The sequence below is a fragment of the Leptosomus discolor genome, chromosome 13, assembly GCF_034619465.1.
Source record: "Leptosomus discolor isolate bLepDis1 chromosome 13, bLepDis1.hap2, whole genome shotgun sequence".
NCBI lineage: Eukaryota > Metazoa > Chordata > Aves > Leptosomiformes > Leptosomidae > Leptosomus > Leptosomus discolor.
In genome coordinates, this window is record NC_141403.1 from 15,881,228 (window position 1) to 15,953,316 (window position 72,089).

General features: G+C 41.4%; 1 protein-coding gene across 1 annotated transcript; it reads right to left on the reverse strand.

Moving 5' to 3' along the window:
• Positions 1–28,996: 28,996 nt before the first annotated feature.
• RAB12 (RAB12, member RAS oncogene family) lies at positions 28,997–52,756 on the reverse strand. Its single transcript, XM_086472661.1, has 6 exons — positions 52,504–52,756; positions 39,064–39,124; positions 31,148–31,286; positions 30,532–30,621; positions 29,493–29,597; positions 28,997–29,110 (listed from the first exon to the last, which is right to left on the reverse strand). Exons 1-6 carry the CDS (start codon positions 52,745–52,747, stop codon positions 28,997–28,999), a joined length of 753 nt encoding a protein of 250 aa, XP_086328787.1. The 5' UTR covers positions 52,748–52,756.
• Positions 52,757–72,089: the final 19,333 nt, after the last annotated feature.

Here is a 72,089-nt window from a genome sequence, read left to right on the forward strand (position 1 = left end):
TGGGCATCATGCAGTCACCGCTAATGCTTTCTGGTAGGGATTGAGGTCCACACAAAACATGGTGGCAATCAGCTGTGATGAGAAAACAGCAGCACCTCACCTCTTGCAGAAGGCCTGGTGGCCAGGTAGCAGGGCAGCAAGTGAGAGGTCTGGCTTCAAAGCCTTCCCCAGCCTGCAGGGATTAAAAACCAAACCCCCAAATACACTGATGGGGCTCGCTGACTGCAATCAGTCATTCCTGCTGGTGCTGAGCCTTTGTGTGCTGCACGTGTGAAACCTCCTGGATCGTGGTTGGGAAGCAAACACGGCTCTTGTGCCCTTGCTGGGGAGTGGGCCTCTCTGTGCTAGCAGGAGGTGGCTCCCATGGGTGAAGCCCTCCTACCCTTCCTAAGCGTGAAGCTACCCCATCTCCCGGTTCCTCCAGCTCTGGGTTAGTCAACCTTGCCTGGGCTGAAATCTGGACCCTGTTACAGGCGGGCGTTCCCAAGCGTGCACGGTTCCTCTTTCAATGTCCAAGGAAGCACCAAAAACCCAGAAGTCCTGCATGTTCAGCATTACAAGGCAGGTTTTTTCCAGTCTAGTGTCTGCTTGAGAGTTGCAAAAGTTCATGCTGAGGCCTGACTTGGTCTGTTACCCACCGTCCCATCTCTGCATACTACAGCCAACTGTAATGTCCAATGGGAAAAAAACCCCAAACTTCCAAAATTAATATATCATGCTGTCATACCAAGGGGCATCTGTGAACTCAAGCACCAAGGAGCACATACCATGCTACTAGAGTTACTGCCTATTTCACAACTAAACAAGGCAAACATTCAGTTTCCAATATTAATAAATTTGTACTTTTCCTCCTCACAAACCACCTGTGAGCTCAATAAACACCCACACACACACTTTAAAATTTATCATCCACTCCCCACTGTAGGCACAAGTACCTAGGATCTGGTATTGTCTGTAGTGTAGCACCGTGCACCACTCATTTTCCAGCTCCCTAATTTTCAAGAGATCCTTTATTGCATTTCAACAAGTCTCTTTTTTTAAAGTAGAATTGATACAGTTTCTTCTGGTTAACCCTTACATGCTACAAGTACAGCTCAACCCAGTTGACCATTATGGCTTGTTTTACGGCTTGTTTTTTTTTTTTTTTGGGGGGGGTAACTGTACTAAATCAAGACTTTCAAAGCCATAAAACGTTGTTTTGAACCCCTGGATGTTGGGTGACATTCAAAAGGGAGAGACCAAATAAGTCAAGGATCACTGAGATTCAAAGGCTGGCTCTAATCAGAGGCACCAAAAGAGGAACACTGCATTTTGGGTCTTTCTTCATAGGTGGTAGGGAGCTGGCACAGAAAGGTAGCATTAATTTATCAGGCATTCAATGAGGAAAAAGAAAGATGGGTTGTACAGTTGCTTACTGAAGACAGATGCTTTTCACAGTTTCTGGTTGTTGAAACTGATACGCATTACTGGATATACTGTTTGATAATACCTCAACACCAGAAATATGTCACAGAATTATGAAACATATTTTAAAGCCAAGGAGGCAGACTAATAAGATGACTGTTGGTTGGCAGTGTTATTAGTTTGGATATTCTGCAAGGAAAGTGTCACCTTACACTAAGCAAAACATCAGTCTCAGAATATTATAAATTATCCATTTCTAATCATACAGCTGGCTGAAGAAAGCTGCAGAAAAAATAATATTCTGCATACAGACACATACCTCTGATAACTAACCAATATCCCAATATAGCAAACATTCAATAGGATAAACTTCCCAGATACATCTGTGCCAAATTTAGCAATTAAAGACTCAGTATTTTTCCACAGTGCTTCATTCCCACTGTATTATTTCCTCCTACCCCTAGCACCTCTTCAACTGTTTCTTTTCTGACCCTGATTAAGGAGCTTGTTCCCAGCAGAAACTAAATCCCAGATTTTTTTTTTCATTCCCACTTCAATTCCTCCTAAGATGCCATGGGCCAACATGCTGCATTCTTTATTTTGTCTCTTTTCAGTAATTTCAATTAATCTACCTCCAATTGATCCTAAACCTTTAGGACCTCTGGCTTTAGTGCCAGTTCCCTTCAAAGCTGTAGCTGTTTTTGATTTAAGTCTGGGTTTTGAGACAGCTGCTCCCTAGGGTTTTTTCTGCCTCTGAAAATCCCAAACAATTGCTTCTTACAAACGCTCTGACTGATGGTTTAGGAGTTGCTTTGTCCTCAGTGCATCTGCTGTTGTTAGGGCTCAGGAAAACTGCTTACTGAAGTCAGCTTCCCTGATGGTTCTTCCACATGGAATGCCTCTCCAACTCTCCCACCCAAATTTGGGGCATGTCATTGCACCCCTGTGTGACATCCCTTGATTGCGCAGCACCTTTGAGGCAAGCCCCTGGTTACCTCCTGCAGTTTAGACTCAGCCGAGAAGGCTCCACAACCAGTTGAGAAATCAATTATTTTTAAAGAATATGTGAACTCTCACCCATGAGTGTTTAAGCACCAAAAAATAAAGGCCCAGAAGAAGGAGAAGCCAATGAGCAGGAATGCGTTATCCTGACATAAAGAGAAGTATAAGCAAGTAAGATTGATTTCCATACATCAGAGGGCTGTTTGGAAGACGGACCATTGATTGCAAGGGACGATGGAGGTGCAGTGTCAGTACAACCTAAGCACAACATAAGTCACCAAAAATAGTATCAGGGGTATCTTCAGGGTTCCATGCTCTTTCAGTAAATAATTCATTATCTTTAATTTCTGAATTTAAATACTGTTAGCATCTCCTATTCAGAAGTCAAAGAATAAGCTTTGCTTCCTTTCCTGACTTTTCTCATAGCGTATTATAGTTTGTTTCTGATCAGTAGCAGAACGGAGAGTGTTGTTTCCCTGCACCTGTAACAAATGGTTCAGCAATAAAGATTTTCACTAAAACAGGGAGTTAATGTTCACTAAAAAATATTTTCAGATCAGCAGACGCCTGTAGCATATCCAGGAAGTGTCCTTAGCGCTGAATTATTAGGATTCCAAAAGAGGGTCAAAAATTAGACACCTGTTATATCTTTACAACACTCCGGGGCTCTTCTTTTTTCAGGCTAGTATGAAGCAGTTCTTTATATAATTTAGTACTGGAAATGTCTGCATTTTATAAATAAGATACAATCTGATAACTAATTGATTTACTGCATTTCAGTTTGTAGAGTTGAGCTCACAACTATGTTGAAGTGCCCTGCCAGAACAGGAAAAACAGGGGGAGGAAGAAGAGTTTTCTAGTTATCTTATTTTGTAAGAAAGTTTGGAGTCTGTTCTTCAGCTTCTGAAGAAAGAAATATCTTTTTGTTCAATTTCTTGCCTGGCAATGGAATTAAAGCTCTAATATTCTGTATTTAAAATTGTGAGGTGACAGTATGGTGCTAGCACTGACTAGTCTTGAGATGTTAAATATATTTGAATGCCTTACCTGTGCATAATTAGTCCAAAATTCATATGAAGATCTTTTTACATTAAAGACAAGATAAACCAAAACCTCAGTTCCTTCGATATGTATCTTGGTCTGGGAGCGATTACAAGTTGATGCTGCTGTCTTCCTTACACTGACGCTGCAAATTCCAAAATTAATTTATCCTAACCCTTGGTAGAAACAGGCACTTGTCAGAGGGATGCCATGGTGGTGGGTGTTCCAGGAGTGTTATCACTGCGGCAGGAGCAAGAACCAGCCCCCTTCACAGCGGGGTGCAGCACCACCACAGCGTGCAGGCAATGCTGCCCACGTCTGCAGGCAGAGGTGCTCGCCCAAACTCCTCAGCCCCGAGCTGGGAGGCGACAGAACCAGGGTTCAGTTTTCCACCCTTTCTCCCATCCGGGCTGCCATGGGCTCGGCTCTCTGTCCCAAGTTTCTGTGCTACCCATGCCCAAGGAGGAAGTGGTGAGCCAAGCGGTTTGCTCATCTGCCCCTCTCTGGGCCATACGGATGATCCGGGAGTACGGGCTGCGGTCTCAGCCGGAGCCCTGCGTGCGCTGGCTCTGCTGCTCGTGTCCGTGCAGAAAGGTAAATCCATGGACTTGTGACTGCTTGGGTGGGACTGGATTGAGCCCAGAGGAAAAAAAAAGGAGGAAAGATCTCCCCTTGCAAGAGAGGATGTCAGCACAGAGGTGAAGTCACAAACCAGCGACCGTGCCGGGAGAGTGCAGAAGATGATTCAGCGTTGGGTGTAGCGTAGATGTTAATTAAAAACCATAAAATGAAACCGTTGAGACTTTCACAGAACAACTACTGTTCTTCTAAATACCAAGAGTTTATGAAATGCAGAACAAACAGCAGCTGCCATTTAATAAAATTTTCTGAAGGGTTGTGATAAAATCTGTCTTTGGGGGTTGTTGTCAATTCATTTTGTAATGCGCTGAAAACTTACTGCAAGGTGGGAATTACATAGGGATAACCAGCAAAAATGGAAAGCTGTTAATCACGTCAAGGAATATCACAATATAATTGGCATTTTCAATCTGTTTGCTTGCAATTTAGAAGAGGAAGTGAATGTCCTCATTCACCAAATTTGCTGATAGCAAAATTTTATTCTGGTGGCTCAAGACTGTGACAGACTTTAGGAAAACCTTAATGAAATAAGGTAATAGACAATTTTGTGGTAAATTAAATTTCAACCCATTCAAGACTGGGGACTAGATATGAGTAAATAATTCTTTCTAAAATGTATTCAGCACATTTAGCTTTTCTATATGTTTGAAAAATGCTAAATATCCATTTATGGTTTTCCAAAATTCATTACTTGTATCAGGTATTTCTAATGTAATTGTTATGAATAATTCTCAAGTAATAAATTGTTTCTGGCAAGTTCTGGCCGTTTCATTAGGTAGGACCTCAAAACACACACCCTGACTCCTGATTCCAGATTGGTGGCATTGGAAAACAGCAGTGCAAACTGATTTCTGTGCTTTTAACCCCAGAGCATCCTTCATTTATGTGTTAATTAAATATGATAAAGAGAGATTTCTAAAAGTTTAGAATGAGCTAAATTAAGGGAAGTGAAAGAGATATGTACGATAGAGTAGAAAATGTAACGGTAGGACACAGAACATGGATCAGCCTTTTTTTCACCTGTTTTTTATGAGAAAGAACTCTACAGGATATTGAAAATATAAGCTAAAATGTATACTGTGCACCAGAGCTTAGCAGCAATAAGGAAAACTAAGCCAACAAATATAAAATGAAGTTTAGAAAAATTGCTGGAGTAAATACGGAACGGAGGAGATTGATTCTAGTAAAAATGGTATATTTGAAGGATAACCACAGAGAAGCTCAGTGAGTTTGTAGGACCCAAAATGATCGGTCCATTATAACGGGAACCTCTTTAGTGTTGTCATTTTATCAGGATGGTCAAGAAAGATTTCAATAGTTAAGAACGCAACGTTAGTTTGCTTTGAAAAGGAACTAATCTGTGGGTTAAAAATAAGAAACTATGTTGGGCAACAGCATCTAAAACCGCAGCTAATGGGCATCGTAACTGTGTGTGCTGAGAACAACTCAGAGATGAGAACTGGATCGGCCTTTTGTCATTTTATGAAGATCTGTGCTGAGCCTGCTTTGGCACACATTACAGACAACTAGCATTGGATTATAAATTCTGTTGCACACCTAGATTTTTCTAAATCTACCATCACACAGCAATGTGAAGAATTTGGGGGGAAAGGGGAAAAAATCTGCACAAGGAGAAAAAGGGAAGCAAGCTTACAAACCAAATTACCTTCCAACAACTAATAAAATACCTCTAGGTCTAGGGCATACTTCCCATTACAGTGTATTTGGAGAACCATCCCAGTGCAGCCTGACAACAACTTGTACCTCCCTCTCTTCTGATCCCTCACATGCCCTTTCCAAGGAGATGAAGAAGACCTGGGTGATGGAGGGCAGGGAGGAGGGCGGGGCTGTCAGAGGCGCCGTGAGACACCATGGCCATGTACAACGCCTGCTGGCAGTGCCTCCCTCTAACAAATCCACCCCAGACATCACAGGCCTTTGTCGCACGAGGATGTCCCTCTGCTTTCTGTGTTCATTGGTGCAGAAGCCATTCACCCCTCCGAGGGTAAACAGCTTTGCTCCGAGGAGTGCCAGCGTAATGCAGACGTTCATGAGGAGCACGGCAGTGCAGCTCCATTTTAACAACAGTGAGCTTATGTTTGTGCCACCTCTCGTTTTTAATTCATGCATACATTAATTTTGTATCATTTGCATCTTAAATAGAGCCTTTCCTGCAAAAGGAACACTAAGGACACATTTTTAAAATCTTTTTTCCCCCCTATTCTGCTTTGGTGTTAGTCACCTTTTCTACGTGAATCAATGTTGCTTCTTCCAGAAAACAGGCATGTGGGATTCATTCAGGCAAAGTGCTGATATTAAAATTGGGGCACTTCCCTTTAGCAATAAACAGTGAACAATAATGTAAAGCATTATGACATGACAGCTGTCACTTGAATGAAGAAGAATACACATCTGACTCATCCTTTTTGCTGTCTGTCAACAGGAATGGATTTGGATCTGGCAGTACCTCTGCATGCCACACAACAGGTTGTACCCTCGTGTCTTTTGGACTTTTGTACTAAAAACCTGCTTTGCCACACTCCAGAGATGTGCATCGATTTTTAGAACACTTCTGTTCTCTGCTGAAGACCAAGTAAGATCTTTAACATCTATTAAATCAGCACTTACCAGTAACCATTTTTAAGCTTATCATAATTTGTAACTTTAAAGATCTCTTTAGTTGCTCTAGTTTTGGATTCTGTACACCACCCTTTTTCCACTCAAGAAAAGACTTCACCATCTGAGAAGGCAAAGCCATATACTATTTTAACAAACTCCCAAAGAGAGATGAAAAAGATACGAATGGATCCTGCAGTCTAGGCGAACAGCTATTGTGCTGATGTGACTGCATGACAGATACCAACACCCAGAATATAAAAAGGCAGGTTCACTTTTGGCATTAAGTTTCTCTTCCTTTACTACGCTTGCCCTGAAGCATGCCTGTGCCTTTGTTTATCTCCATCTCCTGCTTTCTCTTCTAACTCCTGCTCATTCAGAACATCAAAATCACCTTTGCCCTTTGAGCCACATCACTCCTCTCTTCAAATCCTTCTTGCCTGCAGCGTAATTTTTAAGGTCTTACCCTCCCATCTTCGTGGGGTAACCCATGCTTCCTGCTTCTTTCCAAGCATAAAATGTGATCAGGGGTAAGAAAGGTGCCGTAGGCCCGCAGAGTTTGAAACCATTACGTTTAAGTCTGGCAGTGGGTCAAGGCAGAGATGCAGCTGCCAAGCTGCATTTTGGTATATATTTTATGCTTGACCTCTAGTAGAGGTGAGCTGCATAAACTACCTGTTGAAATTTTCTTATGATGGAAAATCACAGTGCTACGAAACATACCTTCAAAAAGAGAAGAGGGAAGGAGGGGGAAAAGGATAACTGATGCTCAGTGAACTCATTACCTCACTGTGGGATGAAACAAGGCGACCAGGAAAACCTTGGCAGTCCTCTCCTGCCTGACCTCCCCCAGAGCACGTAACAACCATCCGCTCTGGGGACAGTGGTCACAGTCCTCCAAATAAAGTTGCATTTCATGGTGGACACAAAATATGCCTTCAATCTCTTCTTTTGTGCCAAGAATGCCACACTTATAGTGCTTGCCCCTCAAGAATTTTCAAGAATATGCACTGATTAGCTTGATGCAAAATTAGTTAAAGTCTAGGAATGATGGCATATGTATCCATTCTTGTATCATGCATGGGATACACTGGGAAAAATTAGGTCGCAGTTCCTCTAAGTTATTCAATGCTGTTCTAGCTAATCACTGTGATTGTACAGACTACGGGCGGGTTCAGGACAAGATCTCTGTGCGATCAGAGACAAGCCAGGTACTCACTTCTCAATGTCCAAGCTAATTGCCTACAACAGTGCTGCTCCCTGTGATGAGTCCGGAGTTTCCTTCGGTGACTTAGACTTTTGGGGGAACCACTGCTACACCCATAAAGGTTTGGACTTGAGCCCTGGTGCTCTCACTTCATATAATATTGGTCTCACCATAACAGTCCTGTAACCTCAGAGATCAGCGCTAAAGCTGGAGGCCAGATTCACAGACTGTGTCTCAATTGCTTGGTAATGTTCTTCTGAATATAGGAAAAATTCACAGGAAAATATAGGCTGTAAACAGCATTACTAGATGGTATGCTTTATTTTGTATTCTTTGGTATCTTGGTGAATTTGTCCACAAATCTGTGCTGCAGCTGCACATGAGTTGAGGCAATCCCAAGCACAAATACAGGCTGGGCAGAGAATGGATTGAGAGCAGCCCTGAGGAGGACGACTTGGGGGTGTTGATGGATGAAAAACTGAACATGACCCAGCAACGTGCACTTGCAGCCCACAAAGCCAATGGCATCCTGGGCTGCATCCAGAGCAGCGTGGCCAGCAGGTCGAGGGAGGGGATTCTGCCCCTCTGCTCTGCTGAGACCCCACCTGCAGGGCTGCGTCCAGCTCTGGGGCCCCCAGCACAAGACAGACACAGACCTGCTCCAGCAGGTCCAGAGGAGGCCATGAAGATGCTCAGGGGCTGGAGCAGCTCCCTGTGAGGACAGGCTGAGAGAGTTGGGGGTGTTCATCCTGGAGAAGAGAAGGCTCCGGGGAGACCTTAGAGCGGCCTTCAGTGCTGAAAGGGGCTGCAGGAAAGGTGGGGAGGGACTCTTGATCAGGGAGGGTGGTGATAGGACAAGGGGTAACAGTTTCAAACTGAAAGAGGGGAGATTTAGGTCAGATATTAGGAAGAAATTCTTCCCTGTGAGGGCGGTGAGGCCCTGGCACAGGCTGCCCAGAGCAGCTGTGGCTGCCCCCTCCCTGGCAGTGTTCAAGGCCAGGCTGGATGGGGCTGGGAGCAACCTGGTCTGGTGGGAGGTGTCCCTGCCCATGGCAGGGGGCTTGAACTGGATGGTCTTTAAAGTCCTTTCCAACCCAAACCATTCTGTGATTTCATGATTCTACAATCCTATGAAATAATGGTATTCTTTTTGCTGGGTTTTCTTTGTCTCAATTAGGGTGCATATTTGAAATTTTACATTGTATTAAATGAAGAATATTATCCAAGCAAAACTATCAAGTATAAGGTTAAGAATTGAAATCTATATTGTTAACTGAAGGCTACCACACACTACAGAGCAAAGCCTTTTAATGAATACTATACAATATATTACAGATCTAAGCTTTTCAAAGCAGGATATGCAGGATTAAGGCTTCATTTAAATCCAAACATGATAAAAGGGAAAAACCAAATAGGAAAAACATAACTATAGTGATGTTACGTAAGGACTTACATAGGGAAATAATTCATCCTCTGGTTCTATGTACCAGGAGGGCAAAAGATATTTTAAAACATTAATTCTACTTTTTTTTTTCTGTCCTTATCTAATCTGATAACATAAATACTAAAATACTTTAATCCAAACTGTATGGCTATTGACATCACAGTGCAGAGCTCGTTTTGTTTGTCCTGTGTTTTCTGTTTCAGCACATTTCAATTTCTCTCCAGTAGCAGCTCAGCTCTGACATTTGGGGAGTCTGTGACCACTGAAATACTTAGCTTTGTGATGCTTTCCAAATAACCACAGCATTATCTGTACCACATTCTATTTTCAAGTTTGTGACAGATACTCTCAGTACTGAGAAGAACTCTTGAAGTTACTCGTGCTTTCAGGCAAAAATGCTAAGATTACACCATCCCTTGGGACTGTGTACACTGCCTACATAATATATATCTACTTCATAAGCAGCTTAGGAAAGGGACCATGTACTACATAAAGTGGAGTGTATAACCAATGCCCTTATTTAGTAATAGCCCATGTTCTCACTCCTCCTGATTGTAGTGCCTGGCAGCAGACTGGGATTTATTTGGGAGAAGATGAGTGGTAGCACAATAACATCTACTAAAATACACTTGTTATTCCTGCCTTTCTTGTTCGAAGTTGAAGACAGCAAGCAAGCATAACCTCCTTGGTAATCAATATGCATTAAGAGGCTCCTAGATCTTCTCCGTGTCGTTCCATCTTCCACCTCCCCAGGAAGAAATGCTGTGATGGAGACGGCAGCATTATCTGCAGGAGGGTACTGCTGCTCCCCTCCCTCCTCCCCTCCCTCCCCCAGGCTCCCAGAGAAATACGCTGCCTTTGAAACTCACGTGCCAGGATATTATTCAGAGATTTATGGTTCCTGATTCTCACTACAGTCTGCTTTTGCGGCTTTGTTTACTTGGCAGGGTGAGGGAGGGAGGGAACTGGATTAACCTCAAAACCCCACAACAAAAGGCAGAAAAGCTCTGCCTTAGGCATTTAATAATCTGCATTTCTAGAGAATTACTGAATATGCCGGAATTATCTCCAGAAAATCGGACATATTTTAAAATAGTTATTCATAGCACTTAAGAAACACTTCACATCAAACTAGATTTGAAACCAATAGCAGTTATGTTCTGATCTGGTAACCACTGTCACATACCATAACAGCAGAGCAAAACAAAATATTCTGGTTTTATCTACTTTACCTTTAGAAGTATAAATGTTACACAGATAAAAATAATCAGAACCACTGGGATGGGAGTATTGGGAAAAAAGAAGGGGAAGCAAGTCAGGTTTTTGGTGAAGTGAACAATTATCTTCCCATTTGTAAAACCCTTTACAGCTGAGCGAGGACTACAGTATTTCCCTGAACATAATGGGGGAGAGGACTGGGGTATTGGCTCGTTGATTTTATTTTTTTTTTTAACAGAGGAAGAAAACTACCTAGTCTTTGCTTATGGTGTTAGACAGATATCAGGCAATGGCTCAAAACGCTAATTTGCTTAATTGCATTAGTCCACTCCCCTCCTGTTATGGGAATTCAAGCTTCAATGGCAAATTCAACCTCCTAATGAGATTATGGTGACGTTCTCAATATGAGGCTGTAGGGTGGCAGTAAGATGGGCAAAGGAGCCATGCGTTTCCGTGGTGACTGGCTGAGTGGTTAACCCTGGTAAGAAAGGGTGGAGGGAAGAATCAGTCTGAGTGACAGTACTTCATCCTTTAAACTCCAGTTCACGGCTGAGCAAAGCAGAAATAGAGCCAAGCAACAACCATGGGGAAATTACCCTTGTTTTAATCTCTGTCTCTTCCAGCTGATGTCAGCAGAAGGGGACAAGACAAAGGACCTCAAGCTGTGGTAAAGATCATTAAAATAGAAGAATATAAAGCCATGGACATCACTGTGCCATCTATTAAATATTTATTTCAGTTGAATGCAGACATTTTTCTTTGTTATGCTTTGTTTGATACTATTATTACTATTATACCTTTAATCCATTTTGTATAGTTTCATTAATTTTTTAAGCTCCTTTGTAATGAAGGTGCCTTTTAGCCAGCTCCACCAGCTAATCAGATTGCTTTCTCTTCATTACTCACATTGAGCTTTTAAAGCCTGAAGTTTAAGCTAACTGGAATATGTGGTCACAATTTAAGTTCTGTGGAAGAGCTGAAACTATGCCAGAAACAAAGCACATAGCTATGTTTTTACTGCCATCATATTGAGAGCAGGTGAGATGTTTCTGAAGTAGGGCCTATTTAATCACAAATACGTCCAATTACTGTACAGGAGTAAAAACCATGTGTTTATCATTAACAGATTTCAGTGGAAAACGCTAACAGTCTTTTTTGCCATTTATCCAATAAATTGTGTTAAGACAAATGTAGGGCAACGTTAAAGAGATGATGTCTGTGAATGGAGAAAGACCAGAATTTTTTGGGGGTACCTTATTTTTTCCACGGCAAAAATATTTCTGAGTCAGAGGACAACGTTGCCCACATGCAATTAAGCAGTCTATAACCCCCCCACACAGATCCCTTGAGTGTGGTTTAGTTCACAGCACTGCAAATCTAGAGGATTTCCATTGCAGCTAGTAAAGTTAAGACACGCATAAAGGCAAAATTGTTGCCATTTTCACAAGACTGCGTATGTGAGGAAAAACTGGAGATGCAGTGGGTAAACCTGAAAAGGGCTCCAAAGGCTACATGAATCCAAAAGTGACAGAAAACTTACTCAGAGCACCGAGCACCACTGGCAGGTGATCTGCCTCTCTGGTATGCGGCTGCTGCCCAGGAGGGTGGCGGCGGGGAACAGCGTCCTGGTGCAAGGGCAAGAAGAAAAGGAGAGACCATTACTATGTGAAACCAACAGCAGCAACTTCTAATTCCTCTACGGTCTAATTTAGTACAACTGAGAATGTCATCAATTGCTGAAATCCTTTCACTATTTTTAAACCTTAGGGAGCAAATGGAAATCACATCGTAAAGACAGAAACTTAATTAGGGTTTTTGAGAGCGAGTCATTTGCCAAAGGAGAAGCGACAAGGCCAGTTGTACATTCCTTACCTCTTCTCTCCTCTGGGAAGGTTTCTGATGTCTGCTGCCGATCCACCCCGTGTTCCCTTTACTGCTGACCTGGCTGCGATGGCTCCCGGCAGATCGTTTTGATGTAGCTGGCCATCAGGATTAAAATAGAAGAATCAATGGGTTTTTCAGTTTGTTTGTGGTTTTGTTTTCCTCAGCGCTTTCAGAAAAGCCTGTAATTCTTATAATCACATCCTGACCCCAGTTCTCAAGATCTTCTGTTTCTGAAGATACCTGCACTGTAATCAAAGTTGCCATTATGGCGTGGCTAGGTATACCTGCAGGAGCTTTCATCTAGCTAGATTCAGATTAAAGGTTTGGGCTGCTGAAGCCAATGGCAGGGAGGCTGTCGCAGCAGCGAGGCCCTTACAGCCCCACAGGGAACACTGGGCATCTGCTTGCAAGGGCCATAGGCTTGGTGGTCTTTCCCATGGCATCTCCTGCCTACCTGGCTCTGCTGGAGTCACACCTTTGCCTCCTAGAAATACCTTGCTGCCCCATCACAATCGGATTGTCTGTAGTTAGGTCTTTAAAACATGACCTTCTTCAGTCCTTCAGCCCAAATATTTATTAAGTGCATGGCCAGTTTTGCTCACTAAGCTCTCGCAGTTCATGCAGGCTGAGAGTTTAGCTCCAAACGCAGCAGCTACTGTTGTGGCTGTGACACACATCTGCAGCTCCTCCTCTTCAGCCCTGGATTTTTTTTTCTGAAAACTTTTCCTTCTTGGCCTTCTTCAAGCTTCTCTATTGTTTCTTGTTGGTTTAGAGCCCAAGAGATGTTCTGGTGTACTTCTGAAAGTTCAGCAGGATCAGTAAGTTAGCAGCTTAAGTTCAGAGGCTTGGAAGAAGGCAAGATATTCACAGCACCTTTTTAAGGTATTTGATACCTAATCAAATACAATCAAATATTTTGATAAATAGATTAGAAGCCTGATCTCTCTTGACTTTCCTAACAGTGAAAGAGATGACTCCTCCTGACTCCACTTGGTGGAGGAACCTAATTTAAGCATCCAGATTTAGATGAGTTGTGATGACTGCTTCCCACTCCTGTTCATTTTTCCACTGCTCACATGGGTAGGAAATTCAGATGTATGTTACTATTTTTTTTAGCCACGTGATGTGACCCCTTATTGGTAATGAGAAGAGGTTAACCTTTTGAAATGTGAGGATGAAATTACACTCTCTTCAGGACTAGAGCCACGCACTAATATAATCACGTAGAGCCTACGAAAGAGCTACGGAGACACCAGAACCTCAGATCCGAAATTTGTTTCTATAATGAGAAAAACAGAACCCTTATTAAAGCGTTATTTAAACAGGCTCAGGATCACAATTCCAAACAATTTTGCTTTGGCCAGAGACACAGAATAGTTAGAGAGTAAGGATGCGAACCCAGATCTCCACCCACAGTGTCAGTGGGAGAAAAAAAAAAAATCTCCCAGCTCAGTTTTGCCATTGACTAATCCTGCAAAATCAAGAATTTTGATTTTCATAGAGAGGCCTACAAACTAAAATGAGCTATTAAAATGCAGCCCCAACTTTGTTTGGAACTGAATTTTGGGTGTGTAGCATACACTCATGACAGTCCTTGGCCGTACTATGTTTTGAATACAGCTGCAAGCACTCATGTAGTCATTCCCTTAGAACCACCCCTCTTGGTTACAGAAATATTAGTATTATTAGAAAATAACTACTAACCATTAGGAGAGAGCACCCTCATCTGACCATACATTAAGAGAAGAACCATGGAATATAGGGAAAATCACATTGAAATTCTTTTTAAATGGGGGTGAAGGCAAAAAAAGGCCAAAACATACCTTTGTTTTGTTGCAGTACCATAAAATATAAATAAATGGGATAAAATGCACTCATGTTTCCAATTCAGAATTTGAAGAATTCCTTAATTATGTCTCTGCCAGAGGTGAATGGTCAGGGACACTGCCCTTCTGACTGCCAGCAACATTTTCAAACTATTTGACATGTGTTTAGGTGCTTGTGAATGACATTAAGCAGGCTTATCCAAATGCAGAAAATACTTACCCTCATTAATCCACCTCTCTTTTGGTTCTGCTGTCTTGTGCATCACATGGGATGCCAACCCAAATGCAATGCTAGAAAAAGAGGGTTTGCTGCTGTTATTGGCACAGTTTCAACAAAAGCAGAGGGCTAGTTTCTTGTGCTGCCCCCCAAGCAGCCCTACATATGTATTTTAGAAACAACCAAAGTACATGCAGGCAGATTCTAGTTGAAAGATGCTTCCACTCACATGCTAACACTTTTGTTGGCAAGATCTAGACTATGCTTTTAATCAACGTTTTTTTTTAATCAACATTTGTTTCAGTTTCTCTCTTCCATTATAGTCTGTCTGCTTCTTTCTTCCTTCTCCATCCCTTCTAATTCTTCTGCTCCCATTGCAATAGTGCTCTGGAGGCTCATGTCAGTCCCATCCTGTAGGTATGAAACGTGCATGAGACTTTCGTGCTACAGCTCCTTGGATCCTGGCCTGAGGATCTGAGCCTTGCTCGCTTGCCAGGGCTGACTGGGGAGTGCTGGTGTGCAGCTTGTATGGTGCTCAGCTACCCGCTTTCTGACTGGCAAGAGGCTGCTTTGATGGTTCATCTGGGCACACCAGGAGCTCGGCTTGGCTCAGCTAGTGCTGACAAGGTAGGCATCACCCCCACTAGTTCTGACAGGCTGACAATACAGGTTTAATACTAACAAGCACAATTTCCTCTTCCAGTACCTCATTAATATTTGCTTGATTAGTCTCATGTCTTCTCCCTTTGCTCCCCCACTTCCACTCTCTCATCTAAATTCAATCTACTTGTGATATACTCCCATCCATTCTCCATTTTCTCTTTGTTTTCTCCTCAAACGCTCCTCTAATTCTCTTGCCTAAAGCAACAGTGGCCAAGCACGCTGAGCAGTTAAAGCCCAGATAAGCAGTTACTGAGCTTCTGAGCCCTCGCTGACACAGCCTTGTATGGAGTTTAATGAGAAAGAAGGGGACAGGACGGGGTCATGAGCTCAGGCGAGAGGTCAAGGTGCTGGCCACGGCTGAGACATACTTCCTAACAAAGAGCTTTTACGGGAGATCAAAGATGAGGCTGCCCAGATGCACTGAGGTTGCAGTGTGCCAGAGGAGGGAGACGGGTCCAGGTCCCTGGTGTCACCCTTTGCTGAAGCCCCGCACAGGAGACTGAGGGGATGTAAAGAAACATGGGAAGCATGAGGCACTGCACGAGGCACAAGCAACACAGGGCACATCTGACTCTCAGCTGAATTACTACTCAGCGTGCAACATTGGACATGCGAGGTTCGACTGTCCCACATCCCTACTCACTTTCGCATTCTCCCTCCAGTTCATTTTAGTTACTCTTACCTTTTGCCATATAGGAAAATGTGACCCTGGTGCTTTATTAAAAGGCCCATCGTTTTCAGAAAGCCATTGCAGCAGCATAACCTCCTCCTCTTCTCATGGCAGAGCTGGGACAAGCTAGACTTTCTCTGGAACCACTGACTTGCTAAAGTGTTTTTTTAAAAAAACTGAAACGTACAAAAAAGCGCTGTATTAATTCAATGGGAATTCAGTTTCTAGATGGTGGCTGATTACAATTGGATGGCTGATTCAATTAATCACCCTGATGCCTGTTGATCAAGCTGATAACTGATCTGCTTTCTGACCTCTCCAGAGATAGGCAGGCACCTGGAGACAAATGCCTAATTCTCATCTGGACCCCTACATCAGGCAAAACCCTCTTTCAAGACTTTTGTCTCTCAGACACTGATATTTACTTATGATGCTTACTCAGAGTTGTGCAACTCATAGCAAAAGTTGATTCTATTCAGAAAAACTGAAATTCTCTTTTTCTCACTGGCCTAACTGCATGCTGTGTCCATTTACCAGGAAAAGAGAAGTTCAACTGGTCAGGATAGCTCTCTGCCATCCTCCTTTGGGTCCCATTATCAATGACATTTTCAACTTCAGCAGACATCTAAACTTTACGAGCTGCTAGCACAGCCTAGCACAACTGCCATGATTTAAATTATCCTATCCAAATACATTTTACCCATCAGTATCTTATGACCCAGAAAGACATAAAACTCAATTTACTCATTAACCTTAGCTTCCTGAAACTGCAATTACTGCCCTGTGGACAGTCAGTAATTGAATTGAATAGGGTAGCATGCAAATGCCAGCCAGTGCTAGCTACTGCTAAAAAGATAATCCCGCATGCTTACAAAAATTGCATGTGGCACACAGACAGCAGGTAGCAAAGCAGAGTATTAGAAAGGAAAATGCATAAAGTAGCATGTGCAGGGATTAAGGAGATGCAAAAGATCAGACTCACAGGAACTCACTCGGTGGGAATAAACACAGTATTACATTAGCTTAGGTTTACAGTTACAGTTAATAGCATGCAGTTATTACTTTGGAATTGAAAAGCATTTTCTGAGTGGATGGTTTCACTGCAGATCTTGTTTTTCTACTTGCCTTTTGTAATTCAAGATGTTAGCTGGCATTTTATATAGCCCAGTATCCCTTGCCCCAACTGTAGCGAAAGAGATCAAGCCATTACAAATGAGGACGGGAGTTAGCAGAATGAGATTGCCTTTGAAGTGCACTTGTCTTTCAACAGTGTTACTCTCCATTTTTTTCACCCCATTGAACCACGAGTGTACACTTTTCAAGGTTTGTGGACACAGCTTTGGCATTTTTGCAAAGAAGGCCCTTGCAGAAGCATCTCATTGGTTGATTGAGTGCATTTATTATGCATCCTCCTATTCCTCTCACATTTAACTTGCTTTGTTTGGTTTCCTGGTTCCAGTCCTAATTTCTTTCTTTCTTCCGTCACTACTGGAAGATGATCCAGTAAGTAAAAAAGTGCTACTTAAGAGCTTTAATCACCATGGTTCTGACCCCATACAAGGCACGCCTACGTTTGTATTTTAATTCAGATCAGGATCATCCCTTCTTACTGCACTTTGGTTCACAGCGCAGAACAGCGATGGAGAAAATTAAGTGGATTTTTTCTAGAGAAGTCTAAACCAGAAGATGTTCTTCAGGAGCACAGGTAACAAATTCCGACTGCTATGGGCAGTCAGTGCCCAAGGCCAGACCAGGGCAAGCTCAAAGCAATCCCCTCCCTAGCAATGCCCATGCAGATCCCCAGCCACCAATTCAGTTCAGTGGGTCTGCTCATTTTGGACCACGATACTTGTGAAGATTGACCTAGCATCCACACCATACGTAAGGATACACAGCTTTCTCCTGTTTTAATTTGGTGATGCCGTGCAAGAACCTGCGGAGGATCTACAGCTATCTATAGAAAACAATCTGCTTTTTTGCTAATATATTTGTTGTAAGTGATGTCTCTGTAATCTGATGTTTGACTTACTAGAGCAGTGGGTTCTCCTCTTTGGCTGAACTTGTCTTGGCCTGACTGGACACCTTGCTTTAGCTTGCTTAGTTGTAACTTTTTTTTTTCCGGTGATCAGACAGCTACTACCCATTCTGTGTACGTCTGCTTATTTTAATCACGTGATCTAACCATTTTTATAGAGATATTAGAGGCAGCTGGTTATTCTACATAGAAAGATGTATTTAGGACTCAAACATACAGTGGCCAGTATAATTACGTAGGAATAGAGGCAAGGTGTGACAGCAAAGGCCTCCAAAGTGGGCACACTGGATGCAATCCAGACAAATACCAGCCTGGACTCATAAGAGGGGGCTCAGGATAACACCAAGGATGCAAATACTCACCCATGGTCAATTAAAGATACGCACAATTTGGAGCTGGGCAAAACCAGTATTAGGAGTAAAAGAGAATAAAAAGCAGTATCCAAAGCATGTAAAATACACATCATAAACACAGATGTAATGTACTTGCAGACCAGTGAAGAATGATCAAGGTGTATGAGACTGTCAGCAAATATGAAAATAGCTCCAAGTCGAACTTAGAGTGATGAAGAAGTCGCCAACATCATATTCCTCCTGGCAAAGAAGAGGAGGAAACCAAATCATCAACATCACACTGCACCCAGTGAGTGTGCGTGTGCTCGTGTGTGTTTTTCTGCAACAATGTAAACTGATTTTTTTCTAAACAGTGAGAAGTATTCATTTAATTAGATAATTGGGACTATGAAATTTAGCAACTAGACTAATTGTAGTAGTGGTTTTATTGCATTTTATTTAAGTCTACTAACATTTCAGTTAGACCAACAATAAATTCTTGGCTTTGCATATAAGGTATGTCCCCATTTTTGCCTGTAACAAGATTTCAAGAATAAAAAATTGATTTCAATTAAGATTTATTTTGTTGTCATTTTGAGTAATCCTTGTCTGGGTGCACAGAGTTCACAAGAACACACCAAGGCGAGTTATTTTTGGTACAGATTTGTATCCAGAACAACACCAGCGGTGCAAGTTAAATGTAACCAAGTTTAAACTTTTAAATGTGTCAACATGGAGATTTTTCACTGCTTTTAAACTGCTTTCAATCTGCTCTTAAGCTGACAGAAATAGTGCCACCTGCCTATGCTTTCCTTAGAGTGGTGACTATACATGTCTAGTGCAAAACCCATCCACCTTGTCTGTCCTCGCACACTCATTCCACTGAAGAGAGCTCTCTAAGGGACAATGACATGGGGTAGTTGGTAGATACCATAACCAAAGAATAGAAGACACATAGAAAAATGATACTGGGGATCTAAGAATACCCGTGATATCCAGCCATCACAGACTGCATGAAAAGGGAGATCCATTTGATCTAATTTACCTGGATTTATAAGAGCCATTCAACCACATCCCTCATCGAAGGCTCTTAGAGATACTAAGATGCCACGGGATAAAAAGTCCTCTTCTTGATAGACTACTGATTAAATGATAAACAGCTATTGAGTAAACATATGTTGAAATCACATTTTTGAATGCAGTGGTGGCTGCCTTGAAAAAAGATGGTAATAGAAAAAAATGTACAGAGGAGGGCTGTAAGGATGTTTAAAGGGATGAACTGGCTTTGATAACGGGAACAATTGAAGATATTAGGACTTGTCAAGCCTGCAAAGGATATGACTGATGGAAACATTTGATAGAGGATCTTAAAATTATGGGAAGCATAGAAAAGGTAAAAGGGAAACAATTGTTCAACTGTTTCTTCTGGTAAGAGAATGCTGGGGGATGAAATGAATTAGCAGGTGACAGGTTCAAAATAAACCAAAGCACTTTTTCCCATAGTGTATCATTATGCTGTAGAACTTACTACCACAGTATATTGAAGATATCAATAATCCACATGGGTCTAAAAAAATGCAAACAATCAGACCAAATCTTGGAAGAAAAAAATCCATTGTGCTATTATGACTCCTCAGCTCAGGGACAGCAGAAGTTTACCATCAAAATTTCCTACCCAGCAGGGAAAAAGCTATTTTCTTTTAATCCTTGCCTGTTATAGGATGGCAGTGAGGAAAAAACCCTCTATTTTATATTTGCCTATAATCATGGGGGATTAAGTTAGAGAGACCTGAGCACCCCCTTCCACTTCTCTGTTCTTAAAAATCAGAACTGCATTGGAGCAAACAAAGCCATGCCCTATGCAGAGGTCACCACTGGCTGCAGACGGCTGTTTTGGTCTCCTCTTTCTCCCAGCAGCTATCAAGCTCTTTGGATTTGGTCCCCCTCCTGACATGCCACTAGAAACCCCAATAGGGGCAGCTGCAGCCTCCTCCAAGGAGATGTGACTATAGCCAGAAACCTGCAGCATAAAGTCAGTCATTTCATCATTTGGCAGGTAACACATTTTGGCTGCCCTCCTGCCTTCCCTCCCGCTTTTCAGGCACGCTTGGATAATTCCATAAAGCCTGTGGTTACAAGGTACTGTGAATTTGCATCACTGTCCCCGTGCCGTGTTACGAGCGAGGATGTGACGTTTGCCTGTCAGAGCCCTCTCAGGGACTTTCACTGAAACAGTTTCACAAAGTTGCAAGTACAGGTAATTTACTAAGGCGACAGATATAACAGGTATGGAATTGCCCTTGATAAAGGCACTTACTGCAGCAGCGCTGACGACATAATAATGCTGGATGAGTTTTCCTGGGTATTCTTCGCTGGGGCGAAGGCGCAATTCTCACCAAGAAGGTGTCCCTATCTTGGGTGGAGGAAGAAGAGCACAGCCCGTTGACAGTCTGTTCTAGATCTTCAGTCCCTTTCTCCCAATTTTTACTCCTTATTCTCCTCTTTTTATTCTCTAATTCTTTGTTTCCCCTCCCACAGGTTACATATAGCATGATTTAGGAGGAGAGTTGAGTGACACAGTCATATACGTATAGAATTAAGCAGGCGTGTTAACTGTAGGATTAATTTTCTAGATAATTAAGCAAAAGTTTCATGCCAGGGCACTGTAGCCTTCAGAGTTTTGTGCTGAAACAGTCTTTCTGCACACTTTAGCCAAAACAGAGCCGTCTTGCCTCCACAAGGCTCCCTCTTTCAGCTGTTATCTCCCCTCACAAGGTTTCTAGACGGGAGAAGCAGATACCAGCACTCTTACCCTTTTGCTGGTTTTTGCCAGATGAACAAGTTGCTCAGCTCTCATCCTTGCTCTGTCCAGGGCATAACGACCTTACAAGCCTAGCGCTTCTCCACACCCTGAGAAAGAAAACTGACTGCTTCCCTCAGTACCAGCCAGCTTTTAGGGACCCATAATTTTATGCCAGCTAGGGAGGGTGTCTGTAGGATCGTGAGATACACATGGTAGGTTTTATAACCCTTAAATTCAACATGAGAGGTCTTTAGAGAACATGATAAGGAACTCTGGGTTAGAAGAAAAGATAGCAATTTTAATCTAAAAAGCTTCTTCATGCCCTCATCACAACAAAAATCATAGCCAACACCAAACAGTATTCCTCTCTTCTGAGAGACCAAAATAATCTTCAGGAAATAAAAAACTAAAAATATAAATAAAATAAACCCTAAATGTTTCATAATTACCTGTTAGGATCTACAGAAAGCTGAATTCTTTTGCAAGGGCTGGCACTTAACCAGACTCACACAAAATTTTGAGCATTGACCCTGTAATCCTCTGCGATAGAACAGCATCCTTAAAGGATAACTTATAGAATCAGACCTTTGAAGTACTTAGAATTAAAATGAAAATTTGACCTTTATAATTTTAAGGGAAAACACCCTTCATCAGAGATAGTTCATGTATATTTTGGCCAGAGTTGGAATGAAAAATAATTTCACTCAAGACTACCTAAATCGAATAATAATGCAAAGAACAGATTTTAGGGGCAATTCTAAGAATAAACAAAGGACATTGTGAGTCCTGATAGAAACACCAGTAATAAACCACACTGAGGGGTTTTTAACTTTTGATTAATTTACTAGGAAATGAAGAAGGCTTATCTGGATACTTAATGATCTTTGAATAAGTCATCGAAGGGGATCCCCAAGAAGTACAACTAAACAAATTGCATCTATCATAGAGACGGCTGGAAGTCAGCTAAAAATATCCCTTCTGTCAGAAAAGACCCTTAAGCAAACACAAGTCCCCACACAGAAAGAGAAGTGTCTGGTTTTAATCCTTCAATACCTCCTTCCCTGTATCCACACACCACACCCGTGCATTTTTGGCTGTATTTTCAGAGCCCGCAGCTATCCACCGCTATTCTACCCCAAGTATAACGCTCTGGCAGGAGCTCGGACACCGGGGCCGGTGACCGCGCGGGGCAGGAGCGAGAAGCGGCCGCCGCTCCCCGGGCGGGGCAGGGGCTCCCGCACCGGCGGAGCTGCACTGACCCCTAACGGGCCAGCGCCACCAGTGCGCCCGCCCTGCTGGGAGCGCCAGCCGTGCCACAACCCGCCCCTCCCCAGAACGTCTCCTTTCGGCCCCACACGAGCTCCGGCACGGCGGCTTTTCGCTGCTCCAGAGCTACACTCAAGCCGACTGTACCTCCTAGGATGCCACACCGCATTCCGGCCATCTGCAATGTTCTAAGCCAGAAGGGAGAGAGAGGTGAACACACCCTACCGCTGACGCAGCCGTTCTGACAACTCGTTAGGACAAAGCAAATGCAGCTTTTTAAAAAAATAGATCCAACTGCTTTTACATCTTTCAACAAGAAATAAAAAATGGACTAACAACTCAAACTGACCCACTTAAACTATTTTAAAAGGAAGATCTGCAACCAGCACAAGCAAGAGTCCGTATAAACAGCAGCACTAACTTGAAAGACACAGTCCACGCATTTCTGCGTTTTCTCCCCACAGTGACACTACACCTGCCATTAGCACAGCAACGAGCCGTTTCCGCTACAGGGAAAGGATTCTTTGCTTCAGCAAAACTACTGCTGTTTCCGCTGAACGAAAAACTGCCAACACAAGGAGGGAGAATGAATTCATGCTGGTTGGTGCAGTTTCTTTTTGTCTTTCACAAACTGCAGAGATGAACTCATGTGAATGAACTCCCAACACAGGAAAGCGACCAAGCCGGAATCGGGCTGCATTCCCCACTCCCCTTCTGGAAGAGGTTTTTGTGCACGTTCGTTTTTTACAAGCTTGGTTGCTCTCTTCCCCTTTTCCTAAGCATCTTGCTTTCCTTCCCGCCTCAGAAATGCACCTGCTATAAATATTCCTATCTCAGTCAGATTTTGACACAGAAAGGTAAAGGCGTGGAACAAAAAGATCACAGAGCTGATGCTAGCACTGAGAGCTGGCAGAACAGCCCCATTTACACAACTGATAGCACCAGTCTGTAAGACAACTATTGGCTTCCAAGGCTAACTGGATTAACTAGAAATCCTTGCCCAAGTCAGAAAGACGTACCAAATTCCCAATCCTGCTTAAATCTAGCACTCCAAGTGATAATCAGTTTACGGTATCACTTTCACAAATCATAATGATAAAAAGGCAAACCAATTAAGGCAAACACTTTGCTGCCAGAAATTCCTGCCCCTTCAGTGTGGTGACATAACAGATTCAATTAAATTGAATTCATCTCTGGCTGACAGAGTCCCTTGGGAGGCAGCCCTGAAGGGCAAAGGAGTCCAGGAAGGCTGGACATTCTTCAAGGAGGAAACCCCAAAGGCGCAGGAGCAGGCTGTCCCCAAGTGCTGAAAAGACGAGCCAGCGAGGAAGACTGGCCTGGCTGAACAGAGAGCTTTGGCTGGAACTCAGGAAAAAACCCCAGAGTTTATGACCTTTGGGAGAAGGGGCAGGCAGCTCAGCAGACAAAAAGGATGTCATGAAGTTATGCAGGGAGAAAATTAGAAGGGCCAATACCCAACTAGAACTTAATCTGGCTACTGCCATAAAAGACAATTATGTTTCTATAAATACATTAGCAACAAAAGGCGGGCTAAGGAGAATCTCCATCCTTTATTGGATGGGGGGGGGGGGGGGGGGGGGGGAGAGAGAGTGACAAAGGATGAGGAAAAGGCTGAGGCACTTAACGCCGCCTTTGCCTCAGTCTTTAAGAGTAAGACCAGCTGTTCTCTGGGTACCCAGCCCCCTCAGCTCAAAGACAGCGATGCGGAGCAGAATGAAGCCCCCAGAACCCAAGGGGCAATGGTTAGAGACCTGCTACACCACTTAGACACACACAAGTCTGTGGGACAGATGGGATCCACCCAAGGGTACTGAGGGAGCTGTCGGAATCGCTCACCAAGCCACTTTCCATCACTTACCAGCAGTCCTGGATAACTGGGGAGGTCCCAGTTGACTGGAGGTTAGTGAAAGTGACGCCCGTCTACAAGAAGGTCCGGAAGAAGGATCTGGGGAGCTACAGACCTGTCAGTCTGACCTCAGTGCCAGGGAAGGGTATGGAGCAGATCATCTTGAGTGCCATCATGTGACACGTACAGGACAATCAGGTGATCAGGCCCAGTCAGGATGGGTTTATGAAAGGCAGGTCCTGCTTGGCTAACCTGATCTCCTCCTATGACAAGATGACCCTTGCAGTGGATGAGGGAAAGGCTGTGGATGTTGTCTACCTAGACTTTGTAAAGTCTTTGACACCATTTCCCAAAGGATTCTCCTGGAAAAACTGGCTGATCATGGCTTGGATGGGCATAGTCCTTGCTGGGTAAAAACTGGCTGGATGGCCGGGCCCAAAGAGTGGTGGTGAATGGAGTTCAATCCAGTTGGCAGCCAGTCACAAGTGGTGTTCCCCAGGGCTCAGTGCTGGGGCCAGTTCTGTCTAATATCTTTATCAATGATCTGGATGAGGTGATCGAGTGCTCCCTCAGTAAGTCTGCAGATGACACCAAGTAGAGCTGGAGTGTTGATCTGCTGGAGGGCAGGAAGGCTCTGCAGAGGGATCTGCACAGGCTGGATCGATGGGGCAAGGCCAGTTGCATGAGGTTCAACAAGGCCAAGTGCCGGGTCCTGCCCTTGGGGCACAACAACCCCAGCAGCGCTGCAGGCTGGGGAGGAGTGGCTAGAAAGCTGCCCGGCAGAAAAGGACCTGGGGGTGCTGGTCGGCAGCCGGCTGAACGTGAGCCAGCAGTGTGCCCAGGTGGCCAAGAAGGCCAACAGCATCCTGGCCTGTATCAGCAATAGCGTGGCCAGCAGCAGTAGGGAGATGATCATCCCCTGTAGCCAGCACTGGTGAGGCCGCACCTCGAATTCTGTGTGCAGTTTTGGGCCCCTCACTGCAAGAAGGACATTGAAGTGCTGGAGCGTGTCCAGAGAAGGGCAACAAAGCTGGTGAAGGGTCTGGAGCACAGGTCTGATGAGGAGTGCCTGAGGGAACTGGGGGTGTTCAGCCTGGAGAAGAGGAGGCTGAGGGGAGACCTGATCGCTCTCTGCAGCTACCTGAAGAGGAAGTTGTGGCAAGATGGGGGTCGGTCTGTTCTCCCAAGTGACAAGTGATAGGACAAGAGGAAATGGCCTCAAGTTGTGCCAGGGGAGGTTTAGATTGGTCATTAGGAAAAATTTCTTCACCGAAAGGGCTGTCAAGCATTGGAACAAGCTGCCCAGGGAAGCGGTGGAGTCACCATTCCTGGTGGTATTTAAAAGAGCTGTAGATGCTTAGGGACATGGTTTAGTGGTGGGCTTGGCAGTATTAGGTTAATGGTTGGACTCGATGATCTTAAAGGTCTTTTCCAACCTGAACAATTCTATGATTCTATAAATGAGGGAATGCTGAAATCTCCAGCAAGGGCATAAACATGCAGCCCTAAATTTGCTTTAGCAAGTCACTGTATCCTGGCTTTTAAGTTCCAGACCTTTTTTCCACCTTCTCATCCTCCTTCATCAGAAATACCAAAAGTTGACATTAGCTGTGTATCTTTTCTCTGAAGGAGCTGAGTAGCTGGCAAAAGGAAGATGTGACTGTCACCATTCCTCTAGTGCACACAGCACAACGGTGCATAATTCAAGACGTCTTGGCAAGCCAGTGGTTTTCAGCTTTTTCCATATCACCACTCACTATTACACAAAAAAGGAATTTCTAGTCTTCCTCCTTTCCTTCTGTTCACCTATGAAGAAATGATCTGTTAACTCAACCCACTGGTTAAATGTCCCTTATAGGCAGATCTAAATCTTTATGGACACAAGTATTGTATCAGTCTTTTGACAGATATGAACTTTGGTTTTGGTACAAGGTGCAGCATTAAACAGACATAACACTGAAACTGTGCCATTTCAGTAATTTACTGGATTAAATCCTAACACCACCGAAATCAGTGACAAACCACCGTTCAATGGACAAGATCTATCTACCATTATTTTATAGAAGTCAAGAAACCACTACTAGTTTGGAGCAGATGTTACTATCCTCTTTCTGACACTCCTGTGATTTCTGCTTGCCATGCTTGCTTACCAGAAGACACTCCTGTGAATCTTCTTCAGCATAAAGAAACTGCCAAGGACTAGAGGACCCCGTCAGCATCTGATGAGTTTAGCTGTAAAGCATGTTGGGCTTGGTATCAGAAGAAAACAATCCCCTCAGACTCCTTGAAAAGTGGGAATGAGCTACCCTTAACCAGGGCTCCTATTGAACAGCTATCTTGTAACACAAGTTAGAACAAACTTACAGCTAGTGCTCATCTTCCCCTTTTTTCATCCTGATCTCTCAATGGTTGTGCAGACCATTCAAACAGTCCATATTTAGATGTCAACAAGGGTTGGGCTGACTGCTGAACTTCCATATGAGGCAACAGAGCAGCAAGATAATTTTTTTCCCCCTCCCATCTTTCTGTGCCACACTGCAAAGGCCTGCCAGGTAGAGCAAGGACATAAATGAACTTCTTTGATTCATATAAAAGTTGCAGAGATAAAATTAGGAGATAAAACCCTCTTCAGTCTCATAGTATAATGGATGCAAAGCAAACAGGTTTCCTGAACTTTTTATGATTTCCAGTGAATAATCAAATACATTCAAGCACTCTTACATAAATATGTCTTTCTCAAATGCAGTAATTTTTGATTTTTGGTACAAGAGACTGGGATCCCAATCTACCTATATACAAACAGCACAATTACAAAAAGAAAGTTTATCTAAGTCAAATTTCTTAATTTTTATTAAGGTCAAAAACTGCAGGAAAAAAAATCACAAGTTTCTAAGTACAAATAAAAACAAATCAGCTAAAATAAAATGGTTGTCAAGTTAAAACTCATTTTCCATAATTTTCCCTTCCTTGCTATTGCCCACAGTACCATCAGAAATCCTACCAGTGCTTTAGAAATTGGTTTTATCTTACCAATATGATAGTAAACATTAAGTTTACTATGTAAAAAAGCAAACCATTTAGGCACAAGGTGGCAGAAGACATAAGCACAAATATCAACCACGCTTCCTTAATTTGTCAGTTGAAATCCAGGTGCGCTAAAGACCTGCATGGTATTGTATTCAGAATGTCAGAGCTTACTCAGTGAAATAAGGGCTCTTAAATTTTTTTTTTTTTTCCTTTTTTTCTTTTTCCCCCCAATGTTAACAGTTTTTTGTGTCTTTTTCCCTTCCAGAAAACAGAGAGAAGCTGTTTAAGTCAGTGGTATACCTTACCAGTCAGTGCTAGCGTTCTGGCTAGAAGAGCGGCAAAAGTGACAAAATGGGTTCCAGCACCAGACAATGAGAAGTAGAGAAGCTGTAGTGTGAAAAAGACTGGTTCATACTTGTGTTGCCAACGTAATTAATAGTTTGGCGACCACCTGCTAAGACAGCATGACAGTCACATGCTACTTGAAGATATCAGCTGGGCTACGTCATCAGCTGCACTCCCAACAGAACAGTGATCAAGGGGAACAACTAATGCCCGCTGCTCTTCTAACTACACCTAAAGGAACTGTCAAACTGAAAATTAAATCATAACAAAATTAAAACAAGTGTTGTTCCGTATTCCAGATTCTGCCTTTTACCCATTATTTGATACTTGCCATTCTAATAACAGGTGCAGTTCCACTGTCATTCATAAATACAAAATTTTATTTGCACTTCATTAGTTTAGAAAGACCACAACGTTTTTCAATACCACAACATTCAGGACACACCAAGTTATTCAAATATGTAACTACTGATTTACCACAGCTAAACTAAACAGTGCATTTTAATAAAAGATATACCAAAGATATAATTCACAAATTCATTATCAGACAAAAACCTAACACAGTATTTGCTTGATGGGAATAATTTCCACCATTAGGAAAGAAAATAATTTTACCTTAGGTTCCCTTCCCCCCAACCCTACACTTGTCCAGACAAATACACATATATATTCCTTAACATAGGAAAATGTATCATCTTAATTTATATTTTTTTTTTTTAAAAGAATTTGTCTAGGACAGCAGCATTGCTTTTTATACCTTCTTTTAGAGCTTGAATATATCTCCATTCTTTTATTGAAACTTAATGATTCTTGCAACCAAGTTTATGCTTACGCAGAAAACTATATATGCTATTGCAGAGTGCAATCTTAGATCTGCACCAGATGTGATGCCTTGGTACACAAGGAAAGGGTGCAGCATTAAACAAAATAAATAAAAGACCGCCAAAAATTAAACTTAGCTTTTCAATAAATCCAGTCAGCAGAGGATGCTACAGCCAAAAATGTTTTCACTACATTGAAAGGAAACATAATGCTGATTATGGAAGCTTTGTACATAAAGTCCTCTGTTTTTAAAAAATTTGTCTTTAAAATAGTTAGCAAAGCACCATATACTTATCTTCATACCAGAAGAGCTTCTGCCTGCCTGTTTATAATAACAAAGTACTATTACAACATTTATGTCAAGAATAGGTATAGATTTAATTTGTCCTCCTCCTCGACTGGAAGTGTGGTAAACCCCCACCGACTGTACAGTATTTATAACACTGGGGCAATGAATGAAACATCATTGTGAGGGAGAGGGGTAATAATTAAATGTTATAGCTGAATCCTACATAGGATTGCATATTTGCATATTTACAAGTTAGTGTGTAGCTCTGACTCGAATAACAAAGTGCAACAAGAAACTGCCAAATGATTGTAGTGCAGAGTAGTACAGATACTTTCTTTACCCTCCTGCTCCTATTTTTCACTCTGTATGGAGTAACAAGTCAACAGCAACGGACATGTGGCCTTGGAGGAGGCAGTTCTGGTGGGATTTCTGGCTCTGGTTGCAGGGACAGGATACTGTTGGACAACTCATTTCTTATAACATCCAGTGGCATCTTAAAGAGAAGAAAAATCACCTGTAAACAGTCATCTGCATAGAACTCAGCACAAAGAGCTCATGTCAAGAGTTTGCTGTCAGCCAAAGCCTCAATTTAAGGATCTTTTGGTTCTTATCAGTGAACAACATTCAAGTAAGTTGTGTTAAGTTTCTTTCAGAAAAAAATTTATAAGACATAATCAAAATAAGCCACTTCCTAAACCAATTACAACAAATCACAACAGAACTGCCCGCAGACTCAGTGGAGTCTGAACTACATCATGCCCACTACATATCAACCAAAATTTCACCTGACCTGACACCTCTAAATCCTCCCAACAAGTACCTGCAGGCATTTTTTTAAACATTGACTGTCAGGAACTATCACCTGAATATTTTACCTTTTTCAGAATGTCATCAACAAGTTTTAGAAATATTTCATCCACATTAAAATTATCCTTGGCACTTGCTTCACAGAACCGCATCCCAGTTATTTGCTGTGCAAACTGATGGAAGAGAAAATCAAATAACTACATGAAAATATGCACAAACAGCAACAAATAGCAAACATACAATCCCCATAAAACCTTTAACCCCCCCCCCCCCCAACCTTCCCCAAATCTGTGACTAAAGTCTAATTCAACTAATAACCCTGAATCTCCAAGGCACAGCAAATATTGCCACATAAAGCTCATTTTCAGTTAAAATCGGTTTACTGGAAAAGCATGCTGCATTTTTCCAGACTTAAATCTGAGAAATTCAGGTCTTCAGTTGATGTGGACTGCTGCAGATTGCCAAAAAGTAAGAACTTTTCAGAAGAGTTAATCTCAACCTTATTATTCAAATGCAGAAAAGGGAAGTACAGATGTAAGAATTAGCCTTCACGCTCTAACAGCTGAAGGAAAACGTTTGTGTATGACCATACTGACAGAGCCCTGATCAAGATGGTGCTGTGAGTGTCATGCTAAAACATATTCTCTTGTCAGGATCCTTACCACTTTGGAGTTGGAAGAGAACAAAAGAAATGTGAAAACAAAGGTGAGCTAAGTAATCCAGCATGGCTGTTGCCTGTTCTAAAATACGACTGAAATCCAAACATCTGGAAGAAGGCTCACAAAGATGTCCCGAGGAGAGATATCTCCATTTGTGATTCAAGTCTTCAACAGATCCTCTTTCAGAGCCCCAAAAGGAGTATCCCCTGCACTACTATGTAGTGTAAACCAACTTATAGTTTACTCGCTCTTTAGATCAAAGACATATTGCTCCGGCAGGAACGCATGCAATAGCACAGTCTATAAGAGTAAATACCATATGGATTTTGACACCACCACCACTCTCAATACGCTCCTTAAGTCTAACAGTCTGAACAAGAGCAGCCATGGACTGTCAGAAGCAATGCCACAGCAGTTTTCCTTCTGATTTGGTTAGACTTGTTCTTACCTTTTCTCCCTGCTGTCGAGTAATCTCTCGATCAACTTCACAGTCCAGTTTATTTCCAACTAACAGAAGTTCTGCGTCTTCTGAAGCATACTGCAATTAAAACATTTTTAGTTACCTAAACCTAGAAATGTAAGATTTTGTGATGCAAACACAATTTTAAAAAAAGGCAATTTCACTACTAAATAAGGAACCACACCTACACAGTTTATATGTAAATGTTCTTCCCAAACATTATTTCAAAAATTTTAAATTCCATTTTTAAAACATAACTTCAGAACTAGCTGTTTTAGTTTATCTAAGAATAAACATAACGTCCTTATTTCACAGACAGGAAATAAAACTCCTGCCCCCAGTGCACAGGTAAATAAACAATGTTACAGATCTCCCCAACACTTCTAACCAGGACAATCCTAGTTCCAGGAAGCAGGAATGGACAACCATTTTGCAACAAAAACACATCAATGTTAAATCCTATCTAAAAGAATCCAGTGAAAATTAGTTTGCATTAGTTTAACAATCCTCTGTCAACGTTGTTAAAAGTCCTGCAGAGTACCTTTGAGAAGAAAAAAATCACCTCAAAAAAAACACATGTAAAAAGAAAATACTTACGGCCTACCTTATCAATCATTTTCATCCATTTTGGTAAATCGTCAAATGTTTCCTTCTTTGTGATATCATACACCAAAATAATTCCCTTGGCACTTCTGTAATAAGCTGAGGTAATGCTGTTGAATCTCTCCTGACCTGCTGTGTCCCTAAGAAGCAGCAGTAAACATTGGCACAAATATTTCACCAATTTGCAAAGTACAGAATAACTTTGTTTACATTTTAATAAAATCACCCCCACTCTCACTAGACACTCCATATTGAACATCTCCTCCTATATGTGTGAATTTCAGGCAAAAAAAATGGAGCAGTACTTTCAATCATAAAAAGTTTTTGTTTCAGGACTACTTATCCCATACTAACTTCACCAAGAAAGGCCACCAAACAGTTCTACATGTGTCTGAGAATGAAGCTGTCCCATGAAAATGTACCAGCAGATGAAGCTGGTTTTGTGTTGTTGGGTTTTTGTGGTGGGTTTTTTTTTTTTTAATAGCCCTGAAAAAATGAAAAAAGAAATGGATACATGCTTATCAAACACAGCTGGTCCCCCAACTATAAAATGAGCAATGCACTGATCATTATGATTAGAGCTTTGAGAGCCTCTTTGGATCAACGACAGCAATTCAGCCATGGTTCTAAAACTAATGCAGAAGCTACTGGCAGAAGTGAATGAAAAGAGTGAGCATCCACTATGTGGTATGGCTTTTGAAAGTAGGTACCTGGCTTTCACGCTCACATCTAGTAATCTGAGGTGTTCAAATAACATTTGCATTCTCACTTTCAGCATTGCAGGTATTTCAGACATGGTGCATTTACACTGGAGACTATTTTCCAGCAATGCACCATGTCGCTCATATTAGCTATGGCTTATATTCCAAAGTAGATGTGACAGAAGAGTTATTTTTTTTACTGAACCATGAAAGCCTGAGAACAGCTTTGAATCATATCAAGCCTGTTTATGGAAGATTTTTCAGTAGTTACACTAAAAAAAGAGCTGGTGCATACCCTAAGTCTTAAAATGTGACTGGTATCACAACTAGAAAGTTATACAGTGCTCAAAGCAATTTACTGCTTGAGTTCAGCTCCCGGAGTCAATGGATAATTTCAAAATTTCACTGTTTGAGCAAGTCAAAAGATGGACCAAAATTAACAGTAGCTGGGGGAAAATGTATGCATGTGTATTGGGACTCAAAAGTTCAAAATGAACTCTCTTCAACAGTCACATTTTAGACAAAAGGAGGAGGAGGATGAATTTGGGAATGAGATTAACAATGGAGACCTGAAACACTTGTTACAAAAAAAAAAAAGGTCATGTTCACAAAATGCCACATTGATTGTCCTGAAGAATTAATTCTTTTAAAGTCTATGTACAAAAAGCAGTAAAATAAACTACCACAAACCTATCTTGCTCTTCACAAAATCTTCAAGAATTTCAACTAAGCTGGTTTAAAAGTGAAGTACTCAGCTTTCTCCAGAAATTGCCACAAGTGTACTTGTTAGCAACAGATCTTCGCTAATGATTTCAAAGTAAAGCAGTGACCACTAGAAAAAGATTTGAAACCTCTGCTTCATAGCCTGTGGAAAAATACTAATACTTCACGGCAAGCCAATGAATTGCAATATGGGGCAGAAGAGAAAAAAATGAATCCATTTTTGTTTTATTTTTATTCAAATCCCATTCTCTACTCTGAACTTCAGAATTACATTCATACAAACCTTTGGGACCCTACAGAAGGTGAAAACACGTAGTCCGTTTCAATAAGGCCAAGCTCTAGTAGTAGTTCAGATCCATTTTAGATGGTTAATTGGTTGCTTTCTTACCACTAATGAGGCATTTTTATTAAAACAGTACAAGTTCTGGCAGCTGAAATTACATATATAAGTATTACTCGGAGCAAGTATCTCTTCCATTACTTCTTTGATATGATCAGATTTTCTTTTTTTTTTTTTTTTTGAAAGGGCCTTTGGATGTTTGCTCCATGAAAAATTTAAAAATTCTAGTATGAACCGTTGATTTTCCACATATGGATAACATTGCTTTAGAGCTTATGAACAGACTTCTCAGAGTTATGACCTTGTAGAGCACCCTCTGCCATCTGTTGCTAAACCAGCCTACTGATCAAACCTATTAAGGATGGGATCCCTTTAGCTCCATCATTCTGAGCAGACACAACCAGATGGCAGGTGGAAGGGCATACCTGATGTGGAAGAATGCATCAATCCTAGCTTTGGCCAGAATAACGGAAAAAGTTGCTTTTTTATTTGCTGGTTGATTTTCCCCGTACCAGAAGACAGAAATAAAGGGGCTATTTCAGAGTCACCTGGCTGTGCCTTCAGGTCAGTGCTCAGGACCTTTAGCAACTAGAGGGGGTACTAGGGTACCAGATCGCTCAGTTCGCACATTGGAAAACCAGGGGAAATAAACACACTAATGTTCAACTACCCTCCCTGAAGACAGTCCTCAACACACTGGATAAGCCCCAGGGTAGGTGATGGAGCCAACTACGCAACATTACACTCTGCCGCGCCAGCTAATCTCTGACTCCACGTTTCCCCTAGCCTGCTGAGTGCTGTATCTCCAAGTCTACCCAGTACTATCAGTCTCTCCTTACCCCACAACACCCTCAGGCTCTTTAAAAGTTTATGGTATTCCCAGGCTGCTGCTCCTCTCAGCTGCTGCACCCTCAGGACCTGCACTTCCCTTTGTGTAGGTCATTCACCCCAATATCAGACAGCTTGTAGTCCGCCTTGCCAGCTACCTGAGACACACCCCGTGCTGTGGCCAGTGTTAAACATCCATGCACAGCCTGGCTGCCCACTACATTTGTTAAATGGCCAGATGGCCGCTGACTGTCACCTGCCAGTCGAGCTAATTGCGGTGGACTATGGCTGACTTTCTTTGCCTTGCTTTAAATCATCGACTTCCCCACTCTTCGCACAACCAACATCTCTACTGCTGCAGCAAGTTTAAATGAAACCAGTCAACAGGTTTCTGATTGTAAGCATGACATTCTAATCCTTGTTTCCTTTGAAAAGTGGATGAAAATAAGCTGAATTTGAGGTCTCTAACATTACATTAACATTGCACTAGCCTCCAAACAGTAGGGTGAAAATTGGAAAACTATTTCTGCAATAAGTAAGTTTAGAATGCAACCCCAAGCTACCCAAGTAAGCTGCAGTTTGAGTATCAAGTCAATCTTTCACATGGAAAACGTCATCTTCTACCAGGTGCTATCTTATTTTTCATGAAAATGTGCAGTAAATTCTTCCAATATTGTGTAAAAAATTACAATCCCTAACACAGAGCTAATATTAAAAGCATATCCAACTTAAAATGCCTTCCTTTCATGCGCAGTGATGGAGCCATTAAGTTTGTTATACTGTTTTCATCGATGTATTACAACCCTGCAGCTGCAGTATTTTAGTAAAGATAGCTATTGAAGCACTAGTGGAAAGCTGGAAGAAGAGATGAGCATTATTTAAGTGGTACTAAGTGCTGCTAGTTCTTTATTTGCTCTGGTCAGAATCAACACAATAAGTCAGTCCAATTTAATTCAAACTCCAGAAGTCCAAATAATAAATTACTACAACTTGATCAATGATTTGGCATCACTGAAAAGAAATACAACAGATTACTCCTTTTTTAATGCTAAAAGCAGTTTCTTTTTTTTTCCCCAAGAAATTGTTGAAATGGAAAAACACTGGTATTTCAAATTGTAATCAGAAACATACAACTCATGACTCCTTGACCTCCTATAATCTGCGATTATAAAATCCCACTGCTTGACTGTTTTTCTGCTTCCAAAACAGAAACTAGACAACACTCCAAAAATATAAACATTACACCAAACAAAAGCAAATAAAAAAAACCACACACAAAGCCCATTTTCAAGTGTTGACTTGTCGTATTCTCACTATTTCAGACTGCCTAAAATATGATATACATACAGTTGATCTTAATCAAAATAGGTTTGGACAATTTTTGTTTTACATAAGTGTTGTTTGTGTCTGTCTAAAACAGTTGTTTGAAACAAACACATAGACAGACTCAAAACAGTCTTTGGCTCTGAAGTTTAATTAGTTTTTTATGAGTGGTGGTGTGAAGTGGCAATAGAAAGGAAAATATTTTAAAACATAAGTAAGAATTTAACACTCATTTAACACTTTCACATGCTCTGGGCTTCTATGGAATCTACAGGCATTATTTAAAAAAAAATTAATTTTAGAGGTTAATTCTACTTGCCAAGACAAGCTTTCTCCTCCCATAAAACACAAATACATTTAAGATCTTTTATTATATGAAGCAATTTATTTCAGAAGTACTGAACAGAAGGAACTACATTCTGTTGTATTCCAGGACAGGTGATCGTTTCCTCAGACTACTCCTCATCCCACAGGTTGTCCGAGACAACAACTGTCCATTAGAAAATGCTGAGCTGGCAGAATGTGAACTTTTCCCAAGAACGCCCCAATTTAAACAACCTTCAGAAGCAAATCAAGACTCTTTTCTTGCCAGGTCACTGACTTCCTTGGGCATTAAACCTGTAGGGATACCAAACAGCTCCACTGGCTTCCCAGCGGCAAACTGGGCACAGTGTCAGGGCACCACAGCTTCCAGCAACCAGGTCCTTTCAGAGGGAAGTCCGAAGTGACTGCTGCTTGTGTCAGCTGCCCAGATCACTCAGGTAAGAGGGCACAGACACCCTACTGTTCTGCTGAGCCACTCCCGGCACACCCGTGCTTCAAAGGGTGACGGTGTGGTTCCTATGATTTGGTCTAGTTTTCCAGCTTTGAAAAAGCACCGATTCACAGATGCTCGGATTCACCTGGACACTTAGGCTATCCAGTAGTTCTGGTTACTCTACCCCACGACCCGAGCTGCATGCAGACATCTGCTTTACACAGAACACAGGCGTTTGTTTCAGCCAAGAACTGCGATGCAGAAGCAGATTTACTGTATCTACTACTTCTGGCAGCCCAAGGGGCAACACTACTCTTCCAGGTGGCACAGAGAAGATGGACACTACTGCATGTCCTCAGCGCTGCTCTGCCGTCTGATAATCTAAGCAGCAGGAGGTTGTTTCCCGACTGAAAGTCAGGGAAATAGGGGAAGAGGTACTATGAGGTAGCAGCGACCAGACAGGAACAGGTAAGCCAGAGGCGAGCGCAGACGCCTCTCTGATGCTTAGCACACAGCACCCCACTGTGACAGGAATAAAGGAGACAAGTCCAACTTGTATGCTACTCTACTAACAGCAGCAGGTGTGAAAGCTGCTTTCAAAAGGACATCCTGCACACCTAATTGCCTGATATATTCAACGCAGTACTGCTATTTTTCGATAAAGTCAAGTGGTAGAGCTCTGTGGAGAAAGCTGTGCTGACAGAGTGGTCAGTGGAGAGACAGGTCAAGTGACCATAAAAATACCAACGTTAAACTTCTTTTTTAAAGCTGTTCTTGTTTGCTCTTTGAAGCAGAATCATCAAATGACTAAAAAAAGATTTTAAAAAATCAAATTTTGATGCTTCAAAACATAACTTTAGTCATTTTAAGAAAACAGTTAAGCATAAGCTTTCAAAATTATCTGTTCACCGAATAAAACAGGTTTTTTGTAGTAAAATACATAAGACTACCTGGAAGTATGAGGCAACCTTAACTCCATCTCTGTGTAGGTATGAAAGGGAACTGACTTCGAACCAGCCATGCCACTTGAGTAATTTCTAAACTTCTGAGTGTTTGACTTGGTAAATTACTTTCCTCTTTCAATCTGACAATTGAAGGTAGAATAAGGAGCTGAGGGAACTGGGGTTGTTCAGACTGGAGAAAAGGAGGCTGAGGGGAGACCTTATCGCTTTCTGCAATTACCTGAAAGAAGCTGTAGCCAGGTGGGGGTCGGTCTCTCCTCCCAAATAAAAAGTGATAGGACAAGAGGAAACGGCCTCAAGTTGTGCCAGGGGAGGCTTAGATTGGCTATTAGCAAAAATTTCTTCATGGAAAGGGTTGTCAAGCATAGGAAGAGACTGCCCAAGGAAGTTGTTGAGCCACCATCCCTGGAGGTATTTAAAAGATGTGTAGATGTGGTGCTTAGGGACATGGTTTAGTGGTGGACTTGGCAGTGTTGGACTTAATCTTAATTAAGGGTCTTTTCCAACCTAAATGATTCTATGATTCTGTGACTCTAATAAGACTTTCTAAATATGTCCAACAACATACACAACATAATTCAGGATAAATTAGCAAACTACATTAGAGTGCTCATCTAATCGATTTTCAAAAAGAAGTATGCCAAGACAGTTTTAAGAACATTTTAACAGACACTGTTGGAAAGGATGCGACACTTCTGAGCAGGATGCTGTGTTCATGGATTTTATCATATTTTAAAGTATTATCTCTTTACATTGTGCTTTCTCCATCATTGTAGCAGGGCTTCACATAGGAGTAATGGTCACAGTTCAGCAACCTATCAATTTTTAGTTTTGTTAGTTTCCTATATCGTACTAGCATATTCTCAATATGTGGAAAATAATGGTTTAAACATCTCTTATCCAACAAAACATCTCTCCTATAAACTATTCATTCAACATGAAGGAATTGTTTGATAAGCTTAGCACATTTCATAGCAAGAATTCAAATTAGGCGTACAGTAGCATCTCCATATCCGAATTTTTTGTTACCTCTGTCAGCTCCAGCAGACCCTGGCTAACAATTGCTGGCTCAACTGAGAGCCTTGTGGTCATAGGTTTCCAAACAGGGACAGATGATGGATGAAGACATGCCACTAACATTCAAGCGTTAGGTGACGGATGATACCAAAGAAGAAGCAGCAGTTAACTCAGAGGGAAGCAAGACAGACACATGGTGTGACAAACAGAGTTGATGGTGACCTGCCAAGAGGAGTTAGTAAGCTGAATTCACTGCATCCTTGTAGTTAAGAACGAGAAACCACCAGAATACCCCAAAAGTGTAACAAGCATATTTAGAGCTTTTTTTTCCCCCCCCTCTATGGATTGTTAGCAGCTTTAACAGTTTAACTACAATGCCAATTATGCATCACACACTGTTAATAAACCAAAGTTAAGGTTCTACATAGCAGTATATAAGATTAATGTATAGAACATAGCTGGTTTATTCTCTCATAATGATGTTTATGTATTGTACTACTCTGCAAAACAAAGGAGCTCTTAAGCTCAATAATTTCTAAACAATAAAAATTTTATGAATCACTGATATGGGAATCATTATCAGAAAACAAGTAACCTACTCCAGAAAAGAAAAGCTTAGCTCAGACTTCGAGCTTTCTGTAGTAGGACATCGGTACCAGTCAAGGTATAGGCTCTTATTTTTACGGGATCTTTTTACTTCTCAGTGCTGTTAAGAGTGGATATAATTTACTTAGTCTTGAATGCCCTTCACTTTAAATTTATAAAATAAATTTTATATCGTGTCAAACCAACAGCACTGCCTATATCACGTTTTAGAAAACCAGTTTAGAAAATTTCACTGCTGTTTTATAATTGCTGTCACAACGAAGGTTAGTTTCAAACAGTCCAGAAAATCAAAAACCAAAGTGTACTTTCTCTAGTGTCTATTTAACACAATCACCTTTTGATGTTTGTAGAACTCCTGTTCTATTTCTTGTGCATTTCTTTCTTCTAGGAAAAGGGGCTTGAGACCTCTGTGATGCATTAACATTTCAGTAACTACATTCATGTCCTATTTCTATCTTTATCTCTCCTTTTCCTCCTTTACCCTCATAAAAATATAAGAGCTATTTGGTTTCGCTTAAGCCTTGTGGGAACGGAGGAGAGGAGGAATAGGGTAAGAGCTAAACCAGCTTTTAACAGTTAATAGTATTAGACAAGCATATTAATTCATGCTAGAACATAAAAATTAAAACATACTGCTGGTTGCACATTTGTTTTACTTACCAGATTTGTAATCTAATTTTCTTTCCTCTTAGCTCTACTGTTTTGATTTTAAAATCAACACCTATAAATAAAATACAGTAAACAGAAAAGGAGGAATAAGAAGCAAAAGTAATGAGGGTGTAATTATTTTTTTTTTTAATTTATTTTTTTTATATCAACTTGTAACAGTCTGAACAAGCAGAAGGGTTTGTACCACTATGGGTCACCTCAGGAACATCATGGGGATTTGACAACTGCTATATAGTCTGCGAGCCGTCCAAGCTGGCAGCATCACAACAAACCCCTTCCACTTTGTGCAACACTTCCAGCAGCAGGTAAGCCCAATGTAACAGTGAAACAACAGACACAGTATGTTTGTTCCTCCCCTATTCACCTTGACTGTCAAGGACAAGCCTGCTCCACTTCCAGCTGGCACAGATGCCCTGGAGGCATGGAGAGAAACCAATCCCTTCACATCAGTTTTGCTGTCTGTGAAGTGGGAACAATACTCATCTGATTTCCAGGCTGGATGCTCAGCATCTGTAAAGAACTTTAGCGGAAGTGCTGGAATTGTGGGTGGTTTATGAGGAAGTTTGTCAGCACTGCTATTCTTAATTCCTGCAAATATTTATTAGCAAACTGCTTAGATTTAGAGAGGGTATTTGACTTTTAAAATTTCTTTTATACCTGTATGGTACTTTTATCCATCATCTTAAAACTCCAGCCATTTTGAATGCATGCTAAATAGCAAAGATAGAACCATGAAGACCCCCTTTCTGTATAACATTTTACTTTTATTAAAAAAAATAAATAAAATGCTGGCAATCAACAGGTAGACATACTATGGTCAAACAATACCTAGACACAAAAGATTACCACCTCGACTACAAGAATATGTCAGGGTATAAATGTCTTAGAATATCATAGTGTTTGTAGAATGGGAACCTGTTCATTTTAGGACACATTTGTATGAAGATTTTTGCTTCAGTTCTTCCTTCTGAACACCATCCCTCCTAACAATGCTAAATCAAAAAGGAGGAAATAAAAAGACAAGAGAACATGGTTCAGACTGGTGGACTTAAACTCACACAGAAGAGTAGAAGCATAGTGTGTCGGAAACACTTTTGCTATTTCACATACAGTTGTATACCGAGGATAGGGATGAATGTGGAGAGGAAAGAAAGATGTTTATTTTCTCTAACAAAAATGACACATTTTCCTAATGTCTACCCTTGGTAAAAGCCCAGTGTCCCTACTGGTATCGTTAGAGTCAAGACTGGATTGCAACTTTGACAGAAAGGACTGAACCTGGCCCTTATGCAAAGCTTTTCAAAACACCTGAAAATTTAATTAGAGGAAAAAAAAAAATTGCATTTTACATCCTGAAAATCAGTTACATATTGTTGACTTGGCATTTATTTCAAAGTGCTTTTAAAGATAGTTATCTCTATAAAATTGTTGGTATGAGATAACAAAATGGACTAAGTTTTAAAAAACTAGATATGCTTCACTAATTGAAACATAAAGGACACACTCAATTCTATTTTTAGTTTGCAAAGCAGGTAGCCACTGTTCAGCAAGACTAAATAGTTGGAAGGATCACTGATCTTCATTCTCCTGAACAAAAATCCCTTCAAACAGCTTGCAGTTGCACATTACATAGCTATAAAAGTATTGGTTATCACCACATTTGCCATCCTTCTCCATGTCCTTTAAAGTGTCTAGCACACTTATTCACCAATTCTTGGAAAGCTATTCAGGACATATGATGCTTACACTTCACTTATCAAAATGTATCCCATTCAAACCCCGAGAGGGTTCTTAGGCAATACAGGATCTAAAGCGTTAAACCGATTTGTACTATACAGTCTACAATTTTCATGGCAATTTTCAAGCATTCATATGCAAATACAGAAAAAATATTAGAATGATTAAAATTTAAGAGCTTTTATTAATTCTAACTTTAAGAAATATTTTTCTACATTTTTGAAAAAACCCACCATCTGCATTAGTGTGAACGCAGAAGACAGTGAAATGATCCAGCTATGCTCTACTATCCAAAATGTGGGAAATAAGATTGCTTGTAATTGCTGCTTTTCTACTATAGGTATATTTTTTTAAAGAAACACATATCCATTTCATATTTCTCTATATAAATGCATTTAAACTATAAAATGCAATTGTCTTAATGGTCACAGCTTTGTCTACAACAAGACAGCAACTTTACTTGCTAAGGAGATAATCAGTATTAACCGAAATTGCTTCAACCCCCTCCCTTCCTCATGGAAGTTTTAATATAATGATCCATGCGTCTTGACCCCAATTCCCAATCCTGCCGTTACCTTATACACAACATACTATACGATTTGCGACTCATCTGAGAACTCAGGTTAAAAACCAAAAAAATCTTGCTTTTGTCTCCCACAGAAACATAAATGGAAAAAAAGAGCATATGATGCCCATACAGGTGGGTATACTTGTCTTAGGTTAACAATTATATTTGTGGAGGAGCTCGATCTGAGAAAAGAGAATATAGCTCTGCTGTGTAAAGAAAAAGTTCCCTTGTCACACAAAAAAAGAAGTCTAAAAAGTTGTGCATTAAAAACCATCACAGGAATTTCATGTAAGTTTCACCATCTCCACCAACAAAATATTTGTATTTTTAGAGAAGTTATTTATACACTGCTGTCTTACACAAACTAAGGAACAAAAAGGTTTTGTTGTATTTTGTAAAAGGGAAAATAAATAACGAACTACTGAGAGAAAATCGAACTGTTCCAATAAAGTAAATTTTCAACTCAGCACTTCCTGAGTCTAGTAGGCACAACATATGAATGAAACGAAGTAGAAACAAGCCTAGATATTAAAGAGATGGTTTCAAAATAAATAATATGTCAACAGCATTCTTATTTCAAAGGCAGATCTTTCTATTAATCATCTCAAAATCATACCATGAAACTTTTCCCTACTGTTAAATTTTGCAATGAACAACGCAGACCAGTAACGGTTTTGGAAAAGCAGATTCTCCTACAGAACCGTTTGAATCACCTAACACTTAAGTCAGATAGCTTGCCAGAACTAAGCAAAGGTTCCTCAACGGCTTTTTGCAATCTTAATGTTCTTCAAGCATCAACACAATACCAAAAATTTCATGTCTGTCAGCACTGAAGGAAAAAAAATCTGGCAACTTCCCTTTTGCACATGAAGAAACAAATTCCTAAGCCTGTCAGGCTTCTTTACCGCGTTTCTCCACAGACCTGGAAAGGTAGAGTGCTTTGGGTTTACATACAAATTAGTAATACAATTAAAACACCACCACAATAATTTGTTTTCCACTTCAATTTCAAATATCATCTTGCGTTAAGAAGTTCAATGAAACAAATTACTTAGCTTGATTAACGTCAATGAAAATACCTAAATGAAAGGTTTTGTTATACATACAATTACTCCAGCTACTAAAAACAAAAGGAAAACCTGTCAATATTCTCCGACAGTCAATCAGGAAACTCTTTCCACTATTGCAGATAACAAATACTTATTAGTCACACACGACATTGAGAGTTAGACAACTGCACCTTTTCATTCACTTATGCTAAGCCAGTCTTACATGTTCTTCGTATTTGCAGTTGTAGAACAGAAGATTTGGACCAACTGCTGAGAACTCCCATTCTTCTGCAAAATAACTGCAAACGGTTCTTTTAAGCCTCTCTATTCAGCACAGGACAGAGAAGGTATTAAGTTAGCTCTTAGAAAATGGTGGGGGTTTTTTAAAGAAGTGTTTTGTAATACTACAGTGTTGATGCCAGCAATATTTGATAAATTCTTTAAAATCCTTGCTTCAACAAACACCTACTTTACAGTTGCTCCAAGCATGATTCGTGCTTCTCACTCTTGTTAAACCTGTTTCTAAGACCTAGTAAGTACAGCCAAACTGTCAGAATATTTTCAGGTTTCACACGGTGTGTAATGACACTGGTAGTCCTTGCAGCTGCTACTCCCTTAACTAACACCCCCGTTTAATAAACCTGTGCATTTGTTCTGTGCTCAATCCTGCCAGGGGCTGCCCCAGCCTTGAAGCGAAGCAGCTGCACAAACAGGGGTGTGCTTGAACGCGTGCACCGACAGACAGGACTTACCAGCCCTGGCATAACTCTGCCGACACAGGTCCACCAACACCTTCCCCACCGTACGCCTCCAGTTACAGCGGGGATCCCCTGAGAGGATGTCAACAGCAGCTAACACCAGCCACTCAAGCACCTTGTGTCCTCAATTATGCAAACAGAATCGAGGGCACGGTTTTACATATAGTTCAATAAAATACAGGAATCGATAATTACTGTTGACAGCTGCACTAAGTCTGAACAACACATCTCAGAGAAAGAAAGGATTTCGTAAGGCTTTCTTTAGCTGCTACACCACCAGCAAACTACTGCTGGTTTGCATGCTACCCAGTTTGCATTTTAAATGCCTGCTGGCTAATAATTGTCAATGAATAACCAAATATACACATGCCAGTGGAGCCAACAAGTGCATGTGCCTGTGATCATAGCGAAGTGCGCCCTTTGCCAGGTCAGTGATGTGAGTGGCACCAAAAGACTCATCACAATCTGCCGTCCCGTTAAAAAGCCAGCCCCCTCTTGGTACATCAGGCTTGTGGGGACCACAGGCAAGCAATACGCTCAGCTTTTCTAAAACTGTACAGTCGCCCCGTGAGTAAACCCGGACCACCACCCTTCTTTATGAATTAAAGGTGTGCATTTTGGATGTCAGATTTTGACCCCCACTTTTCTTTGGAAACACCTTTTTCAGGAATCCAAACACATATCCCATACGTGTGTAAGAACTAATGAAAAAGTCAGAAAAATACAGATCTCAGCCTCTGGTTTCATACCTGTTAAGCATTTCAAAGTGTACTGATTCAGCCTGCCTGACCACTTAAAACTGCAAACAAGCCGCTGCCCTCTCCCCACAGGCTAGATACAGGTCAAATTAGGCATTAAGTACAGCAGCACTTATACAGTGCGTAAAGGAACATTACGAGTTAAGGATTTTCAAAATTTTATACAAAGCACATTGCTTTTGTTAATAGCAGATGAACTTTAGATTACAAATGTTTCATGCAAATGAGAACATCTATTACAAAATGCACTCAACCGAAACTATGCTTTTTCCAGGGAAAACAAAGGGCTAGTAGAACAGAAGGGGGTTCTTAAAAGTATATTAAACACACAGCTAAGCAAGCTGTCTGCATTCCTCTCAAAAACAAACAGCCTTAAAAGAAAGAGAACAGACACTCAAAACAGAAGTGCACTAATGAAGTTCTAGATAAGGGCAAGTCAGTGAGGATGACGTATCTTGTCACTGAACCAAACTTGAGACTGCAATCCAACAAAAATGAAGTCTAGCCCAGAACAGATTACAGTATATTAATTTCTCACCCTAAACAGGAGAAGTTACCTACTAAAGCGCAAACTGAAACACACAACTGGGTCTAGCCTTCCTCTTTAAAGCTAAAAGAATTTGTTTAGAAATAAATAGTGAAAAAACTTCTTACTAAGCATTTTGCATTTATGTTTTCAATACCTTTTTTTTTGTCCTAAGTGGCAGAAAAAGGAAGTGGAAACTGTTTTGCTTAATGACACAGAGTGACCTTTCAGAGGCCAAGACTTCCTGATAACAAAGTTAAAGGAGAAACGGGGAAAACAGATGTAAACAGAGCACAAAACTCCCCTCCGACTAAAATCAATTCCAACAGATTAAATTTTCAGAGGCCTATTAGTGATTTGCATCAAAGCAATGCAATCACTGAAAAATAATCAGACCACGTTTAAAGAAACACAATCAGTTTAAAAATGCAGAGTTGTGTACTAATTAATCATTAGAACAGACATGTAATTCAAAGGCTATGGCAGTTCATTTAATTCGGACATCTGACAGCATTATACAGACAAATTCTCTCACTTCTGCTACAATTGATGACTGAGGTCACATGCCTCTTGAGATAAGAACCATCTTTGTTAGTCCTGGTATGTAACGAAATACAACACAACACTTACACCTACCCAGAAACTAGTGATGTCCATGAAAAGATGCCAAATAGCTTTGATACCAATTTCTACCATCTTGCTTGGGGGAGGAAGCAAGCAACAAAAGGTACATGGTAGGGGAGAGGGGAAGGTTACAAAAAATGTTTCAAGAAAAAAAAAAACAACAACCCAAACCAAAAACCATTATATCTTATTTTAATTGAAGTGGTAGGACACGCAGTTAATTTTAAAACAAACTAAAGCAGAAATGCCTCTTTCCAACCGCATGTTATAAATTCAAAGGTTTTAAAGAGACATTTGGAAGCATTAAGTTTTAGTCGGATATGAGCCAGTTTGGGGATTATTTTAGAGGCAGGTAAAGTACGTTGTCCATGAAGCTTCAGTGTGTAATTCTAGAACGATTAACATGCAGACATTTGAGACTGCTCGCCTAAAATAAAAGTGTACCCGTACCTCAGTTGGCAACTGTGCTACAGACCAGAATGAAACAGATACACCACCACCAAGAAAAAAATAAGCTTGGTAATAAACACGCAGTGACTATTTTGAAGGTGTACTTCTAATGAGTTTTTAGGAAACTGTCAGTAATTTTTGAATGACCAGTATGCACCTTCTAAACACCTCACATGCTTGTAACTTCCAAACTCAACGAGAATGGAGGAAGTTATCAAGTCTTTAAATTTTCATAGACAGTAAAATTATAAAGCCTTTCACAAAACACAGGCTTTTGACATTATTTACAGTACTAAGTTCAAAGCACACACCAAAATTTTGATAAATAGAATGAGGTGGAAGGGGAGCTTGGAAGGAATAAGACTCTCCGTGCCTTCTTGAACAAGACTTGTTTTCAAAACTTCTGATTACAGACCAGGAAAACACAGTGAGCTACTGGTCCACAGTTACCTGACCTGAAAGGAAAATTTAACATGAAGAAAAATTAAACTTATTTTATGAGCAGCACTATCCAGATTTTTAAAAGGCAGAACCTATTTGAAAATGAGACTGAATTCAGCATTTTCTTTTGGGCATCAAGTTTTCCACTCCTTAGGATATCAGAAGAACTAGGTTGTAAAAATGTTGCTACATGTCGTTAAATAGCTGCAATCTTAACAAGTGGGAATATTAATTCTCTCTCTTGTTTAAGGACAACCTAGTGAAGATAGTTTACAAAGACTGCAGGATTTTTGTGATGAAAGGCACTCTAAAACATCTGTCTCTTCCATTACATGGTTTAACCAAACCCACAATTATTCTGCATAGTGCACGCACTATTTCCATTAAATGAACATTGAAGCTCACAACTCCCAGAAAGAGATAAGGAAGTCTGTGACCAAGAATCATATGGCCCTACCTTTTTTTTTTCCTTTGCTACTGACACACTCAGCTGTTCACAGCGGAGACTGAGTTTGACAGCTGCATTCCACTCTCCCTGCAAACTAAACTCCGCATGCGACACCATTCAAGTGGCCTCTTCATTTTGCCTGTTGTTTTACTTGCGTATTCTCATATATGTACCGACTAGGGACTAGGAGGTACTCTGACAGTTCTGTAGTGTTGATATAACCCAGTACCTGAATATTTCTATCAGCTGAAGTTAACATCTAGTTTACATATGAATAAAACAAAGTCAATTTCAAATTTACTCTTCTTCTCAACCGTTTGTAAATGAAAAGCCCCTTATCTCCCCAAAACCCTATTCCTGAACCCTGATAATTTGTGTCATCTATCTACTACATTTTCCTATTTTAGAATGTAGCTTGGTTACCTTATGAGGGATTCAAATGATTACGCATAGGCAAAAATTGCTGACTACGCCAAATGCTATAAAATATGCTTAGCTGACACATCCAAGGCACACAATGCCTTGCCAGGTGCTCAGCTGCTGTAGTCTCTAGTGTCACTTACATGTGACAACAATGCTCCTAAAGGTAAAAGGCAGCTTCCAGGGAACACAGGCTTCTGTTGCAAGTTGCATTTCCTGAGCTGATGGTTACAGAACTGAAGACAAGCAAGGCAGGTTCATGTAACGCTCCCTCATTATCTTAAGGTTCTGTGCAAGACAAAATTGTCTTCTGCATGACTTTCCAGTCTCCTGCTCGCCTCTATTTGTAGTTTGTCAAGGAATTGCAGCACACCATTAATGAGATATTGGTTTTATTTACACTATTCTGCACTAGCTAAAAAGCCAATACATATTAAAACCCTGGCCATGTGAGGGTAAGAAGGGTCAATTCTCACAGAAATACTTATTGCTGATCAGAACCTTCTTCCTTTTTTTGTACAACAGCAAAAATTTCTCAGTCTAAGTACAGAGCTTATTTTTGGTATAAAGCAAAAACATCTTACCGCTACTTTGTCATGATGTGGTAAAGCAAGAGACATTATTTCTACCCTTTCTTCCCTCACCCCACCCCAACTAAGTTTTCAGTGTCATCTTACGGAAGGCAAAAAAACCCTAAACCTTCAAATAAAAATTAAAATGAATAATACTTGTCAGAAAGAGCCCACAGGCACACACAAGTGTTCTTCTACTTGATGCAAAGTGTTTTTCTGAAAATTTTATGTAGATTTTTCTTCATCTCAGATTACATCAAATTACTAAGCTTGTTTTTAAACCATAATTTTTATTCTGATTTACTGACAAGTTATTTTTCAAATGGTTAGTAAGCCACATACCATGTTTACAGTGCTTTTGAGAATAAATACTGACTAGGCAACTAAAAAAACTGAGGAGCAACTTAAAGGGCAGTTCCGAAAAATGACCAGTTGGTACTTTTAAAACGAATAGGCTGACGCTTTAAAGTGAATATGTTACATGACAAGCTTATGGGAATGAAACTTATAATTTATATGGTTAGTTCACATTTTTTAAGGATCAAGAGAATAAAGAAAGCGTTTTTGAATTGTGACAGAAACTCCCAACATACTACACATATATAATTATATCTGTATATATTTATATATCATATATACATGTCTATAAAAATCAGAAGCTGCCTTACTTAAGATTGCTCTGACAAAAGATAAACCTAAGTCTTCACCAGTACTATTGCTTATTTGATGGACCTTAGGCATTTTGCATGGACATGGGTATTTTAAAAAGAACTGACAGGGAAAAGATTGCTTAGAAGACAAAGCTATGGAGCTCTGTAAATCTAATGAGCTCCCAATTTATGTACTATTTCACACTAACATCAAAGTAAGGTGAAACAAAGTCAAAGAGCACTTTTGTAAAGTCAAGGGAGCCTTACAGGGCAGTGTATTTGCATGCCACTGATCTGGATCCCACAGGCTGCAATTAGTCTGGAACAGAACACAGGTCACAACATTCCCATCCTGATCCACAACAAACCTTCCCATTACAAACTTAGCCGAGTAGCTCTACCTACGATTTTGCTTGTAAACAAGGTCTGAAGGAAGCTTTAGTGTTTACTACTACAGTTTCCTGTCAACAGCTGCTAAAAGGAGCCAACAAAGCATGAGGCATCCAAACTGCTCTGGTATTATCAAGGGCAAGGCCTCTTTCCTGGGATGCTTTCAGATCTGGTGGAAAAGAGCTGAAGGAGAAGCCTAGGCCTCAGAAACTTCACATACTAAGCCAGCACGTAACAGAAAAGCTGAGGAGCTCAACTTGATTTTGAGGGAGCAGGAGAGTCAGCTGCCCAAGAGGTGAGTCAGTGTAGGGCCTCAGGCTCGGGTGAGCAAGAACCTCAGGTTCAGAGATTAAAACCCAAAGAGAAGCGTAATGCCTGTGGCAAAATTAGATGGACAGGAAATACTGCTGAGTACAGGAATTTTGTAGGTCTGTCATGGAAGAAAAACAGCAGAGAGATTGAGAACGAGCTAAGATTTGGTGGATGCAGGCAGGACAATCGCGAGACTGAGCGGTAGTTGGACAGACCCTAGGAGGAGAACATTAAATACAGGGATTTTGATGAAAAAGTGGGCGAGATAGCACCCTTTTAAAAAATTAATACATAAACTATAACACCACCACTATGGAGACCTGAATTTCTTTCAGGATAAGAACTACTTGGGGTGGGGTAAGGAGGGGGGAAGAAGCAAAGGCAAGCACTGTTCCTTCACCATCCATCTTTGAATCTTCTCACAAATGTGGCAATAAGTATTTATCCACCACCTTTGGAAAGATCACTCTTTTTCATGCCGAACTTGGCATACTTGTTTTTAATTGTCAAGAGTCTGAAAAACCTCCAAGCGATAGTTTTGGATTCTGCTCCTGTGTGAATAATGCAAGTGCGTGTGGCTCAGGTAACAAATCATAAATGGAGATCAAATTTAATTTTAAAAGAAAAACCCGTATATTTATGTTTGTTGGCAAAGCTAATATGATGCCAATATTACCTTCACACAAGCATTATCCCATTACAGAAAAGAAGTTACCTTAACTACTCTGCATTTAACACTGGCATGACAAGAGTAATTTTACATCACTGCAGATACAGAGGAACATTTCTAAAAACAATTTCTTTGCCCAAACAAGTAATAAAAATAGATATAACCTGATAGTAAGAATAAACATTCAGACCTAGCACATAAAATTGGAAACAGCAACATCTATTTCTCATCTGACAACCACATGCAAAAATCAGTAAGTATTTGAGCATATTGAGTATTCTCAGTACTATGTAAATAGCAGATTAAGTAGACACAATATTCTATGCAACTAATTTAATGCCCAAAATAAATACATCAAAGGAATTTTAGATCAACAGCACATCCTGTGCTGTTATGAATAATGTGCTGAAATCTGCCAAGCTATTTTTGAACACTTTCAAAGAACTTCAGTATTTCAGATGAGACTGTAGACATGTTGATGTGTTTTTGTTACAGAATTTTCTTTACCAACGTGGCAATGCAGTCTTCTTAAATTATCATTAAAATCTGCATCTTTCTTAATTGAATCCACACCTCCCCTTTTCAGCTGAAACACTCCACTTTTCAATGACACAGCGTTATTATCCTAAACAGTACTTCAGGACAGGAGACAGATGAAGTTTTTGGACATTTGCTATTCTTCCATTGTCAGAGAAGACCTCTGAGTAGCCTGTACACTTTCATACAAAAGGTTAAGGTGTTAAATGTTGTTCTGCTTGGCCTATACTTCCACAGGATTAGTATAAAATCATGAAAAATAAGGTTGAGACCACTAATATCAAGGTAGGGGAGTAAATATCTATTCTAGCATTCCATTTAAAATACAGCTTCACTAATATAAAGTAGATACAGCAAATTTTAGGTGTTTGTTTGGTCACAGCCTTTCCAAATTAAATCTCAAGGTATGTTCAGTTTAACTTCCTCTGAAATTGGATCAGTCACAGGTTTTCAACAACGTTTCAAAACACATTCTCCACTTGTAATTCTTGAAAACCACTGCATTAAGTGCTGACAAATAAAGAGTTTTACGATTTCAACTCTGTATCAAAGTCTGACCTCAGGTCATTTTGGAGTGTGGGTTATTTTAAATCTACATGAAACGTAAATAGCAGAGGTTACTTTTTCTTACTCTGTACTGCAAAAAAAGCAGGGTGCAAGCTGACTGTGAAAAGCTCTTTCATTTAGCAGTCAAAGGATCTCGGGGAATCTCAACAGCTCTCGTTTAGTCAGAGGACCTTGAAAGAATGCCACGAGTGTCAAGTCTTTCTACATGTATTTTGGCATGAGCTGATTTCCCTATGCTGCTTTATGTTGGCTTACTTTGTATATCAAACATTACGTAATCTTCTGTCTAGCAGCATACCACACCATTTATTTCCTCTTTCTTTTCTAAAATAAGGACACTTCTCTGCTTCAATCACTGCCTCAATTATCTAGCAAATCAGTTTTGCTTACAAGGCACCAGACTGGAAGTCTGGACCGGGGTCTAGAGTACCTCCTCTCACTTCTCAAGATTAGCACCAGGAAACTAACCGCAGTTACAGTGAGCAGCCCAGCCTTGAAGGAACCCTTAGTGTAGGTCAACCCAAAGATGCATGCGAGTTCAAAACAATACACAGATCTGGAGAATTCATAAAGAATACATTCCACTATTAGTTCTACTTCCTCAGCTGCACCATATATTTAATTAAATCTGTCCGTCTGCAGAAGCCATCGGCATTTCTTCATTACAACATGTTACTTGAGGATTAATGCTTCTGATACGCTATCATGGTCTTTCTAACTTCTACAAGGTTAAGTTATCAACTTCAAACCAAAAATATATCAACACTGTCAGTGCTAATCTGCACTACCAGATTTGGATTTTTAAAGCACTTCGGAAAGAATGAAAAAAGTACACACTAAAACTAAAGTAAGAGTAACTTTCACAGGAAGACAGCTTTGGATGGTAATAATTCATCTTCTAAAAGGCAATACAATCACTTTCCATCAGACGCTGTAAGTTCCCTCACATTCCACGATACAATTAAGCCAAGCACACCTATTTTCCAATGACACAGACTTAACAACTACCTTGCTGCAATACTCAGGAGTTCAAGGATAGGACTCTAATAACAACGCACACTAACTAGCTTATTTTCTTCCCTTTACACATTTGTGTATTAAAAACCAGCAGGCACTAAATTACCTCCAAGACTCATTCATGGTTTAGTCATCTGTACAAGACAGCATACTACAGAACTAGGAGGTTGCTCTCCAGTTAGTTGCATGAAGAGCAAAACACACAGTGTACTCAAGAGGCACTCTCTTCAAGAAACAAACCATTAACTTCCTCAGATCTAACATCATGGGGGACTTCTTGATGAAGGCATAACAGCAATTTGGAGTTAATCAGGCTATAGTCTGGAGAAGTATTTGAAGTCACATCGACTACACTAAATACAGACTGCAACTGTTTAACTCCTGAAATACTTCTGTTTACCTACACGTAACGTAACATCTAAGAGTTCAGCACAACAACCCATTGTACCAACCACCCCTAATTTCTTGTTAAACTGCGTTTTTCGTTTGTTCTTAGTAAGGCTGAAACAGGACACCCAAACACCTTCTCAAAACCTGCAAAGATAACTAAGATCTCCATGATCTTTCCGGCAGGAGCTAGGAAGTTTGGCACCAAGGGCTCCCTCGCCATAAACCCACTGTGAAGCAGCACACGGTCGAGGAACCCACCCGGGGCGACGCAACCCCGCTTTGCCAGGCGGGAGGCCGGGGGAAGGGGACGGGGACCACCACGCACCCCGAAGGGTACGGGGAGGCCCCCAAGGGGAGAGCCTCGGGCCGGCAGGTGGGGAGGGGGCCCACACTTGGGGGAAGGCGGGAGAGAGGCCAGGGAAGGCGGCCGCCACGCCGAGCCCCGTGTTTCCACGGCCGGGCCCTGCGGCAGGGGGGTCACGGCGAGCACCGGGGCGAGGACACCCCCCTCCCCCGGCACGGGGCGCGGCCCGGCGGGCTCCCTTACCCACGGTGGACTTGCAGGCCTCGCAGAAGGTGTCGTCGGTGAAGCGCTCCATGAGGCTGGTCTTGCCCACCCCCCGCGACCCGATGATGATCACCTGCAGCTTGAAGTCGGCCGGGCGCGGCGGCTGCTTCCTGCGGCGGGACTGCCCCCCGGAGAGGGCCGGCGACCCCCCCGCCGAGCCCGCCCCGAGGTCCAGCCCGCCGCCCCCCACCCTGCGCTGCGGCAGCCCCGAGCCCGGCTCCATCAGCGACGCATGCGGCGCCGCGCTGGCGCCGCGCTCCCTCCCCGCCCCCGCCGCGCCCGGCTTTCTCGCCCTCCCCGCCACCGACGCCGACAACTGCGAGGCAGGGGGAGGAGGGGGGCAGCGAGGACAAGACACGGCCGCCGCCCGGCCCTGCGCCCGGCCCGGCCCGAGGGGAACGGGAACACAACAGGAACGGGAACTGCGCCGCCGTCGCCGGGAGCGGCGCGCCCAACCCCGCGCCCGGCCGCGCAGCGCCCTCTACAGCGCCGGAGCCGCGGCCCCGCGCCGCAGTGCCGGGGGCGGGGAACGGCCGCCCCCGCCCCGCCTTTCCCCCCAGCTTGGGCTGGCCGAAGGTCCCCGCCGGTGCTGCCTGCCCGGCCCCCGTCTGCCTGTGCCCTGAAGGTGGGGTGGGGAGGGCGGCCCCGCGGCTCAGCGCCCGGTGGCCGCCCGGAGCGGGGCTGGGCCCGCGTTGCCTCGGCCCGTTTGAGGCGGTGATCCCCGGTGGACGCCGGCCCGGAGCGCCCGGCGCCTGCGCAGCCAGACCTCGCTTCGACGCGGGGTGCGAGGGGATCCCGCCGGGCGGTGGCGGCTCCCCGGAACGTACCTTCCGGCAGCGACCAGGCCGCAGCGCCGGGGCACCCCCTGGGGGCGGCACCGCCGGTCGGGTGTTGGCTGGGGGTGGATTTCGCTGTCAAATCCCAGGCGAACGCCTGTGCGCCGGGACCACCCGCCTCCTCCCGGGCACTGACCTCTTCGCGGCAACCGCCTGCGCCAGCTCCGTTCCTCGAACTCCAAGCGAAGGGAAAAAATGGCATTAGACGAAGTAGTATCATAAATCATGTGGGAGAGAATGATCAGGACGAGCGCTGCTCACTAATTTTTGAAGAAACTTCTACCCCTCCAAGCACTGAGGACCTAGAGTGCTCAGAATCCGGATTTTTCAGCAACAGCCGGTGGCAAAGGTGCGGGCCTGGCTTCCAGAGGTCAGGAGGACTCACGGTTTTAGCTCAGACCTACAGGTAGTTGCAGTATTCCTCCGAACACCGGAGGTGAGGGCAGCCAAAGCTAGCGAATATCCAACAAATTTGGTCCCATAGACTACATTCTCACTACCATTTGTAAGCTAAGGAAATTCCACAAAGGAATATCAAATTGGGCTTTACACTTAGGAAACCATCGCTGTACAGAAGTGATTTTCTCAAGAGCTAACTTTCTTGAAGAAACAGGAGACAGCTTGACAGTAAGACTATGTTGTCAAGAACAAAAGCCAAACAACAACAACAAAACAACAATAAAAGAGAACTAGAACTAGTTTAACACTTTTCTTAATTGTCACTAATTTTTATCACCACAAATATTCACAGTTCTTCAAACAAGCAGAACGGTCTACACTGTAAAAAAAAAAAAAACAAAAAAGAGAGAGAAGCTTAACAAACCAATACCAACACTTCTTGTGCGTTACTCTCACCCCACCCTCTTCTTATTGATTATCTGTAATGCTATAATTAGCTGTTTGAAGGGGCATTCCATCACTGAGAGGGAAATAATCTAGCAAATAACATCATAACAAGATAACCTTTTTGTTTTGAGTTGTTTTTTCCCCCTTAGGTCTGTCCTCTAGAATTACAATGTTCTCCAAACTCAGTCACTTGCTGTGACACATCTGCAACTCCAATAGATCCTCAAGATTGCTCAGCTCTTCCTAAATTGTGCAGGCCACTAGGTATGTTGTAGACTGTTCCTCCACATTCATTATCGGCCATTAGAGTAGCCCCAGTTCCACATGCTATTTTATGTCCTACCAACTCACTTTCAGACAAGGTAACTTGAACAAATCTAGGTCGCCCACATTATTTCTGTACCTGCCCATAGATATTCAGCAACGCCAATGTTCATTTTCAGTCCCTCATTAAATGAGCTGAACTGTGATTACCAAGCTTCAGTTGTGTAGCCTTGGGTGGTTTGTATCTTTTGTGCAGCAGGAGAGTTTTTTCCTGATTAGTCAACACCTGCAGAGAACCCACGTGCATGAAATGAATTCCTTTGTGCCTCCAGTCTGTCGTGTTTAGCACCAGCCATATTCACTCTTCCTTTTTATTCCTCTCAGGCTATTCAGTAGGGCCATCTCAGCAAGCATGCATAGATCTTTCACATTAGCTAGTTTGTACCATCCAAACGTTTCCTTCAGCATCTGTTTTCAGCTTTCCCGTGCTGATGTGCATAGTCAACTACAGAGTATCATAGAATATCTCCAATCGGAAGGGACCCATAAAGACCATCAAGTCCAACTCCCTGCTCCTCGCAGGGCAACCTAAAACTAAACCATGGGACTAAAAGCATCGTCCAGATGCTCCTTGAACTCTGACAGGCTTGGTGCTGTGGCCACTTCCTCGGGAGCTTGTTCCAGTGACCAACCACCCTCTCATTGAAGAACATTTTCCACTCTGAATGTTCCCTGACACAGCTTCATTCCATTTTCTCATGTCCTATCACTGATCACCAGAGAGAGATCATCACCTTCCCCTCCACTGCCCCCTTGAGGAGGTTGTGGACTCTGATGAGGTCACCCCTTGGCCTTCTCCAAGCTGAACAAACCAAGTGACCTCAGCCGTGCTCATAGGTCTTGCCCTCAAGACCTTTCACCATCTTGGTCACCCTCCTCTGGACACACTCTAATAGCTCGATGCCCTTCTTATACTGAGGCGCTCAAAATTGCCTTTGGTGCTCAAGGTGGGGCCGCACCAGTGAGGTGCAGAGTGGGACAATCACCTCCCTCAACTGGCTTGATGCAGCCACACAGTTGGTCCTTTTGACTGCCAGGGCACACTGTTGCCTCATACTCAACTTGCCATCAGCCCAAACCAACAGACCCAAAGACTTGCTGTCAACCTAAACCAACCAGTAGAGGCTTAGGTCCTCGTTTGTCAAGATAAAGCTACGAATCTCAGCGTAAGAAGCATCTGGACAACCTGCGGTACTGCAGAAATGAGTTTGTCACACCCTCAACTCTTTTACTCCAAACAGAACAAGTATTTTTATTGCAGCTTCCCCCCCCGCTCCATGCCAGTAGCTGGGCTTGGATTTTCTTTAGAAAACAGACAATACTGTCAGTAGCTACTGATGGAAATTTTTTCAAATAGACTTTCAGGGTGGTCTTCTGAATTTTGCTGCTTTATAGCAGACAACATCATTTATTGCTTAGAATGTAATTCCTTCTCTAAGGAATTGGATATGCCACAGTATTAGTTTGTTGGTGTTGCTTGCCGTCTCTGGGTGACCTGATTAGCATTTTAATCTCTCTGGCTGAGGGCTGGGAGGCACTAGTGGCTTCATTTACGTTTCTTCCTCTCCTCCACAGGCCAGAAAGTGATCATTAGAGGAAGAATCATTACCAAAAATACAGAAAATTGGAAAGAGATGATGTTTAAGAACTGGAGATGACCTTTAGGAGCCGTAAAGTGTGATTACAGCATAAACAAATTATTCTGAATTAAGATTAAATACCATTTTAATTAGTTGCCTTCATCTCAGATGAGTTTAACTTTCTTTAATGTTTTAAAAATTTAATTGATTTCAGGCATAGAAGGGACTGGGATCTGAACTGCACAGTTATAACAGCGATCAATTTGACTAAGGGCATGGTTCTTTTAAACCAAAATATTGTTACCATTCATACTGTGAATACTGTTCTACTATTATAAAGAGATTTATATTGGTATGGTTCATACACTTCCCCTAAATGGGAGCCTGTGTGTATGATGTGTTAAGTGTATGTGCATCAGTAGAATCAGACCTACACAAGAAGGATGTACTGATATTACTATATAAAAATGTTTTGGTAAAGCCAACAAGTTCTATGGATACTCTGGCTTACACTTCAACTCATTTACCTGCACAAATAAAATACCAACATGGAAAAAAAAAACAATAATCAAAGACTAGCTCAAAAAGCAGAGAAAGAGATGGGATTTTGATTCCCTTTTAATTGTTTGCTGAAAAATAATCAATATGCAAGTAGGTAGTGTAGCCTGAGTTGCAATGTTTTCATTACAAATTAAATCGGTATTAGCCATCAGAAAAGAGCTTGGGGCAAAGCTCACAGGATCAGTATAACAGCATGGTTGAAATAGAGAAAGAGCTTCTGAACTCTTAAAAAGCAAAGAAACAAAAGCAAAAAAAAAAGCCCCCAAACCTCTTGTTTTATTAATAAGCAGATGTATGGAAAAAAGGGCTATTTTAATACATTTAAGCAATGTTCTTAAGGCAAATCATAGTTAATATTTCCATCCCTCCTCTGCATCCTAGACAATGTTATGGCAGCTAGTGCATGTGTTGTTTAGAAATGTGAAAGGAGACTTGCTTCAGTGTGATGAGCTGTTTGGAGATGTCACTTGGTGACTGTACAGTTACTTTTCACTGTACAGCCTTTAGCATATGTCCCCTGTACATCACCTGTCACGCCCTAGGCCTAGACCCTTTTTATTTTCGTGCAGTTTCTTTTGCCTTCCTCTAGGTCCTGTACTCTTCTAGGTTGGATCCAGGTTGAATTTCTTTCAAAATAAATATTTAAAAGAAAATACATGAAGGATTCTTTCAGAAAGAGGGGGGAGAGCAGGGTTGATTGGCTAGGTCAGCCTCAACGGCTGTCAAACCCAGCATCTCTGAGCTTAAAGGATATTGATGGAATATTGACAGACCAGTCATTGTTCCAGTGGAAGGAACTCTCACTACTTAACTGGGTACAGAGTATAGTTAATTTGTCTCTCTAATCAATCTTTCTCACAGTCAGTGATACTCATAACATCTCAACTGTGTTGGAATTAATTTCTCTTTTGAGTACACATCTAAGGGGATACCATTATGCCCATATGCCAGATTGGGAAATGAGGCCCTGATATTTTTGGCTGTGTACTGTTTTACGATGATTTGAAAAATTTTAGATGGCTATTTTATGTGTTAAGTCTTGGGAATTTCCTTCATAAACTGGTTGGAATTTGCTGTTTTGGGAAAGGGTGGCAAAATAATTTAAGTCAATGGCAGTCAAAATGAACACAACATAGCAAGCTTGCACATGCATGCTGCCAAAGTGTAGTCTAAAAGCAAGATTTCAAAGCTCGTCTATAGTACATTGGAAAGGTTCTAGCACCTCAGAAGAGCAAGCCAAGAAACAGCAGTCTTGAGCTAGAAATGCAAGAAATGCTAAGCTCAGGGGAATAGCTAACATCTCTTCCCCACAAGAATTCAAGGTTTTATACAGTTCTTGAAAGTGTGTAGCAGAATGCAGATTCTTCCTCCCAGATTAATATCCTCAGACAATCTCTTCTCAAATATAGCTGAACGCAGTGGCTGCTGTTAACTCCATTGCTCCTTTTTCTACTCTATAAATTTGTGAAAAGATGTCAATATTCTGGATCTATAAGCAACTTTTTTCTTTGGTAGAAATAAACTATTACCTTTTTCCCCTGTTTTCAGAAACTTGATCAACTCTGAATATTTTCCCATCTCTTTTTCAGGGTGATCAACTGTGATTCCCCTGTGAATTTTAGATATACTTTCTAAATGGCTTTAATTCTGAGCAATAAACACCCATTTTCAATATGTTTGTTCCTTTCCAGAGTTGAATGCTTTATTTACTATGTGAGTGAACTGAAAGAACCTTTTTCCTAGGCCATCAGAACCCATTCTGGGATTTGAAATGGTAGCAATTTTGAGTTATATCACACCCTGGTTTAGTTCCTTAATATTTTTTTTTCCCCTGAAAATTCAATATTAGCATTATTACATCCACATTGTTCTCATTTTTTGACAAATTCCATATATGCATAGGGTATTCATCATCCAGTGTCAACATGTCAGATTAAGTATGATTAAATCAAAGAAGAAAAACAAAAGTTAGAAAAAACCCTACTGTAAACAGCTCTGCAGATTCTTTATTGTACTATTGATTTTAACCAGGTCTCTGCATTGATTTCAGTGGGGAGTTTGGTTAAAAATCGATAGTATGAGATGGCCTCCTGGTTGAACCTTAAAATTTGAACAAAGACAATAAAAGGATTTTATGTGAGGGAGGGACTTTAGCACCATTAGTGACAGAGTTAATGGGCTGTGTTGTGATCACGGCCACTTCCAAGTAAGCTGTCCTTCGGCACATCATGCAGATCATGCACACAGAGAAGAGGCTGTACCTGTGTAATCCATACCTTTCTTCATGCAGGAGTGAACAGCTTTCCACATTTTCCTGGGATCAGGATTGATTTCTACATATGCAGAAGCCCTTGAGACAGCTGGAAGGAAGTAGGCAGGACACACTTTAGGTAAGGGATAGGGAAAACAGACACTCACTTAGCCCTCATTTTTTGACAAATTTGGAGATGCAGAACACCTAATCCCCTTTAGCCATTGCTGTGGATTTGTGTGTTCTGCCACAGGAACTCTGGTTTGTTCTGTGAAGGCAAGCAGCTGCCCATCCCCAGTGACAGGCTCTCAGAATTATATTTTGCCAAATTCCTTGGTTCACAGAAAATTATTATCACAAAGGAGCAACATCTTTCTCTTCCGTGGAATGGCTTCATAGCTACACAGTGGCTCCAGATTTGGCCTTAGTTCTGTAGTCATGATTTACATACAGCTTTCCAGTTCAGTATCTTTTAAACGTAACAGGAGATTAATTGTAAAAGGATGTGGCAGTTTTGAAATCTTCAGTATATGTACAAAAAATATGGAACTCACTCCACTTATCCATCCAGGTAAAGCTGGCTTACTCTAATGAACTGTGGGATGTAGTGAGGGAGAACAGAGGTCCAGCCATGGGAGTAAGTGGCTTGGATGGTTGCTGCAGCTTCTGGTTACCACTGCTTGAAGCGATTCCCACTCTTCCCTTGGTCCACTCATGTGATGTCCTTTTGTGATATGTGAAAATGGAAACAGAGACTGTGTTCATTGACTTCTATAGAATCAAACTGGTGCATAATTTTTTTTCCTTGGATCAAAATTTCCAATAAAGTTCAGAACAACACCAAAACTACTAAAAAATGCACAGAGTGCTTTTGCTGGTGCAAGCATATTTACCTCAGTCCTGTTTCTAGCAATACTTCAAATAGTCTTAGATATAACATACTTGCCTTTGAAGTGAGAGGCTCTGTAGAGAGCAAAAAATAAATCCTGCAGATGAGTGGATCTACAAACAAATTCTTAGAATAGAATTAAAGCTAATGATCCAATAATCTCTGGCTACTGTAATAAGATAAAACATGAAACATACCTTCAAGGTATGCAATCTTATGGAGCTCAGGTTGTTATAACAAGCTGAACTGACCAAGTTTCCTCCTTACTTTTAATTCTATGCTTTTCTTCACAATTCCAGAGAGCTATTTGTTAGATAGCTTTCAAATTTTTGATTCATTTAAACAGAAATCAGCTCCGAGGTTTGATAATCAATATCACTAATTGTTATGATTAACTTGGAGGCCTTGAATTTAAAATGGAAGGGTTATAATTAAATGAAGGCATTGAAGTATTTCACTCACTATAAAGAATAGCAGGATTTTGTAAAATGTGGGGTCTTTATAGAGGTTGACTATTTTAACCAATGGCTTTTGAAAGCTCAAGACTTTGTTTTCTTCCTTGTATTTGTCTGTGAAACACTAAAGGATAAATTCCCTCCAGAAGAAGATCTAGATCTCAGAGCAAGTTAGAAGTTAAATGTTTTCTCACGTGCAGACACATTCATATGCACATGCACAGACATAAAAAAATTAATACTTGCTTTTAGTTCATGACATGTTTATTTCAAGAACTTGGAACTGTTAAGAACTTAAATCTGTTTATACATTTCAAGACCACTAGGTGCTGCTTATTCACTGCAGCAAACCTTACAGGCTCATAGCGAGTGAGAAGAAATATTGGAATTATTCATAGTATCAAACTGAATTTGTGGCCTTTTGCTTCCCAGTGTGAACCAAACAATTGAGAATAAAGCTGAAAATGTGGTAGAGAGCTTATCTTTTATAATTAGGAGAAGCATTTCCTCAGCCACTTAGTTTTGAACCCTCAATTACTGACATGGTGAATAAAGGTATCAAGAAAATCCTGCAAAACCTTTCCAATATTTTAAGAAAGGAAAACACAAAAAGCTCTCTCGTGTTCTGGTCTGACTGGCATAAGAGGGATTTACTGCCAGGCAATTACTGAAAATTGAAAAATGTAATTAAGGTTCACTTAAAATTTTCTAATCTCACTTTAGCTCTGATGCTCATTATCATCTTAAATGTGACATCTATTGTTTTTTAAATAACACGTGAAGAGCTGGGTTCTTACCATTAACACTCAGTCCTTCCCCAATATATTTCATTACCTGCTAATTCCATACATGCAAATGCAGATTAAGGACAGACAACAACAGAAGGAAGTTTTTCTGCACAGTTCGAATACAAAGAAAAAATACAAATCTCTAGCTTTAAACAGGCTTATCTATGATAGTTGTAAATATGCTTGAGTGAAATGCCAACAGCAATCACACACGAGTCACCTGTCCACAGACAAATGGAAGCTCATGGCTGCATGAAAAGGCTTGGAAACTTTTGTGGTTTTGCTGTGCTTCGCAAACCTGTATTCCCGTCTTCTAGAAAACAGGCTGGTTTGAAAATAAATATGAAATCAGAAATAGAAGTAAAGGACATGGCTACTGTGTCTGTATTAGCATAGTATGATAACACTGAAATAGTGTACAGTGTGCAGAAAGCAGGGTTATTGCTGCCATGTGTGTTTGATACCAGTGTTTTCTTTTTCTAATGAAGAGGAAATGATATTTCATTCTTCCTTTGACTCAAATAGACCATTTTTTTCAGTAGGAAGAATAACAGATGTGAAACATGTTGAAAGGCAGACTGGGCATTATCAAAAGTTTTTGCAGAGATTTAGATAAAAAAATCGCAAGAGAACAATTATTCTCTCCATGTCAGTAAAATGGCCCTAAGAATAAATCTGCACCCACATTGTTTTCAAGCTCTAGAAAAAATAATAACACTCAAGTAAATAATAAACCACGGTAAATTATTGTTTATGTTTAGCTTGTACCCAGGGCTAAACTATAGCAGTTGATCTATCACCCAGCAACCCCTCAGCAGCCAGGGAAAAGAACTGGGCAAAAGGAGAGCAGACCACTGGGTGTAAATGAAACAGATTTAATGAAACACCACCAATACCAACAGAGATGTACAGAGTTATACTCAGCCAAATGAATATCCAGTCATCACAATCAACCAAAGAGCAGTCCTTGGGAGAAGCTACCATAGGAGCAGCAGGAACTCAGCTAGAATTCCAACAGGAGCCCTCTCTCCTCAGCCAACCTCCCCCCTTTATAACGCCCATGACATGACATGGGATGAGCTGCACCTGTAGCTCCCTCAGGGCAGCTGCCCTGGCTGACCAAACTGCTAACGGCTGCCTGGCACGGCTGGGCTGGGAGTCTGTCCCAGCCACACCAGGACAATTAATAGCCTAGGTGAACTGATCAATCACTTCTGTAAAATATCTGTCTATTAATTCCTGTCTTAAAGGAAATATGTGGTCTGGTGACAGAATGCCCAAGGGAGCAGGCTAATGGGTAACATTCTGAAGCAAAGTTTAGAAACCATAAACCCCTGCATGTTTAGCTTTTGGTTTCCCCTCTCTTTAATTACAAGGTGCAAATTATATCTCCCAGAGTGATGTTATGAATCAGAAAATGTAACGTGAATCAAAACACTCTCAATGTTATATTTATCATCAGGAAATCCCAAATCCATTTAAGCTAATGGGAGGTTATTTTTTTTCACTTCTAATTTCGCTATAGTGAGGCCTCATCCATCAGTGCTTTGGCTGTTCTTTCACATTAAGCGCTGGCTAGGAAGTGCAGGCTGCTACCAGTTGTGTGGAACAGGCATGACAGTGCCAGCCATGTTTTTGAAACCCTTGTTTTTCACAGCCACTGCCAGGTTTGGGGGCATACAGTCGCAGTGTTCTCTGCTGCAGATGTTCTCTCCTTTTGAAGACCAAGAGACTTGGCATCAACTATTCATACTGGCAGCGTTGTACAACATTTATACAAATGTGATCAGAAGAAAAATAGTGTGTGCTGGAGGTGGGAACAGTCAAGCTCATCCGGTTCATGTCATGGCTTTATTGTAGCGCACATTTTGTTTCCCATCAGTAAAAATGAGCTTGATTTGGGGAAGACTCTAATTGTTTGCATCATTCCCTTCTCCAGGACATCTGCCAGAAATCCAGCTTTTGATCATGTCTGGGGTACTGAAGAGGTACTGGTGGCAGAGCCTGCCTCAATGAACAGTGACCAGCTGTGAGGTGTCAAAGCTTTAAATTCCAAATTCCTGAAAACCCATCAGCTATTTAACGGTGTTATTTTCAGTTACACATGACAAGCTTGACCAAAGGACCTGCTTAGTAAATGCCACTGTTCAGAGATTAGTGTGTAAATGCTTGGCTTGTGTCTGCTCACACAGTAGCCCAAGCTACAAGGTCTAGACTTGTATTTGTAGTGAAGCTGGCTGCTTTATGACAGTGATGAGAAGAGGACCATTACAAACATCTAATTTTCTAGATAGAACAGAACACTTACTCTATCTAAGGAGGGTAGAAAGGAGACTATCTAGTAGCGTCTGCTAAAATTAAATACATTTGTATCAATAAGTTATGTGCTGTTAAATTTCATCTTGAAATGATATTAAATAACAGTAATTTTCAAATTATCTTGGAAACCTGAAGACACTCCAGTGAGGATTTCCAGCATTGTTCTAGAGAAAGTGAAGGAAACTCAAGGATCTACTTATTTGCTTAAATCCCATTCAAAGTAACTAAACAGTTAATTTTGTTAAAAATAAAATTATAAACTTAAACTGTCAATCAACATCATTTTGTGGAAGGTAGATCTTTCTTTCCAAACAAACTCGTCATGTTTATTTTACAATGAACTGTGGATCTGATGGACCAAGGCAGTTGTATTGATACAGTAGTGTTGGATTTCTGCAGTGGGTTTGATATAATACTGCACATTCTGAATAAAAGATGTGATTCATCTGCGACAACCAGCGTGCACAGCATATAGATTTAAAACTGGATTACTGAGCGGTCTTGAAGTGCAACTGATACCAGGCCAACAGAGCTGGGTGTCTCCAGCAGGTTCCAAAGGGATCATTAAAGTACTTCAATGCTCTTTTTAAAAATCAATTGTGTAGATGATGGTACAGAATCTTCGCCTGGATGGTTTAAAGATGACATAAAGATTGACCAGGAAGTAGATAGTGAATACAAGTTGCTTGACAGAGAGGACTAAGTTACCTAATTAAATGCAATTACCCACTCCAAAGAAGTGTGATTCAGAAGAGCCACATGTATAACTACGAGTCATTACAGGGCACAGCAAATCTGAGCCAGTGCTGAGTACTCTTCAGTAGAGCTGCTTTGTCTTGGTGTGTGGTTTTGGCCACACCATCCTTCATATTCAAATTAACTCTTTAGGGACCACCTCAGGTATGTCTGCATTGCATTGGCTTGCTTATTCTGTCTTGGTAGATGAGTGACTTGAAGAAGGGTTGCAAGTTCACTGTAGGTGATCATCTCAAAATCAAACGCTAATGCTAGGTTTTAGGAAGAAGGAGCAAAGGGAAACGGTGAAGGGACTTTGTCAGTACGTGTATCAATAGTAACGGCATTGCTACTACTTCATTTTTCATAGCTACGCTTCTAGAAGGCTGTGGGGAGTACAGAAGGGTACAGAGCAATGTCATGATGAGGTCTGTGGCTATCTTTGCTTGGATTATTGGCTTCTAGCTTTCAGGGAGTTTGAAAGCAAGTAGAATGCCTTTTCATCAGTGGCCCATGTTTGTAACTTCACTTGAGTGGACTGTTCATTACTTGGTTAGAAAAAGTCAGAGCCGAAAGTATGCAGCGTTGTTCTGAGAATCACACCTGTCCGCTCTCCAGTTCGTGTCCCGAAGCAGTTTCTCTTCAGAGTTCATCCCACAGTTGCTCCTCTTTCCTTGTGCTTTCCCTTCCCCATTTGATTGTTAAATGGTCTGTATCTTGTAACCTTCTTTTCATGAAAGCCTATTGCCCATCAAGAACAAATATTAGACAAGATGAGCAAATTAGATTAAAGAAGTCCTGCAGCGGCAATTGCGTAAGACTGTGCTTTAAAAAATTCAAACCTGATTTTTTTTAAAAAAGATGTTAATCATTGTATACTATTCTAAAGACCCTCTATAATTACCTTTTCATTTTCACTGACTTCGCTAATAGCAGAGGGTGGACCAGCAATGATCTTTGGCTACACAGTGCTTTTTTCCTTTCAATGAAAGGACAATAGATAATTATAGCTTATTAATGGACAGGAGAACAGTTATATACATACGGGAAAAAATGTTAGGGTCTTATTCAAAGCTGCAGGAGGAAAACTTTCAATGCATAGAGAAGTTCTGTTTTATGGAAAGACTTGGGGTTTTGTTTTTCCTCTAAACACTGGTTCTTCAGAGGCTCAGTAACATTTTGCACACTGCATTATTTTGGTATTTAGCGTTGTGTGGGGATTTGCATCTTGTGGAGGAAGGGGAAACCTACCAAAAATCAAAGCAGTTTCTGAATTGTTTTATTGACTCTAGTTCAGGTGGGTCTATCTTTTTCATCTAACTACAGATTTGAAAACAGGAAATTTAAGTGTGATGCAAAACAACCCTGCCACTAGAAAACCCTTGCAATCTGCAAGCATCCTAAATGACATTTCCATATATGCTTTTGCTATTTTTAAAGAATTTTTTTATATAACCCCAGTAACAGCGGGTATTATTTGAATTTAAATGGTTGCCAGAATATTTAATAAATCTTGTGGCTGCAAAAAGCTAGATATATTTCACACTAATAAATCTAGACCACCTGCCTCCTGCCTTGACCAATACATCAGTTATTAGGGAAGGTATAACTGTGCTGTAAATTGTAGCTATTTGCACTCCAAACCCCTTCAATTCATTTTTTTAAAAAAGCAAAGAGAAATGTGTCCTCTTCCCCAGACCCTAACAAATATTGCTATGACTCAGAAGTGCAATTTGAGATTAGGTTATTTCCATTTCAAAAGGAGCTTTGAGAAAGGCGGATACACGGAAGATGCAAAACCACCAGTCTTTGTGGACCACAATTTCTGAACTGTAATAGACTTGTTTTAATTGTTTAGTGTTAATAAGATGCACCACAAGATGGCTCTCTAACAACAAAAATAGTCAAAAAATCCGGAGCTCGTTCTAAAAATAGTTGTTGAGCTCTGACTGGGAACCAGTTCACTGGCACAGACCTGTGCACAGTGCTGCTGGAGCTGAGGAGAAACAGTTTAACCACCCTGACCATACCACATGATTTTTTTTTTGTTTTTTCTTGTGTTACTTGCTTACAGGAAGCAACTAGGATATAATAGCCCTCGCTTAAATGTTCAACAGTAAATAGCCATGCCCACCTGTGACAAGTTAACAGTGTATTTGCTATGCGGGTGCTGAGTGTGATAGTACAAGAACTCAAAGGCATATTTGGCTGAAGAATAATTTCAAAATAATTTATATCCAATAAAAGAGTGAAAGCATTTGTTCTTATTTTGTACTAGTTTTGTGCTCTACTGTCCTTTTGAAAGGAAGAAAAGCATGTTCCATTCCTCTATTTACAAAAATTATACACATAGCTATTACTTGACCAGTGTACAGGGTTGGTTGTTGGAAACAAAGATTTGCATGCATGCAAAACTGTGGGGAATGTGCATGTGAAAATACATACCTAATGAAAGTATCAGCTGCAACTTGTGTGCCGTAATAGCCTTAAACATGTACAGTGAGAAGTGACTACCAGGAAAGACCATGGCCCAAGAAGTGCACTGACTTTGCTAGAGTTGAAGCACCAAACTTTTGCATTTTTTGTTCTTCATCTCATAGGTTATTGTCAAAAGGCAAAACTTCCCTGCCTGTAGTGGAGGCTGAAACATAACTTCAGTTATTTTAAAGTCAGCATACATTTTTGGGGAGACTTTGGGTAGGTCTACACAGTCCCAGCACAGGACAATTCGTGCCCTGGACACCCAAAAGGCAAAGAGACTAGTCTGACTTGACTAGTCCAGTCCAGTCAAACTCCCTTGGAGTTTAAGTGCAAATTTAACAGTGCAGTGGAAGAAACAAGGTCAGGATCTAAGACTGAGTCCCCCATTCTTGCTGAACAGCCTGGGACACAAGGAACCAAGAGGAAAATGTCAGAAACTGTCCCTAGCTTCTCCTCATCTGTTGGTCATGGCTGCTAATTGCATTTCAGTAATTGCCTGCATGAGCACTTCTGTTCCATGCGAGGACAAAATTCAGATTAGTTTAAATTCACCTGTTTGAATTTTCCCCTAGATGGAGCAGAAGAGCCCTTGTAGTCAGTTATATCTATATATACACCATCCAATGCATAGCAAGGCAAAATAACAGATTAGTTTCAACTATCTTCAGCAGCTTGTTAAGATAACATGTCCTGAAATGAAGTGCTCCCATAGTCAGGCATAGCAGAGATGTGATGCTAGAATCTCTTTTTCTTTCCCTCAGCTGCTAGCTGCTGCCTCAGACCCAGTACCTGACCATGGTAAGGCTTAGGGAGTACTAATAAATCAAAGGCAGGCACAGATTTAATGTGTAGTGGGTTTGCTGTGACTGAACTTGGGCTAGAGAGCTTAGCCACAACCCATTGTTATTATGGTTCCGATAGAGACCACTTCACAGAGGCTTGTGGTGCTAGTAATGAAATATAAGAGGATTACTGTTTTGGACAGAGATTTATATCTAGTCTGCCCAGCTCTAATAAGAAATGGTCCTAAGCCGCATAAAATGGGATCTGGACTTTCCTAAAGTTTAGTGGTGTTCTGAATGGGTACTTCAGTTCAGAGAAAGTATTTGTAAACTTACAGATCCTAAGGTGTCTACTCTCTGAGAATCCCTAGCCCTCTCTACAGCTCCCTGTGGAGAAGTCCAGCAAAAATATTGTGATAAAAGTTCTGCCTTGCAGTTCCTCAGTCCTAACCCTGTCCAGGTTTCTCATAAAGGGCTCTTGTTGCCTAGCTGGCCTCTTTTGTTTCTGCCCTTCGGGTAAATCATCTTTCACAGGGATGAGCTAAGGTTACAGACAATGCTAGTGGAGTTCTCCTTATTTGTTATAACATGAACCATTGTTTGATTGCCTGTGTGAAAGCATGGGATAGACTGTCTCTGTTGACACCAAGTGACATGATGTATTAGACACTGAAATGGCTGGATTAAACTGGAAGTCGCAGCGGATTCCTTCCCTACTACTCTTATAACACCCTGATCACTTTCTTCATTGGAAGGATAACCTCCAGTTAAATCTGTTGCAAAGCTTAATCTGATGGAAACAGCCCATTTTAGGTGGTATGGGAACAAAAAAGGATCTCTAGAACTGTAGGATGGACCAGGCAGGTTATATCCATTGTTACAGAATCACAGAACAGCTGAGATTAGAAGGGGCTATGTGGTCTAACCCCACTGCTCACGCAGGGTCACCTACAGCAGGTTGCCCAGGACTATGTCCAGTCAGGCCTTGAATAGCTCCACAGATAGAGACTCCACAACCTCTCCGGGCAACCTGCTCCAGTGTTTAACCACCCTCACTGTAAAAAAAGTGTTTTCTTGTGCTCAGATGGAATTTTATGTGCTTTAATTTGTGTCCTTTGCCTCTTGTCCTGTCACTGGGCACCACTGACAGGAACCTGGATCTATCTTCTTCATTCCTTTCCATAAGTTATTTATATAAATTAGTAAGATCCTCCTGAGCCTTCTCTTTTCTAGGCTGAGCAGTCCCAGCTCTCTTGGCCTTTCCTCATATGAGAGATGCTGCAGTCCCTTCATCATTTTAACGGTCCTTAGCTGGACTTGCTCCAGTAAGTCCATATCGGTCTTGTACTTAGGAGCCCAAAAGTGGACTCATCACTCCAGGTGTGGTCTCAGCAGTGCTGAATACATAGGAGGGATCACCTTACCTGCTGGCAAAACTCCTCCTAATGCAGCCCAGTATACTGTTGAATTTTTTTGCCACAGGGATGCATTGCTGGCTCATGGTCAGCTTGTTATCCACCAGGAACTGGAGGTCTTTCTTGGCAAAGCTGCTTTCCAGCCAGTAGCCCCCAGTGTGTGCTAGTGCCTGGGATTATTCCTCCCCATATGTGAATTTCCCCTTGTTGAACTTCATGAGATTCCTGTCTGCCCAGTTCTCCTGTCGAAGTCCCTCAACAGTGGCACAACCATCTGGTGTTTCAGCCACTCCTCCCTGTTTTGTATTACCTGTGAACTTGCTGAGGGTGCACTCTGTTCCGTCGCTGAGGTCATTAATGAAGATTTTGAACAGTATTGGCCATAGTACTGAGCCCTGTGACTTGTGCACTAGTGACTTGCCTCGAGCTGGACTTTGGGCCACAGATCACAACTCTCTGGACCTGGGCATTCAGCTAGCTTTTAATCCACCTCACTGTCCACTTTTCTAAGCCATATTTTGTGAGCCTGTCCATGATGATGTTACAGGAGTTGATGTCAAATTCTTTACTAAAGTCAAGGTAAACAGTGTCCACTGCTCTCCCCTTGTCCACCAAGCTAGTCATATCATAGTATAAGGCTATCAGGTTGGTCAAGTATGTTCTCCCCTTTGTAAATCCTTGCTGACTACTCCCCATCACCTTCTTGTCCTTCGTGTATTTGGAAATGCTTTCCAGCAAGATTTTCTCTATCACCTTCCCAGAGACTGAAGTGAGGCTGACTGGCCTGTAGTTCCCTGGATCTTTGTTCTTGGCTTCTTGAAGACAGGAATGATATGTGTTCTCTTCCAGTCTTCAGGAATCTCTCCTAGTTGCTATGAGCATTCAAAGATTGTAAAGAATGTCCTTGCAATATCAGCCAGCTCCCTCATCACTCGTGAGTGCACCCTGTCAGGCCACATGCAGTTATGTATGTCCAGCTTGTTTAAGTGTTGCCTAAACTCTTCCTCCTCCACCAGGGTAAGTCTTCCTTGTCCCAAACTTTCCCTCTGGTCTCAGGTGCCTGTGATTCCTGAAAGACAGCTTTCCTGGTAAAGACTGAGGCAAAGAAGGCATTGAGTATCTCAGCCTTCTCCCTATCGTTTGTCACCGGTTCCCTGGCTGCATTCAGCAGCGGGCCCATGTTTTTATGGTCTTCCTTTTACTGTTTATGAACTTGTAGAATCCTTTCTTGTTGTCCTTCACATTCCTTGCCAGACTCAACTCCAAGTCAGCCTTGGTTTTTCTAACCCTATCTCTGCATGGTCAGACAGACTCTATACTCCTCCTGGGATGCTTGCCTCTCCTTCCACCCTTTGTACACTTATGTGTCATAGCCATGTATCGGCTGAAAATACTTCATCAAACATGGAGAAGAGCAATAAAATTCTTTGTTTCCACCAGCCCTTTGCAAGACAGACTGTGCTGAGTTTGTCAGCTTCTCCTTTCATTTGCACCTGTGGAGTTAGCATGGTTTTCACACTTAGCCACTGCCGGCAGCTTCTGCCCCAGAAGGATGCAGCATCACTGGTGCAACTGCAAGAAACATCGGGGAACTGAGCTGTGTTCCTACTTACCTGTCTCAGAACTCAGCCAGGTTGTACAGCGATGAAAACACTGCCGGTCCAGCAATGCCAGGAAGAGTGCTGTCAGAGTGCGAAGAAATTGCTGTCTCTGGTGGGGGTAAGGCAAAAGATACACTCTCGCAATGGAGCGCTGTGCAGGGAGTTGGGTCTTCTGCCCGATGTGCAGCACAAGTTGCACGAGGGCTTCCACGCTCCGGTGTCACTGCAGTGGAAACAGGAGGAAGCACAGTGGCTGCAGCAGTACCTTGTGATCTGGAGAAGACTTGTTCCACTGAGCAAGGCCTTTGAGATGTTACAGCCCTCTCCCATGTTTATCTTTGGTAAATCCTAACACGGACTTTTTCGTCTACTGCTATGTATTTACAAGAACAATGGATTTTTTAATATATAAAGGATAAAGATAAAGAACATTATGAATTTGTTATATATATTGTTCCATTTATTTCTGTTTAACAATTTGTTATTGAAACTTAAAATGCTTGGTCAGTTGGAATCTGCTGTATTGCTTTTTGGCAGGTCATGTTTTGGGGTGCACAGGACAAATTATCATTACAGTTGGTGTATCATGAAGACAACTGGAAAAAGATACAATACAGCAGGAGTCTTATGGTCTTGTTCTAGGTTAAAAGTCACAAATCTTTGCAGATCTAAATGGAGGAAAAAATGTCTTTTTAAAATTGTTTCATGATTAAACTATAGAATATTAATAATGAAAACAATAGCAATGCCTTGTAAATGGAAGTGTAACAATATACTCTGTGCATGCTCAAAAGTTAGCAATTTAAGTGAATTCAATGTAAGTGAAAATAAAACACAATAAATTTCATCTGTGGTGTTCAAATGTATCACTGCAATCTTGTGAAATTTACAGTCTGTGACTCAAGAAATGATACTTGAAAGCCTTAAGTGATAAAGCACAAAACAGTGGCTCCTACAGAACACAGAAATTGCATCAACATGGACTCAACAAGCAAAGCCACAATAGGGAACAACAGGAAGGAAAATTACAGAGATGCCCTCATTACTTTCAGAGACAATGTGGGGATGGTAGGGGCAGATATCTGTTTGAGAAAAATACTCTCTTCTTAAAAAAGAGTAACTTAGCAGTGAATAATAGTCTCAGGCTATTAAAACACCAGCTGATGTATTACATCTTGTGAGATCTGTATCACTAATCTATACATGTTTATATATGTTAAGAGATATTAGTTGTTTACCTTAAATAAGTATATAATAATATAATTAATCACTTAGAGTTATAATGTTGTGTGATTTAGTATGCTGTTAGCTTAGCTTTACTTACTTACTGTAAGTAGATAGATTTGATGAAGGTTTAAGCCGCAAGCTGTAGACTTCCACCTAGATGTGCTGAACGTGTGCTGAACGTGTACAGAACTTGTACTATTCAAGGAAAGCAAGGGCTCCAGAACCAGTGTAAATCAGAAGATAAGGAGGCTTCAAGGCTACAACCACCAACAGCAGCTGCAGCTACTCAAGATAACGGCCTGCCTGGAGACAGTGAAGGAATCCAACAGGGAGTCAGAAGGTGTCAGAGGATCTGAGGCCAGAATCACCATTGGACCAAAGGCTGCGTGAAAGGCGCATGAAGATCACATGAAGGGTGGATGTGTAGTCTGTAAGGGCATAAATGTCCAGGGATTTCTTGTTCGAGGTCACTTTC

What these genes read in the sequence shown, in the direction of transcription:
- RAB12 (XM_086472661.1), bottom strand. Translation starts at nt 52,747, where the DNA reads ATGGAGCCGGGCTCGGGGCTGCCGCAGCGCAGGGTGGGGGGCGGCGGG. An exon ending in CTCGACAGCAGGGAGAAAAG is followed by an intron (nt 29,598 to 30,531) that starts GTAAGAACAAGT and finishes CTCTTCCATCAG; the next exon opens with TTTGCACAGCAAATAACTGG. An exon ending in TTGATGACATTCTGAAAAAG is followed by an intron (nt 29,111 to 29,492) that starts GTAAAATATTCA and finishes CTTCTCTTTAAG; the next exon opens with ATGCCACTGGATGTTATAAG.